Here is a 71,788-nt window from a genome sequence, read left to right on the forward strand (position 1 = left end):
GTCATTGGTCCAGTTCAAGATCCTGATCTTCATTGCAAGTTCAATGCTGGGCCCCCACCAGGACTCTCTCTGGAATCCCCCCTGTTGTAGAGATACTGCAGCTTTCCATCTGAGGGTCAGGTCCCTTCACTTGCTCCAGCAGATCTCAGATGGAGTGGATATTGGGCCAAGTTATAACCCTAGGTTTGGGTCTGGGCAGCTGAAGGTTGGTCCCCTAGATGGGAGGTGGGAACAGCGCTCCATGGTCACAGTCTCAGGGCTGGAACAGCTACACCTGTGCTAACAACATTGGCTCTATAGTGTGCTCTCCAGAGTGTTGCAGCTGGTGTGGGTCAGGGATAGCTGTCACACTCTAATCTCCATAGGCTCAGCACTGGCCCCTGCCTGAGGGCTTGATGGGTGGGTATAGGGGCAACTCTCCTCTCCCCTTGCCACTTCAAGATACATGGGTAATGTGGACAGATCTCCTATGCTCACAGTGGGTGGTGGTTCACCCACACCTCGGCTATCAAGGTTGGCTCAATTGTGCTGCTCTGGTCAGGTGCAGGACCTCCTCTCCAGATCATTGCAGCAGGTGTCAGGGGTGGTCGTGGGGGCGGGGGTGGGGGGGGTCATGGATGGTTGTTCTCCCACTCTTCTGACCACAGGGCCATCTCTCCCTCCTGACTCACATGTTGAAGGCGGGATGGGGGGTGTCACTTTTTCCCTCTGCCATGCTGCCACAAGAAAGATGGCTAATGTGGAAAGCTCTCCCATGGCCACAGTTTCTGTGCTTGCTCTCCCACACTGTGCTTACAGGGTTGGATATATTGCACCACTCTGTTGAGGTGAAGATCCTGCTCTCCAGAGTGTTGAAGCTGGTGGCATCAAGAGTTGCTTTCCAACTCTTATGCCTGAAGGGACCAGACCCTCACTCAGCCCCCTGTGATAGCAACTATGACAGGCCACAGAAAAGACAAGTAGGACTCTGACTCACACAAAGAAACTCCAGGTCCCCTGGCCTCGTGGAGCCTAGGGCCAAAACTGAACACAAGAAACTCCACACCCGCCCAGCCTCCTAGATACTTGGTTCCTAGGGACTGTTTGCCTACAAAAGAAAGTCCAAGTGAGATCAAAAACTCCCCCGTGGTTCCAGTATACAATTCTAAAAACTATTGCTATGTTCAATGCTAAATGTTCAATGCTAAAAACTATGGCCATGTTCAAATAACAAGACCGAGCCATAGAAACCACAGAATTTTCCCTTTCAGTACTGGCCAATGAGAGTAATTGGTACACAGGCATTTCTTGCAAAATATGACTTTGAAAAATTCCACTAATTGTTCCCAAATGTCAACCAATCAGAAACTAACCTGTATCTACTTATGCAATCCTATGATTTTGTCTTTTAAATTCTAGCAATAAACAAGGGACTTCATTCCCTCTGGAGGCTGCTAAGTCAGCTTGCTAGACAGGGTTCCTATCATAGTTGGATGAACAATAAACCTTGCTTTTGCAGTTTGGTGGGTATGTCTGCATGGTGGTCTTCTTGGGGATCTTTGAGACTTAGGCAAAAAATGGCCACAAGGCCAGCTTTCCCATCTAACTCAGGCATTGACGGGCATCAGGGTGGGGTGCGGGGAAGGGCAACTCTCCTCTGCCCATGTCATGACAAAACATATGGGCATTGGAGACGACTGTCTCATGCTCACAATTTTGGACCTGGCTTTGTTTCACAAGTACTTTATACACTGACAAACTTGTGTTGATATTGTTTGTAACCCTAACTAATAAAGCTTACCTGAAAGCAGAATGCAGAAGTAAATCACTAGTAAACAATACACCTAGTTAAGAGCTAACCTACTAGTTAGCCACACACCTAAGCCACTACATAGACATAGAAGAGAATGGAAGCCACACTATTAAACCCAATACACAGGAGACAAGGCAGACAGATCTTTGTGAGTTCAAGGCCAACCTGGGCTACATGAGAGAGCATCAGTCGACTCTGATCCCAGCATGTGGAATGGCATGCCTTTAACCCCAGCACTACAGAGGATGATAAGGCAGGAGTCCAGGCTCTCAGTCAGTATTTAGTCTGCAGGCATGCTGAGGACAGGATTGTCCCCTCCATGGCAGAGGTGAGAAATCTCTAGTGGTTGGTTGCTTTGCTTTTCTAATATTCAGCTTGAACCCCAATATCTGTCTCTCTGTCTTACTATTCTTGCTGCACAAACTCCTGATGTCCTTTGACTCGATCCATGGTGCAGGAGCCCAAACCCTGGAACCCAGAGCAAATTGGGGTGTTGCTCAGTAACTGACTCAACCCACACACCTGAAAACTCTGTGTCTTCACAGTGTGATGCTGGGGACTGATGTCAGCAGCACACACAAGTCACACGAGTGCCTTGCTCCAAACAACATCTCCATTTCAATTAGCAGGCTTGTTTGTACTACTTCCTTGTGAAATTGTGTGTGTGTGTGAGAGAGAGAGAGAGAGACAGACAGACAGACAGACAGACAGAGACAGAGAGAGGGAGAGAGAGAGAGATAGTGTGGTGAATTGTGAGGATTTTTGCTTGTGAAAGTAGGGCCCACACAGGTCAGAACTTCTCTTATCACTTGAAGCCGCCTTGAGGAGCATCTGAGAACTGCCTAAACCCAAACTTGGGTTCACTTAAAAAGCTGTATGGGGCCAGGCAGTGGTGGCCCATTCCTTTAATCCCAGCACTCTGTAAATAGAGGGAGGCAGATCTTAAGTTAGAGGACAGCCTGGTCTATGAGACCTAGTACCAGGACAGCTTCCAAAGCCACAGAGAAACCCTGTCTGGAAAACAAAAATAAAGAAGGATGATGATAAGGAGGAGGAGGAAGAAGAAAAAGAAGGTGTAATGGCTCTTAAACTATGAGCCTTCTCTCTATCTCTCTCAAACTATGGGATTTTTTTTTCTAAGACAATTTTGTCTTCCTCGGCACCCTAGACTGGCCCAGATGTCCATAATTGGTTCACCTTGGCTGACAACTTCATCCGCCTCACTCAGAGTTTGAAATGCTGACATTATTGGCATCAATATATTCATTTTTACTTCTGTCCAGAAAGCATTGGTTGAGGAGTCCTTAAATTTAGATGCTTTATGGAATTCACATCATCAGTACTAACATTTAAGAAAAGAACTCTTGTTATATGTGCTCAGTAAACATTCTCATGAAGAATAAACCTGGGCAATAATGTATTACTCTAGTGATATTTTTTACACGGAAGAATGGGCTATAATGACTAGGCCTAGGGGAATATTTTTTTTCTTAAAGCAAATCAACAGAGACAACAACTGAAGACTTAAAATACAATAAAATACAAGTCTTTTTTAAAGTAAATGTTTCATACCAGTAGAGGGACTTAATGTTTATTAAGCACCTTTATGTACATAAGGCTACTTCATAGACTTCAAGAGTCCACAGGAATACGAGCCTATAGATTTGAAACTTGCATGATAGACATGGTGAATTATGGTGGTAATCTCAGTGAGGCAAGAAGAAAATCAAGATTTCAATGCCAGTGTGCAGTACATGAGGCTATCAAATTAAAAGAAAAGAAAAGTTTGAATGTGGAAGAAAAATTAGTGTCACAAGCCCTGTTCACTTTGCACTGTGTTGTCTTCCTTCCTGCAGCCTCTCTGGTGGTCCACCGTGCTTGTGGCCTGAGATCACTGGATGTTAATCCTCTGTGGTCCCTAGAAATATCCTTCAGCGGAAGTGCCAATTCTGACCACTGTAGGTTAGCACTTTTTGTGCAAATAATTGAACGGCCACACAAAATGACTGTGAGGAATGCACAGGCATAGCCCAAGAATGACAGAAGAGTCACAAAAGATTTTGCTACCAATGAGAACTGGACCTCTGCTTCATTCATTAGACACCGGTGTTTTTCATTCCTGAGTCATTGGGCCACACTGAGCCTGAGCCTGGTGTGAGGTTAACAACTGAGAAAGACCCCAGACGGAGAGCATCCAGGTTTACAGGTACAGGACAAAGTCCCTGGTTAGCCCACCCTGACAGAAACACCTAGAAATGCAAAATTGTGCTTCTGAATCCAAGAGACTCTACTTGCTCCCTTGATCCCATGGTCCTCCAAGTCATCCTCAGCCTGCAAGATCCACCTTCTGGCACCTCATTTAGTCTCCAGCAATCTCAGCAGTGTGTGCAGCCCTGAGCTCTGCCACCCCAGATGTCCCCAACTTTCCATATCTTCAAATATGGAAGTCATGTTCCCTTATTTACTGCCAGTAAGAAGAAAATCTGGGCACCAGGTCATAGAGAAAAGGCACCACATTAATGGCAGACATTGTAGCAGTGAAGAGCCTCTTGGGATGCCTATGGCCTGGGGTGTATTCATGAGAGCAGAACACATATTTATCCACAGACAAAACCCCGGCAATGACACAGGCTCCAGAGTGGCATCATGCTCCATCATGCTCCAGTTGGCTGTGTAGTGCAAAAGGTCTTTCAGAATGGGCAAGAGAAGTCATTGTCCTATACACTGACTTTGGTGTACTTTGGAGCCTTAGTGGCCAACTGGGTACTGACTAAGGGACTGTGAGGCAGCAGAGGAAATGAAAATATCAGTGCATTCATGTGCAACTGCTAAGACAACAGGAAAAATAAGAGAGATGCACACAACACAAGATTCTCTTACATGGACATAAAATATACTGCTCTCTAAAAACATTAGGGAAAATCTAAAATGTACATAAATGAGAAAGGGCAAATATATTGGTCAGTGGGAGAGTGATCACCTCACACGTGGAAGGTTGGAGGTTAACTCTCAAGGATGACACAAACACAGAAAGGAAAAGTCAATCAAACGATGCACATTTCCCAGCTTGCTTGCTTGCTTGCTTGCTTGCTCAATTGATTTGCTTTTTCCTATGGGGGTTGGAAACCAGGATCACACATATGCACAGGAGACAAAATATCAAGCAAAGCACACTGACTCTTCCCCCCCCCCTCCCCTTTCCTTCCCTTCCGTCCTGTCCCCTCCACTCCTCTCCTCTCCTTTTCTTCCTTTCTCCTTTGATGCTTTCCTTTTCTATGTCTTCCATTCCCTTTTTCCTTTCTTCTCTCTCTCTCTCTCTCTCTCTCTCTCTCTCTCTCTCTCTCTCTCTCTCTCTCTCTCTCTCTGTCATACTCTCTGGTACATAACCCAAGACAGGTCTCCATGAAACTATGCCCACTCTTGTCTACTGAATTCCATCTCACCTGTGGTCTGGCTCCCCAGGGCTGTGATTAAAGGTGTGTGCTACCACACCCAGCAGTCCTGTTTGTTTTAAATCTGGGAACAGTGACTTCCTCAAGCTGGCAGGAGCTTGAGACCCTCCTTCTGCCTCCCTCCCTCATAGAAGTCCATTACAGTCCTGTACTAATGTTGCCTTGGGGGTATCAAGGTTTACCAGACAAAAGGGAATGGTGCTTCATATGTTATCCAAGCATTCAGAAAGCTGAGACAGAGGACTCTCTCCAGTGTGAGGATAGCCTGGTCTACATAAAAACTTTCAGGCATTATGGCCTACCCAGTAACAGCTACACAAACACACAGACAACATTACAACGACATAGCTCTGGATTTTTCTGTTTAAAAAAAAAAAAACAAAAACAAAAACAAAAAAACTTCCGTTAGTTTTATTTTTCAGGTTCTGGAACATTCAAAACAAATTCTTAGGCTATGTAGGTAGGATGCCAATGACTTCCTGCTTCCCTCTCTCTACCTCCAGAATGGGGGGAATTACAGTAGCACTACTGTGCCCCATTTGATAGACTTTACAGATCCAATGAGGGACTCATGTATAGTGGGAAAGCAGTGTCAAGTGAGGAACATCCCAGGAAGCTAGGGACCCAGGAATTGTTATGTGAGGTCTACATAGTGAGTGGCATGCTCTCTGGAAAAAATTAAAAGAAAATACATGTGAAACCTAAAACATGAAAGATCACACTTTAATAGATATTATGAGATACACACCAGACCACCCGGGACTCTTTATCTACAAGCAAGCACTGTGTGTCCATCGCCCTCATCATCTTTAGATTGTCCATGGTGCAGGAGAGCAAACCCAGGAGCCAAATGCAAGCTGTGCAAGTGTTCAGCACTGAGCTGACCCTCAGCTTCTCGCTCCATGTACTCTTGCACCATGAAAAGCTGAATGCAGATCCCAGGGCCTCACAGGCACCAGGCAAGCACCCACTGCTGAGTTTACCTCTGTTGTGACTAGGTTAGTTTCATTTGTAAACTTTGCTTTTAATTCAATTTCGTGTAGGTAGTCGCATTTGCATAAATGTGTGGTGTGGATTCATGCAGTTGAATGCAGGTGTCCATTCAGATTCCATCATCTGGAGCTGAAATTAGAGGCAGGTGTGAGCTACCTGAGGCGGGTAGAGGAAACTGAATTTGAACCCTCAGAGAGAATTCCATGCCTGTGCTATTCAACTTTGGACATCCCACTGGCTTTTGGGTTGGTCTCTCTCTCTCTGGGTGTGTGTGTGTGTGTGTGTGTGTGTGTGTGTGTGTGTGTTTACCAGGCTTGCCCAGATATGAAGGACACAATAGCAGTCAACTGTATCTACCTTCCCCAATTTGGAATAGTGTTACTGTAGACATGGAGCCATTCCTGGTTTTTTTTTTTTTTTTTTTTTGTTTTTTGTTTTTTGTTTTTTGTTTTTTGTGTTTTGTTTTGTTTTGGTTTGGTTTGTTTGTTTTTTTGTCTGTCCAGAGTACTTACAATCAGTTGGGGGGATGAGAGCCAGACAACACTAATGGAATTTAAGCAGAGGACCATCACTGTGCGTGTTTAGGAAAGATACCAAGGCAGAAGAAAAGTGTGATGCACAAGTATTTTATTGCTGCTTTGTCGTACAGAAAATTGAGAATGCAATGGGTAGGCATAGGGAGAGTTTAAAAAAAAAAACCCAGTTAATAAAAAGATCACAACTGACGACTTCAAATCCAGTTCCTTGGTTCAGTAGATCCCTGAAGCCTGATGAGAGGGAGACTTTCTAGACCCTGAGCCTAGCAGGGCGGCTAAGGACTGAGGAAAAGCCCAGAGGGAGAGCACCCAAGTCTGGAAGTCATGTTCCCTATTTACTGCCAGCAAGGACAGAGTCTGGGCCCCAGGTCATAGACACAACGCACACCGCATTCCTGGCAGGTATTTGTAGCAAAGATGATCCTCTTGGGCTGCCTCTTGGTGCTGAGTGCATCCGTGAGTTCCACACAAAGATGGAGGAATCTTTCTGTGTCGATGCAACCACAGTCATCGTAGCAGTCCACAGGCGCCGGATACTGCTCCCCACTCATCTTGCTCAAGTTGGCTGTGTGCAGCAAAAGGTCCTTCAGGATGGGCACAGAGAAGTCGTTGTCGTACAGGTTGACCTTGGTGAGCAGGGAGCACCGGCTGAGGGCAGGTATGAGGACAGTGAGCTGAGAGTCCTCCATCCTACAACCCTGCAAGTCCAGGGACTGAAGAGTGTGTGCCACATTGTCTAGCAGAAGTCGGAGAGGCATAGGATCTAAAGGCCATAAGACCACACCTCTCAGGTCCAGATGTCTGAGCTGACCCAGGCTTTGGCAACAGGGGAAACAATTCAAGTCTGACTGTGACAGGCGGTAGACAGTGATGGAGAGAGTCTCCAAGGGGTTCCTCAGGCACCTAGGGAGAAACCATAGGTCAGTTCAAGCAAAAGGTTGTGGAGAAGAGCGTGTGCCCTGGAGCTTAGAAAGAGGATGGCGGGGCACACGCATGGGGCCAAGGTCAGTGTGAACATGTGAACAATGAAGCAGAGTCTACTTTTCATGGAGTAGAAACCACACCCCCAGCTTTCACCATAACTGAACCCAGTGACAGGCAGGCACCACCCATCCACTCACTACTCCTTAAAGCAAAGTTAAAGAGCAAGGTTTGCTCTGGTAGCTGACCCAGCTCTCCATCCTTGCTTACCTGAAGACCTCTTCGAGGTGGTCTCTCAGGAAGTAGATGCCATTCAGGGAGAGATGCTGCAGACAGTGCAGTTTGGAGAACTGAGACACCAACTTCCTGACACACTTGTCTTCTGCCCTGTTGCCAATTGCCATTGCGTTCTTGTAGATGCGTGCCAGGGAGAGTTTGCGAAGACTTCTCATGTGGCCAAGGTCGGGAGCAAAACGTGCCAGAGTGGACACGTCCCAGCCCATGTTCAGTTGCAGTTCCTCAATGTGCCGTGGATGGAAAACAGTCAAGATGTCCTTGACAGTACGTAGAGGCAGAGCCCAGATCTTCATCTTGGCACAGCAGAGCTGCACGGAGCCTTTCCTGCGCTGCGCCCACTGCAGGAAATATGCTTGCTCTTCGTCCAGTCGGACTCTGAGGCACAGGTCAGCTATGACCTTCAGACGCCGCCTCACAGCATATCTGGGAAGGACCTTCACTACTTTCTCCTCATCCCCAGTCTCTGATGAGCAGTCCGCATCCTCTGTTCCAGGCCACATGGTCCAGAAGTCATGGCGTACTTTCCTGAGGTCGAGCTCCTTAATTTTCTCCCTCCTGGGGGTAAAACGTGTCAAGTGTCAGCAGACACGACGACGACAGGACCCAAGGTCGGCGAGCCAGCTTCACTACACATCCCTAATGCCAGCTCTTCCCCCCTGCCAAGGTGTAAGTCACCTGGGATGGCATGTGTGCTATGCGAGCTCCCGCTGGGCTGCATCTGTAGACCCCACTGCTTTCCCTCCCTCAGTCACTCTGTCTCTACCTAGTCCCATTATTAGTGGTTGTGGGATTCCAGGGACCGGCTCAGTGCACCCTGACCCCATCTTCTCTAAGCTCTAATCCCTGCTCCAAGGTCCTTAACCTCAAGGAATCAGTAGCTTTCCAGGCCCCTCCTCCCTGCACGATGAGCCCATCAGAAGCCTCTGAGCCACTTCCAGGGCCCTTCTCCCTGAGCCCAGGGTCTCGTCTGCGTGTACCCAAGGGCTCCAGTCTACACTACTTGGTTCTTGCTTACCTGGGGTGAAACTCTCTTGCCAGCTGCATGTCTACTGCATCCAACACAGCCTGGAAGGATTCCAAGTCGGGGGTCTTCATCAGTGTCCCCACAGGGAGGCAGGGGAAAGGCCAGGCTGCCACCATTGCCTTCACAACCCTAGTGTGTCTGCCTTTGAAGGCGTCTTTGAACAGTGCCGGGAAGAGCTCCATGGGCAGCTGGTCCAGAGCAGAGATGGCCAAGTCCTCATTTCTCAGCAGAGCCTGCATTGCCTGCTTCATGAGCGTGCCTGGGGTCTGAACACTCATCATGAAGCGTCTGCAGTCGCAAACCGCAAAGGTCCTGGGGAAGCATTCAGGGAAGAACATATTTTCAGGACAAACTTTAGACAACTTCCTCACCCAGCACAGCAACCGCTCAAGGTCACAGTTTTATTGCTCTGGCAATGGCACAGACACCAACTGAAACCATAGTCCTCACTGGTGGTGGGTAGACAGACTCCTTCACTGCCACCAGTGAGCCTCTCCATCCCATAATGGGCTCATGAATTCCAAGTCAAAATACCTGATGTGCCTCAGCTCTCAAAAATAAATAAATAAGTAAACAAACAAATAAATAAAGGCATCTTGTGTGGTTCAGTGTTTAGTTTAACTGCTACTAAGTAGGATGATGGCAGTGGGTTCCGGATGCTTTCAGGCATCAATCTAACAAACAAACATAAAAAAAAAAAAAAAAAAAAAAAGTTCACCGCTATTTTGGAAAAGATGCAAACTAAAGCCTGATTCAAGAACTACCTCACAGCTACTGCGAGTCTCTGTGCTCTCCGGGTCTGCTTGGGACCTTATTCCACAAAAACACCATTTTGAAGGTAGCCCAGTATGAGGGATCATGCTAGTGACCTCATCACCCTGAGACTAGATGGCCTTCATTTCCATGCTACCCAGAATTCTGGGGACAGTTTTGGGCTCTTTGAACTTGGGAAACCCTGTCTCAAAACAATCAACAATCACACTGAGATCAACAAGCTATCATAGAGGGACATTTGAGATAAAGGTAAAACTTCCTTTAGAATCAAACCCAGTGTCTTCAGCGTGTTTGTTATCCTGAAGAGACAGAAACCCAAATTTCCTGTCCCTTCTTGGGTCTAAAGACCCTACATGAAACTGCAAGACCCAAGGGACGAGAGTTACTCACCAGTTCTGAGCACTTAGGACACCTGAACCATGCACTTCCTCCAGCTCCAGGTCTCTGAAAGCCCTGGGGGGTCTCTCCTGAAGCCTTTATATACCTCCCTGCTCACCCTCCCTGCTGCAGCCCCACCTTCCAATCCCAAGCTGCTATTTGATTGGATCGTTCGGTGACCACCATTTTCAATCTAATAGTCAACATGCAATCATTTCCTCAATTGAATCAAACCAAGTGTGAAAATGCCCCTCCCCCAGCCCCTCTAAGTCTGGATAAATATCAACATTGCACTTGCTAATTAACTACACAACACTGAGTTTATTGATTTGTTCTCTTATTGACTTATTTATTACTTAGTTTTAAATTTGATACAGAGACTGGATCTAGATCCAAAGTCAAAGTTGTATTGGAACTCTCACCCTCGGAATCCTTTTCCCGTGGATTCCTGCACTCTGGTTCCCATCACAGACTCTGTGCATTCACTCTCCGTCATGCACAGTCCCACCACTCTGTCCCGTACACTCTACCCCGCCTGGCCCCCAACGTCTGACACAAGGGAGACAAGGGCAGAATGGAAGCTGTTCTCACAGATCTGAGCACAGCCTTCACCTCTAGACGATGCTGGTGTGAGTCCCCTGACCCCTGATTAAACTCTCCCGTTTCTGATCTCTTTCCAGGAGATTGGTTGGACATGACTCCATAAAGGATCCCAAGCCATCATTACTGAAATCTGTCCTTTTTTTGTACCCCACTTCAATCCTTTGCTTCATGAGTGGTCACCTCAAGACCCCCATTCAGCATATGTGGAAACAAGATTGCACACTGGCACAACAGTCTTATAAGATCCTGTTGTTCTTGGGTGTTTGTTTTGTCGTATGGGGCTTTGTAACAGACTTTCTTGTTGCCCACCAAACAGCCCCCCAATCAGGGCAATGAGAATAGTTATTAGTGATGAATCATATGGGTTGATATATTATTTATGATCTAACAAATAAAGCTTATCCTAAGATTACAGTGCAAAGCTAGACACACTAGTCAGCCATAGAGGCCAGGCAGTAGTGGTGCACACCCTTAATCCTAAGCCACACAAGTGTGGTATAGAGGGTGCACACCTTTGTTCCCAGCAAGGAGGAGACAGAGGCAGACAGATCTACACGAACTTCAACCCACCTAAAAAAGAAACAGAGCTCACATAAACGTGATCCCAGCATTTGGGATCCCAAGCCTTTATCCCTCCAGCACTAGAGAGACATATAAGGCACGAAGAGACAGGAGCTCAGTGCAGCCTAGGAACAGTGCAGTGTGAGGACAGGATCGGCCTTTCCCCTCTGAGCACTGGTAGAGGTAAGAACTCTCTAGCGGATGGCTGCTTTATGTGTCTGATCTTCAGGTTTAATGCAAATATCTGTCTCTGAGTTTTCATTATTAAGACCAGTTAGAATTAATTCCTGCTTCAATCATCTTCTTTATCTCATCTCTTCTTTTAATCTATGTCTCTACATACATTTTGCCTTGGGGCTTGTTACATTTCTTTATTTCTTGGTTCTCCTTTCTTTTTTCCTTCTATTTTTTCCTCCTTCCTTCTTCCCTTCTTTCTTCCTTCCTTCCTTCCTTCCTTTCATTCTTTCTATCTGCCTGTCTTTCTTTCTGTCCCACTTTCCTGCTCCTCATGACTGGCTATCTGAAGTTACCTAGAGTTAAAGATCCTTGCTCACCTGATGCCTGCCAGTCACTGGGAAACAAATTTACAAATGCATTAGAATATGGAAGTTACATCTTGTTTCCACATATGCTGAATGGGGGTCTTGAGGTGACCACTCATGAAGCAAATGATTGAAGTGGGGTACAAAAAAAGGACAGATTTCAGTAATGATGGCTTGGGATCCTTTATGGAGTCATGTCCAACCAATCTCCTGGAAAGAGATCAGAAACGGGAGAGTTTAATCAGGGGTCAGGGGACTCACACCAGCATCGTCTAGAGGTGAAGGCTGTGCTCAGATCTGTGAGAACAGCTTCCATTCTGCCCTTGTCTCCCTTGTGTCAGACGTTGGGGGCCAGGCGGGGTAGAGTGTACGTGACAGAGTGGTGGGACTGTGCATGACAGAGAGTGAATGCACAGATTCTGTGATGGGAACCAGAGTGAAGGAATCCACGGGAAAAGGATTCCGAGGGTTAGAGTTCCAATACAACTTTGACTTTGGATCTAGATCCAGTCTCTGTATCAAATTTAAAACTAACTCTTTCCAGGAGAATGAAAGGAAGGAAGGAAGGAAGGAAGAAAGAAGGGAAGAAGGAAGGAGGAAAAAATAGAAGGAAAAAAGAAAGGAGAACCAAGAAATAAAGAAATGTAACAAGCCCCAAGGCAAAATGTATGTAGAGACATAGATTAAAAGAAGAGATGAGATAAAGAAGATGATTGAAGCAGGAATTAATTCTAACTGGTCTTAATAATGAAAACTCAGAGACAGATATTTGCATTAAACCTGAAGATCAGACACATAAAGCAGCCATCCGCTAGAGAGTTCTTACCTCTACCAGTGCTCAGAGGGGAAAGGCCGATCCTGTCCTCACACTGCACTGTTCCTAGGCTGCACTGAGCTCCTGTCTCTTCGTGCCTTATATGTCTCTCTAGTGCTGGAGGGATAAAAGGCTTGGGATCCCAAATGCTGGGATCACGTTTATGTGAGCTCTGTTTCTTTTTTAGGTGGGTTGAAGTTCGTGTAGATCTGTCTGCCTCTGTCTCCTCCTTGCTGGGAACAAAGGTGTGCACCCTCTATACCACACTTGTGTGGCTTAGGATTAAGGGTGTGCACCACTACTGCCTGGCCTCTATGGCTGACTAGTGTGTCTAGCTTTGCACTGTAATCTTAGGATAAGCTTTATTTGTTAGATCATAAATAATATATCAACCCATATGATTCATCACTAATAACTATTCTCATTGCCCTGATTGGGGGGCTGTTTGGTGGGCAACAAGAAAGTCTGTTACAAAGCCCCATACGACAAAACAAACACCCAAGAACAACAGGATCTTATAAGACTGTTGTGCCAGTGTGCAATCTTGTTTCCACATATGCTGAATGGGGGTCTTGAGGTGACCACTCATGAAGCAAAGGATTGAAGTGGGGTACAAAAAAAGGACAGATTTCAGTAATGATGGCTTGGGATCCTTTATGGAGTCAAGTCCAACCAATCTCCTGGAAAGAGATCAGAAACGGGAGAGTTTAATCAGGGGTCAGGGGACTCACACCAGCATAGTCTAGAGGTGAAGGCTGTGCTCAGATCTGTGAGAACAGCTTCCATTCTGCCCTTGTCTCCCTTGTGTCAGACGTTGGGGGCCAGGCGGGGTAGAGTGTACAGGACAGAGTGGTGGGACTGTGCATGACGGAGAGTGAATGCACAGAGTCTGTGATGGGAACCAGAGTGAAGGAATCCACGGGAAAAGGATTCCGAGGGTGAGAGTTCCAATACAACTTTGACTTTGGATCTAGATCCAGTCTCTGTATCAAATTTAAAACTAAGTAATAAATAAGTCAATAAGAGAACAAATCAATAAACTCAGTGTTGTGTAGTTAATTAGCAATTGCAATGTTGATATTTATCCAGACTTAGAGGGACTGGGGGAGGGGCATTTTCACACTTGGTTTGATTCAATTGAGGAAATGATTGCATGTTGACTATTAGATTGAAAATGGTGGTCACCGAACGATCCAATCAAATAGCAGCTTGGGATTGGAAGGTGGGGCTGCAGCAGGGAGGGTGAGCAGGGAGGTATATAGAGGCTTCAGGAGAGATCCCCCAGGGCTTTCAGAGACCTGGAGCTGGAGGAAGTGCATGGTTCAGGTGTCCTAAGTGCTCAGAACTGGTGAGTAACTCTCGTCCCTTGGGTCTTGCAGTTTGATGTAGGGTCTTTAGACCCAAGAAGGGACAGGAAATTTGGGTTTCTGTCTCTTCAGGATAACAAACACGCTGAAGACACTGGGTTTGATTCTAAAGGAAGTTTTACCTTTATCTCAAATGTCCCTCTATGATAGCTTGTTGATCTCAGTGTGATTGTTGATTGTTTTGAGACAGGGTTTCCCAAGTTAAAACAGCCCAAAACTGTCCCCAGAATTCTGGGTAGCATGGAAATGAAGGCCATCTAGTCTCAGGGTGATGAGGTCACTAGCATGTTCCCTCATACTGGGCTACCTTCAAAATGGTGTTTTTGTGGAATAAGGTCCCAAGCAGACCCGGAGAGCACAGAGACTCGCAGTAGCTGTGAGGTAGTTCTTGAATCAGGCTTTGGTTTGCATCTTTTCCAAAATAGCGGTGAACTTTTTTTTTTTTTTTTTTTTTTTTTTTTTTTAATGTTTGTTTGTTAGATTGATGCCTGAAAGCATCCGGAACCCACTGCCATCATCCTACTTAGTAGCAGTTAAACTAAACACTGAACCACACAAGATGCCTTTATTTATTTGTTTGTTTACTTATTTATTTATTTTTGAGAGCTGAGGCACATCAGGTATTTTGACTTGGAATTCATGAGCCCATTATGGGATGGAGAGGCTCACTGGTGGCAGTGAAGGAGTCTGTCTACCCACCACCAGTGAGGACTATGGTTTCAGTTGGTGTCTGTGCCATTGCCAGAGCAATAAAACTGTGACCTTGAGCGGTTGCTGTGCTGGGTGAGGAAGTTGTCTAAAGTTTGTCCTGAAAATATGTTCTTCCCTGAATGCTTCCCCAGGACCTTTGCGGTTTGCGACTGCAGACGCTTCATGATGAGTGTTCAGACCCCAGGCACGCTCATGAAGCAGGCAATGCAGGCTCTGCTGAGAAATGAGGACTTGGCCATCTCTGCTCTGGACCAGCTGCCCATGGAGCTCTTCCCGGCACTGTTCAAAGACGCCTTCAAAGGCAGACACACTAGGGTTGTGAAGGCAATGGTGGCAGCCTGGCCTTTCCCCCTGCCTCCCTGTGGGGACACTGATGAAGACCCCCGACTTGGAATCCTTCCAGGCTGTGTTGGATGCAGTAGACATGCAGCTGGCAAGAGAGTTTCACCCCAGGTAAGCAAGAACCAAGTAGTGTAGACTGGAGCCCTTGGGTACAGGCAGACGAGACCCTGGGCTCAGGGAGAAGGGCCCTGGAAGTGGCTCAGAGGCTTCTGATGGGCTCATCGTGCAGGGAGGAGGGGCCTGGAAAGCTACTGATTCCTTGAGGTAAGGATCATGGAGCAGGGATTAGAGCTTAGAGAAGATGGGGTCAGGGTGCACTGAGCCGGTCCCTGGAATCCCACAACCACTAATAATGGGACTAGGTAGAGACAGAGTGACTGCGGGAGGGAAAGCAGTGGGGTCTACAGATGCAGCCCAGCGGGAGCTAGCATAGCACACATGCCATCCCAGGTGACTTATACCTTGGCGGGGGGGGGGAGGGGGGGATGGAGCTGGCATTAGGGATGTGTAGTGAAGCTGGCTCGCCGACCTTGGGTCCTGTCGTCGTCGTGTCTGCTGACACTTGACACGTTTTACCCCCCAGGAGGGAGAAAATTAAGGAGCTCGACCTCAGGAAAGTACGCCATGACTTCTGGACCATGTGGCCTGGAACAGAGGATGCGGACTGCTCATCAGAGACTGGGGATGAGGAGAAAGTAGTGAAGGTCCTTCCCAGATATGCTGTGAGGCGGCGTCTGAAGGTCATAGCTGACCTGTGCCTCAGAGTCCGACTGGATGAAGAGCAAGCATATTTCCTGCAGTGGGCGCAGCGCAGGAAAGGCTCCGTGCAGCTCTGCTGTGCCAAGATGAAGATCTGGGCTCTGCCTCTACGTACTGTCAAGGACATCTTGACTGTTTTCCATCCACGGCACATTGAGGAACTGCAACTGAACATGGGCTGGGACGTGTCCACTCTGGCACGTTTTGCTCCCGACCTTGGCCACATGAGAAGTCTTCGCAAACTCTCCCTGGCACGCATCTACAAGAACGCAATGGCAATTGGCAACAGGGCAGAAGACAAGTGTGTCAGGAAGTTGGTGTCTCAGTTCTCCAAACTGCACTGTCTGCAGCATCTCTCCCTGAATGGCATCTACTTCCTGAGAGACCACCTCGAAGAGGTCTTCAGGTAAGCAAGGATGGAGAGCTGGGTCAGCTACCAGAGCAAACCTTGCTCTTTAACTTTGCTTTAAGGAGTAGTGAGTGGATGGGTGGTGCCTGCCTGTCACTGGGTTCAGTTATGGTGAAAGCTGGGGGTGTGGTTTCTACTCCATGAAAAGTAGACTCTGCTTCATTGTTCACATGTTCACACTGACCTTGGCCCCATGCGTGTGCCCCGCCATCCTCTTTCTAAGCTCCAGGGCACACGCTCTTCTCCACAACCTTTTGCTTGAACTGACCTATGGTTTCTCCCTAGGTGCCTGAGGAACCCCTTGGAGACTCTCTCCATCACTGTCTACCGCCTGTCACAGTCAGACTTGAATTGTTTCCCCCTGTTGCCAAAGCCTGGGTCAGCTCAGACATCTGGACCTGAGAGGTGTGGTCTTATGGCCTTTAGATCCTATGCCTCTCCGACTTCTGCTAGACAATGTGGCACACACTCTTCAGTCCCTGGACTTGCAGGGTTGTAGGATGGAGGACTCTCAGCTCACTGTCCTCATACCTGCCCTCAGCCGGTGCTCCCTGCTCACCAAGGTCAACCTGTACGACAACGACTTCTCTGTGCCCATCCTGAAGGACCTTTTGCTGCACACAGCCAACTTGAGCAAGATGAGTGGGGAGCAGTATCCGGCGCCTGTGGACTGCTACGATGACTGTGGTTGCATCGACACAGAAAGATTCCTCCATCTTTGTGTGGAACTCACGGATGCACTCAGCACCAAGAGGCAGCCCAAGAGGATCATCTTTGCTACAAATACCTGCCAGGAATGCGGTGTGCGTTGTGTCTATGACCTGGGGCCCAGACTCTGTCCTTGCTGGCAGTAAATAGGGAACATGACTTCCAGACTTGGGTGCTCTCCCTCTGGGCTTTTCCTCAGTCCTTAGCCGCCCTGCTAGGCTCAGGGTCTAGAAAGTCTCCCTCTCATCAGGCTTCAGGGATCTACTGAACCAAGGAACTGGATTTGAAGTCGTCAGTTGTGATCTTTTTATTAACTGGGTTTTTTTTTTTTAAACTCTCCCTATGCCTACCCATTGCATTCTCAATTTTCTGTACGATGAAGCAGCAATAAAATACTTGTGCATCACACTTTTCTTCTGCCTTGGTATCTTTCCTAAACACACACAGTGATGGTCCTCTGCTTAAATTCCATTAGTGTTGTCTGGCTCTCATCCCTCCCAACTGATTGTAAGGACTCTGGACAGACAAAAAAACAAACAAACCAAACCAAAACAAAACAAAAAAACAAAACACAAAAAACAAAAAACAAAAAACAAAACAAAAAAAAAAAAAAAACCAGGAATGGCTCCATGTCTCCAGTAACACTATTCCAAATTGGGGAAGGTAGATACAGTTGACTGCTATTGTGTCCTTCATATCTGGGCAAGCCTGGTAAACACATGCACACACACACACACCCAGAGAGAGAGAGACCAACCCAAAAGCCAGTGGGATGTTCAAAGTTGAATAGCACAGGCATGGAATTCTCTCTGAGGGTTCAAATTCAGTTTCCTCTACCCGCCTCAGGTAGCTCACACCTGCCTCTAATTTCAGCTCCAGATGATGGAATCTGAATGGACACCTGCATTCAACTGCATGAATCCACACCACACATTTATGCAAATGCGACTACCTACACGAAATTGAATTAAAAGCAAAGTTTACAAATGAAACTAACCTAGTCACAACAGAGGTAAACTCAGCGGTGGGTGCTTGCCTGGTGCCTGTGAGGCCCTGGGATCTGCATTCAGCTTTTCATGGTGCAAGAGTACATGGAGCGAGAAGCTGAGGGTCAGCTCAGTGCTGAACACTTGCACAGCTTGCATTTGGCTCCTGGGTTTGCTCTCCTGCACCATGGACAATCTAAAGATGATGAGGGCGATGGACACACAGTGCTTGCTTGTAGATAAAGAGTCCCGGGTGGTCTGGTGTGTATCTCATAATATCTTAGTACTATTAAAGTGTGATCTTTCATGTTTTAGGTTTCACATGTATTTTCTTTTAATTTTTTTCCAGAGAGCATGCCACTCACTATGTAGACCTCACATAACAATTCCTGGGTCCCTAGCTTCCTGGGATGTTCCGCACTTGACACTGCTTTCCCACTATACATGAATCCCTCATTGGATCTCTAAAGTCTATCAAATGGGGCACAGTAGTGCTACTGTAATTCCCCCCATTCTGGAGGTAGAGAGAGGGAAGCAGAAAGTCATTGGCATCCTACCTACATAGCCTAAGAATTTGTTTTGAATGTTCCAGAACCTGAAAAATAAAACTAACGGAAGTTTTTTTTGTTTTTGTTTTTTGTTTTTTTTTTTAAAACAGAAAAATCCAGAGCTATGACGTTGTAATGTTGTCTGTGTGTTTGTGTAGCTGTTACTGGGTAGGCCATAATGCCTGAAAGTTTTTATGTAGACCAGGCTATCCTCACACTGGAGAGAGTCCCCTGTCTCAGCTTTCTGAATGCTTGGATAACATATGAAGCACCATTCCCTTTTGTCTGGTAAACCTTGATACCCCCAAGGCAACATTAGTACAGGACTGTAATTGACTTCTATGAGGGAGGGAGGCAGAAGGAGGGTCTCAAGCTCCTGCCAGCTTGAGGAAGTCACTGTTCCCAGATTTAAAACAAACAGGACTGCTGGGTGTGGTAGCACACACCTTTAATCACAGCCCTGGGGAGCCAGAGGCAAGTGGATCTCTGAATTCAAGGCCATCCTGGTCTACAAAGCTACTTCCAGAACAGTCAGGGATACTTAGAGATAGAGGCACACATAGATTTAATAAGGATTAAGGGTTGGGGGAAGAAGTCATAAATGGAGTCCTGGGTTCTAATCCAGGTACCAGGTTTAAAGAAAATAAGAAATCCAAACCACAGGTGAGATGGACAAGTCAGTAGACAAGAGTGGGCATAGTTTCATGGAGACCTGTCTTGGGTTATGTACCAGAGAGTATGACAGAGAGAGAGAGAGAGAGAGAAAGAGAGAGAGAGAGAGAGAGGAAGAGAGAGGGAGAGAAGAAAGGAAAAAGGGAATGGAAGACATAGAAAAGGAAAGCATCAAAGGAGAAAGGAAGAAAAGGAGAGGAGAGGAGTGGAGGGGACTGGAGGGAAGGGAAGGAAAGGGGAGGGGAGGGAAGAGTCAGTGTGCTTTGCTTGATATTTTGTCTCCTGTGCATATGTGTGATCCTGGTTTCCAACCCCCATAGGAAAAAGCAAATCAATTGAGCAAGCAAGCAAGCAAGCAAGCAAGCTGGGAAATGTGCATCGTTTGATTGACTTTTCCTTTCTGTGTTTGTGTCATCCTTGAGAGTTAACCTCCAACCTTCCACGTGTGAGGTGACCACTCTCCCACTGACCAATATATTTGCCCTTTCTCATTTATGTACATTTTAGATTTTCCCTAATGTTTTTAGAGAGCAGTATATTTTATGTCCATGTAAGAGAATCTTGTGTTGTGTGCATCTCTCTTATTTTTCCTGTTGTCTTAGCAGTTGCACATGAATGCACTGATATTTTCATTTCCTCTGCTGCCTCACAGTCCCTTAGTCAGTACCCAGTTGGCCACTAAGGCTCCAAAGTACACCAAAGTCAGTGTATGGGACAATGACTTCTCTTGCCCATTCTGAAAGACCTTTTGCACTACACAGCCAACTGGAGCATGATGGAGCATGATGCCCCTCTGGAGCCTGTGTCATTGCCGGGGTTTTGTCTGCGGATAAATATGTGTTCTGCTCTCATGAATACACCCCAGGCCATAGGCATCCCAAGAGGCTCTTCACTGCTACAATGTCTGCCATTAATGTGGTGCCTTTTCTCTATGACCTGGTGCCCAGATTTTCTTCTTACTGGCAGTAAATAAGGGAACATGACTTCCATATTTGAAGATATGGAAAGTTGGGGACATCTGGGGTGGCAGAGCTCAGGGCTGCACACACTGCTGAGATTGCTGGAGACTAAATGAGGTGCCAGAAGGTGGATCTTGCAGGCTGAGGATGACTTGGAGGACCATGGGATCAAGGGAGCAAGTAGAGTCTCTTGGATTCAGAAGCACAATTTTGCATTTCTAGGTGTTTATGTCAGTGTGGGCTAACCAGGGACTTTGTCCTGTACCTGTAAACCTGGATGCTCTCCGTCTGGGGTCTTTCTCAGTTGTTAACCTCACACCAGGCTCAGGCTCAGGGTGGTCCAATGACTCAGGAATGAAAAACACCGGTGTCTAATGAATGAAGCAGAGGTCCAGTTCTCATTGGTAGCAAAATCTTTTGTGACTCTTCTGTCATTCTTGGGCTATGCCTGTGCATTCCTCACAGTCATTTTGTGTGGCCGTTCAATTATTTGCACAAAAAGTGCTAACCTACAGTGGTCAGAATTGGCACTTCCGCTGAAGGATATTTCTAGGGACCACAGAGGATTAACATCCAGTGATCTCAGGCCACAAGCACGGTGGACCACCAGAGAGGCTGCAGGAAGGAAGACAACACAGTGCAAAGTGAACAGGGCTTGTGACACTAATTTTTCTTCCACATTCAAACTTTTCTTTTCTTTTAATTTGATAGCCTCATGTACTGCACACTGGCATTGAAATCTTGATTTTCTTCTTGCCTCACTGAGATTACCACCATAATTCACCATGTCTATCATGCAAGCTTCAAATCTATAGGCTCGTATTCCTGTGGACTCTTGAAGTCTATGAAGTAGCCTTATGTACATAAAGGTGCTTAATAAACATTAAGTCCCTCTACTGGTATGAAACATTTACTTTAAAAAAGACTTGTATTTTATTGTATTTTAAGTCTTCAGTTGTTGTCTCTGTTGATTTGCTTTAAGAAAAAAAATATTCCCCTAGGCCTAGTCATTATAGCCCATTCTTCCGTGTAATAAAATATCACTAGAGTAATACATTATTGCCCAGGTTTATTCTTCATGAGAATGTTTACTGAGCACATATAACAAGAGTTCTTTTCTTAAATGTTAGTACTGATGATGTGAATTCCATAAAGCATCTAAATTTAAGGACTCCTCAACCAATGCTTTCTGGACAGAAGTAAAAATGAATATATTGATGCCAATAATGTCAGCATTTCAAACTCTGAGTGAGGCGGATGAAGTTGTCAGCCAAGGTGAACCAATTATGGACATCTGGGCCAGTCTAGGGTGCCGAGTAATACAACATAGTCTTAGAAAAAAAAATCCCATAGTTTGAGAGAGATAGAGAGAAGGCTCATAGTTTAAGAGCCATTACACCTTCTTTTTCTTCTTCCTCCCCCTCCTTATCATCATCCTTCTTTATTTTTGTTTTCCAGACAGGGTTTCTCTGTGGCTTTGGAAGCTGTCCTGGTACTAGGTCTCATAGACCAGGCTGTCCTCTAACTTAAGATCTGCCTCCCTCTATTTACAGAGTGCTGGGATTAAAGGAATGGGCCACCACTGCCTGGCCCCATACAGCTTTTTAAGTGAACCCAAGTTTGGGTTTAGGCAGTTCTCAGATGCTCCTCAAGGCGGCTTCAAGTGATAAGAGAAGTTCTGACCTGTGTGGGCCCTACTTTCACAAGCAAAAATCCTCACAATTCACCACACTATCTCTCTCTCTCTCCCCTCTCTCTGTCTCTGTCTGTCTGTCTGTCTGTCTGTCTCTCTCTCTCTCTCTCACACACACACACAATTTCACAAGGAAGTAGTACAAACAAGCCTGCTAATTGAAATGGAGATGTTGTTTGGAGCAAGGCACTCGTGTGACTTGTGTGTGCTGCTGACATCAGTCCCCAGCATCACACTGTGAAGACACAGAGTTTTCAGGTGTGTGGGTTGAGTCAGTTACTGAGCAACACCCCAATTTGCTCTGGGTTCCAGGGTTTGGGCTCCTGCACCATGGATCGAGTCAAAGGACATCAGGAGTTTGTGCAGCAAGAATAGTAAGACAGAGAGACAGATATTGGGGTTCAAGCTGAATATTAGAAAAGCAAAGCAACCAACCACTAGAGATTTCTCACCTCTGCCATGGAGGGGACAATCCTGTCCTCAGCATGCCTGCAGACTAAATACTGACTGAGAGCCTGGACTCCTGCCTTATCATCCCCTGTAGTGCTGGGGTTAAAGGGATGCCATTCCACATGCTGGGATCAGAGTCGACTGATGCTCTCTCATGTAGCCCAGGTTGGCCTTGAACTCACAAAGATCTGTCTGCCTTGTCTCCTGTGTATTGGGTTTAATAGTGTGGCTTCCATTCTCTTCTATGTCTATGTAGTGGCTTAGGTGTGTGGCTAACTAGTAGGTTAGCTCTTAACTAGGTGTATTGTTTACTAGTGATTTACTTCTGCATTCTGCTTTCAGGTAAGCTTTATTAGTTAGGGTTACAAACAATATCAACACAAGTTTGTCAGTGTATAAAGTACTTGTGAAACAAAGCCAGGTCCAAAATTGTGAGCATGAGACAGTCGTCTCCAATGCCCATATGTTTTGTCATGACATGGGCAGAGGAGAGTTGCCCTTCCCCGCACCCCACCCTGATGCCCGTCAATGCCTGAGTTAGATGGGAAAGCTGGCCTTGTGGCCATTTTTTGCCTAAGTCTCAAAGATCCCCAAGAAGACCACCATGCAGACATACCCACCAAACTGCAAAAGCAAGGTTTATTGTTCATCCAACTATGATAGGAACCCTGTCTAGCAAGCTGACTTAGCAGCCTCCAGAGGGAATGAAGTCCCTTGTTTATTGCTAGAATTTAAAAGACAAAATCATAGGATTGCATAAGTAGATACAGGTTAGTTTCTGATTGGTTGACATTTGGGAACAATTAGTGGAATTTTTCAAAGTCATATTTTGCAAGAAATGCCTGTGTACCAATTACTCTCATTGGCCAGTACTGAAAGGGAAAATTCTGTGGTTTCTATGGCTCGGTCTTGTTATTTGAACATGGCCATAGATTTTAGCATTGAACATTTAGCATTGAACATAGCAATAGTTTTTAGAATTGTATACTGGAACCACGGGGGAGTTTTTGATCTCACTTGGACTTTCTTTTGTAGGCAAACAGTCCCTAGGAACCAAGTATCTAGGAGGCTGGGCGGGTGTGGAGTTTCTTGTGTTCAGTTTTGGCCCTAGGCTCCACGAGGCCAGGGGACCTGGAGTTTCTTTGTGTGAGTCAGAGTCCTACTTGTCTTTTCTGTGGCCTGTCATAGTTGCTATCACAGGGGGCTGAGTGAGGGTCTGGTCCCTTCAGGCATAAGAGTTGGAAAGCAACTCTTGATGCCACCAGCTTCAACACTCTGGAGAGCAGGATCTTCACCTCAACAGAGTGGTGCAATATATCCAACCCTGTAAGCACAGTGTGGGAGAGCAAGCACAGAAACTGTGGCCATGGGAGAGCTTTCCACATTAGCCATCTTTCTTGTGGCAGCATGGCAGAGGGAAAAAGTGACACCCCCCCATCCCGCCTTCAACATGTGAGTCAGGAGGGAGAGATGGCCCTGTGGTCAGAAGAGTGGGAGAACAACCATCCATGACCCCACCCCACCCCCGCCCCCACGACCACCCCTGACACCTGCTGCAATGATCTGGAGAGGAGGTCCTGCACCTGACCAGAGCAGCACAATTGAGCCAACCCTGATAGCCGAGGTGTGGGTGAACCACCACCCACTGTGAGCATAGGAGATCTGTCCACATTACCCATGTATCTTGAAGTGGCAAGGGGAGAGGAGAGTTGCCCCTATACCCACCCATCAAGCCCTCAGGCAGGGGCCAGTGCTGAGCCTATGGAGATTAGAGTGTGACAGCTATCCCTGACCCACACCAGCTGCAACACTCTGGAGAGCACACTATAGAGCCAATGTTGTTAGCACAGGTGTAGCTGTTCCAGCCCTGAGACTGTGACCATGGAGCGCTGTTCCCACCTCCCATCTAGGGGACCAACCTTCAGCTGCCCAGACCCAAACCTAGGGTTATAACTTGGCCCAATATCCACTCCATCTGAGATCTGCTGGAGCAAGTGAAGGGACCTGACCCTCAGATGGAAAGCTGCAGTATCTCTACAACAGGGGGGATTCCAGAGAGAGTCCTGGTGGGGGCCCAGCATTGAACTTGCAATGAAGATCAGGATCTTGAACTGGACCAATGACTCTGCTATGAACTCTTGCAAGTAGAGATGTATGGACAAAGGGGTATACAACTTGTTTTACTGCAAATTCCATGAGGACATTTTTAAATCCTTCCATATTTTTTTCTCTCTTTGTTTTCCTTTTTTTTCTCTTGAATTTCATTTTATTCTTGGGGTGGGTGGGGTGATATGTGGATGCAGGGGCAATGGGCAGATGGAAAGGAATGCATGGAATGAATGAATGGTATCAAGATAGATGATGAGAAAATACTCAGAATAAATAAATAAACTTTTTATAAAAAGTCACTTGTGGATACATAATCACAAGGAATTGGGTGTCTATTTTGCATAGACATTACCCATTCTATATCAACTTTAAGTTTAGGTACACCTCACTTGATACTGTGCTTACGTACATATTAATTAGATCTGTGTACCCCATTAAACAGGGTATAACACATACAGCCAACTTATTTTACCTCTCTGGAGATAAAGACAACAGAGGACAATTGGTTGTCAACCCAGCTCCATGATCAAGAAACTTTCTCTTGATTTAGAGCCAGAGTCCCTCAGCACTTTTATTCTGGAATCTCTATTTCATCTTACCTTCTCAGTGATGGGCCAAAAGTTGTAAAACAAACAAATAAATAAATAGATAAATAAAATAAAATAAAAATTTTTAAATGGAACTTTGAAATTGTTTGAATTGTAAAGACTGGGGAATTTTTAAAGTTGTGATGCTACATATTGTGATGCTATTATGTAAAACTGACGTGAGATCATGGGGATAAACAAGGAAAAGTTATCATGACATGATTGCAAGGATGCTGGACAACACTGTACACTCTTAACCTCATCCCCAGCCATACTCTGACACACACCATCTATTCAAAGAACTTTAAGCTTGTTTTCTTGTTAGGTACCTGAATAACCCCACCCTGTCAGTGACTCAATTAACCCCTAGGAACACAGTGGAGCCATCTACATGAGTTCCCATGCACCAGTCAGCTAAAACTCCAGGATTTGAGATGGGTGAGACTGACAGACTAAAGTCCTGCACCCCGCCCAATTCTGCCAGCCAATGTTGGACCACCACCGAAGACCCTGGTCTAGGAAAACTGTCACTAAGGGCATATTCAACTCATTGTCATCCCTACCTGTCCTGAGATGCTGATCTCAGTTCACTATATTCAATTCCCATGGGAACCAAACCTACAAATCTGTCTTGTGGTCCAGCTACTCCACACTGCCAGGGTGAGATATTTAATCCTGCAGTTGAACCCTGTCCTTCAGAGGGAAGGGGCTATAACAATTAATGTATTCCTTTGGTGGGAGAACTCCCTAGTATTATGATACACTGAAGGCTACTGAGGAGGTGAGAATTATCCCCTTTGGTACTGACCAATGTCTTCGATGGTGCAAATGATGTGTCCACAATCATCCCAGTCTATGTGATTGGTGGACCCCTGCCTAGTAGGTTCTAAATAGTAAAGACTCTCCTTTGGACACTGTGAAATGACAGAGAAGGCCCAGGTTCTGGTCAGAGTGAAATGACTAAGGTAGTGCTGTCCTGTTCTGACTCCAGTTTGTGTTTGTTTTAATGGGTTTTGGCCCTCTATACCATTCCACACAACACTACCACTTGCCTTGGCAACACATAAGATATTTCCATGGTCTTGACCATCCTCCCAATGCATTAACCAAAACAATCGACACGCTATGGCTAATATAAGTACTTAGCCCTGCCAGGAATGGGTATTTAAGGTTACTCTGACCATCAATTCTTTGGTGTACCTTTGTGGTTTTGCCTTTACAAATGCTTTGTCTATGAACTAGGGCACCATGAGGCTCTTCAAATACTCAAGCCACTCTTGGTCTGGCCGTCAATAAAATGGACCTCAAAGTTTTCATGGGTTTAATCAGTCTGGTTGTCAGTAACTATCTCCAGTGCATCATGGCATTGGAGGTCCCACTGAGGTCTCCACGCTTGCCATGACTCAGCCTTGCTGCCAGGCCAGAGGCCAGGAAGTAGTGGCAGGGGGGGGGGCTCCTCCAGACAAACGTTCCACGACTCCTGATCCTCTCGTTGGTGCAGGGGGGTCCTAAACATGGAAACAAAGTCCTAATGAGACTTAGATGTGAGCCTGTACACTGAATCCAGGTATGATTCTGGCTGAGGAAGACAGCCTTCAGATTACATCAATAGGCACTGGTGGGTCCCCTTCAGGTTAGGGGCTCTAGCCTTCCTCCAGGTTAGGGAGATACGGTCCTTTTGGTATCCCTCCTCCTGGTGTGAGAAGAAAATTTCTCCCAAGAATCTCTTCCTGTCTACCTGCACAAGGGCCCCCTGCATTCTGGTTTGGATTTTGCTTGAATGAATGCCTGGCCAACTGTATGAATGATCAAATGCATGGCAGACAAGTTTGACAGAGGGAGTTGTGGTTGCTTAGATTCTTGATTTTGTCACTGGTGTTTTTGTTTTGTCTTCTTTCCCCAAAAGCTGAGCTGACTCTGAGTAGGATTCCGCCACAAGGTGGCACTCTCTAGTACATGCTACTTTTGCTCTCTGGTGTCTGCTGGGTTTTTGTTTGTTTGTTTTTTGTTTTTGTTTTTTTTCCTTTCTGGATTCTGCCACCGGGTAGCACCCTGGCTTCTCTTCATTGCCATAGGTACTGGGCTGGTCATATGGCTCTTTTATTTATAATTCATTTTTGGCTGTCTTTTAGTGAAATGCATTTGTGGCTATACAAGGGAAATTATATCAGTTTAAATGGTATTATGTCCTGGTTAAATATATAATGCTTTTGTACATGAGATAGCTGTACCGTGTAAGGCATAATTACGTCCTAGATCTTATTTTCATTTGGAAATTATGGACAATGTAAAGAGATATTATCCTGTGGTTTTCCTCCTCTTCCCACTCCTGATGACTGTATTTAAAAAAAAAAAAGTCCTCCCATGTGTTTTAGTTCATTCCAGATACAGAGAGGTCTTGGCAACTAGATTAGCCATTATAGCTCAGCTGTTGGCACAGGCCTTTAATCCCAGAACTTGGACCGCAGAGGCAGGCAGATCTCTGAGTTCAAGGCCAGCCTGGCCTGCAGAGTGAGTTCCAGGATAACCAATGCTGCACAGATAAACCCTATTTCAAAAAAAACAAATTGAAAGGAAGAAAGAAAGAAAGGTAGGTCATCGTATTCCCGATACAGTTTCACTGCATAGTCCAGGCTGATTTCACACTCTCAATCCTTTTTCCTAAGCCTCTGAAGTGAGGACATGACCTTACATGGCTCTGACTGTCCTGGAACTCAAGATGTAGATCAGGATGGCCTTGAGCACCCAGAGATCCTCCTGACCTTGCCTCTCAAGTGCTGGGATTAAGGGCCTATTCCCACACAACTGGCTTGACATCTTTAATTTCTAAGTGTCTGAACAAGAATAGTTCAAACCTTCCCTATCAAATCCCAAATATTTTATGCTGTCCTGCTTTGGTCATAAGTCCAGCTAAGGACACACCCCCTTGGCTCAGGAGAGAGTTCATTGGTAGAACATTTGTCTACAATGCACAAGACTGTGGGCCCCATATAGAGACTGTAACTAGAGGAGATGAACCAGAGAGACAGGAGGATGCGATCCCCTCTATGTAGAACTTCATTCATCTCTAGCCCTTCTGCATGTTACTCAGACATTATAAACTCTGATACATATGAAGACTTAGAGTCCATGTGAGAGCCAGACATGAAACACCTGCTTACAGAGTCCTCCAGTCTCTGCAGAAGCTAAGTCTCTGGGCTGTCCAGCCTCTTGGTCCTGACCCACCTGGCAGTATTAAGGGTGGGCTCACTCTTACAACCAGGGTCTCTAGCTGGACCAGCCATTGGTTGGCCACTCCCACAAGCTCTGTGTCTCTCCTATACTCCAGCACATCTTACAGGCAGGACAAATTGTATGTAGAAAGTTATGTGGCTGGGTTTGAGTTCTGATCCCTCCATGGGAAGTCTTGCCAAGATATAGAGATGGCTATTTGACTTTCTTATTTCTGGATGCCACAAGGTGGAATCCTCAGTATTGTATTCTCCTTCCCAAGACTGTGTTGATCTGCTGGGCATTGATGTCACCCACAGGATGCAGAGGTAGGCAGATCCTGTGAGGTCAAGACCTGCCTAGTCTACAAGAGCTAGTTCCAGGACAGCCTCTAAAACCAGAGGAACCCTGTGTTGGTCTGTGAGTAGTGACTGTAGGTAAAATATAAAATTATTTGCACATGATAATGTATTCTGATCAGTGTGCAACTTATTATACTCAGCTTGAGTATGATTTTAAGTGAATTATGATAGACCCTATTATGTCCCAAATGGTACTGTCACAGCAATCACATTTTTTCATGTTTTTCTTTCTCTTTCCAGAGTGTACTTGATAAAACCCTTACAATTAATTCTTGTATGGACATCAGCCAAAAAGAGTTACTTGTATTGAAGCAAAGGATCTACATTTTAATAAACACAAAAATGAAATAAAAGAGTGTCATCCAAAATTACTTTCCAGCTATCAGATTAGATCCACAAATATGAGAAAAATTAAGGGCTAGATGAAAAAAAGATAAAGATGGGGAATTACAATTGAATAGTGGAAATATAGTTATATCTGGTAAAAGAAGGGCTTCAAAGAGTAGAGGAATTTTGAACAGTACAGGAGACTTATATAGTACTGACCATACTTATATAGTAGGATCCACGAAGAATGGAGGCTGGATGTGGTGGTGATAGCCTTGATCTCAGCAATTAGGAGGTGGAGGCAGAACAAGAGGATTAAGAGTTCAAGGCCAGGAGCTGGAGACAGAGATGCCTCAGGACTGTAGAGCCCTTGCTTCTCTTCCAGAGCAGCCTAGTTTGGCTTCCAGCAAACAAGTCAGGCAACTAATTTAGGAATCCTATGCCTCTGGTACTTGCACTAGGGGACATGCACCTCCTCATCACATAAACATAACTAAAGCAACGAAAAGTAAGTTTTATACGAGATCAAGGCTGGCAGGTTACAGTCAAATATTCTTTAAGTGGCAAAGCAAAGAGCATAGCTCGGGTTGAAACACGTCCCATTCTCTCTGCATTGCCTTTTCCTACTGTCATCTTTGATCTGCACACAGAGTCCCCTAATACACTGAGTATCCTAGATTAAAACCCCTACAATCCCAACCTCCTTCAGAGGTGTGTCTGTACTGCTCACTTTAAGACCCCTACACAAAGCCCTCTATGTAACCACCCTGAAAAAGAAGGACCAAAAGTAGCACTCCCCTATTTACTGCAAGCAAGAACAAAGCCTGGTCTCCTGCTCATACACACAGCGCTTAGAACATCTACTGCAGACATCTGTAGCAAAGGAGATGCTCTTGGGCTGCCTTATGGCCTTGAGGGTATCCATGAGCACAGGGCAAAATTGTTCAAATCTCTCTATGGAGACCAGACCCAGCTCATAGCACTCCTGAGGGGCAGGGTACTGCTCCATGGCCATGTTGCTCAAGTTGGCTGTGTGGTGGAGAAGGCCACTCAAGACATTCATGTAGAAGTCATTGGTATAGAAATTGACCTTTGTGAGCTTGGGGAATTGGCTGAGGGCAGGGAGGAGGACACTGAGCTGAGAGTCCTTTATCCCACACCCCTCCAATTCCAGAGTCTCAAGGGAGTCTGCCACTTTCTGCAGGAGAACCCTGAGAGGCATCAGACAGAAATTGGACAGTAGGACTCCACTCATGTCCAGATGTTTTAGTTGACAGAGACGCCGACACTGGGACAAATGATACAAGTCTGACCGAAACAGCTGGCAGTGAGTGACAGAGAAGGTTTCCAGGCGATTCTTCAGGTTCCTAGGCAGAGACCAAAGGGTTAGTTCTGACAGATGATGCTGGAGAGGGTGTGTGGTGGGATTACACAACAGTAGAAGGGGACATGTGTCCCAGTGTCAGTTGGACCACTGTGGGATGGCTCAGTGCACAGCTCTGTAGCACCTTCTCCTCACTGACACAGAATTCCTGTGCAGCTGTTATACCCTAGTGCACATAAGGGAAGGATCCACCCATGGACGACCTGACAGTACTTCAGGCAGTTGTCACTGCCCTCTGCTCCCTGTCACCTCCTCTGTGGGGATTCCCAGTCTCCACCCCATATTGACCCTCAAACCCCTATGGGCCATTTCCCATCCTCTCAGCCCCTATTGTTCCAAGCAATTCCTGCATGGGAAATCTTGGTGGCTGTTCACACAAATTGAGCACAGACCCCCTGGGAGCTATGCGGGCTTTCTGATCCTCCACTCTTTGGGTTCCCTCCTTTCTCTGTTCCCTTCCTGTTAGCTTAGCCAGGATCTAAGGGAGAACGTGTACAGTATTCTCACTAAATCTGAGCAATCCAAGTCATTTGTGACGCACTATGCACACATTGTCTACCCCAATTGAGGTCTCTGCTTCATGTGTGGTCATGGAACACATGGGTTCAGCTTACACAGAAACAAGACCATGCTTAGATATCCTAATGGCTCCTTCACAATTCATTCTCCAAGGACTGGAAGATACCAGGCCCATAACTCTTTAACATAAAATTCAAAGTTTTGCTCTGGTAACAGAAACAGCTCTCTATCCATCCTTACCTGAGCAAGTGTTTCATGTTGTCACTGAGAAAACAGATCCCATCCATATAGAGATGCTGGAGGCTGCTGATACCGGAGAGCTCAGATATGAAAGTGCGAACAAACCACTTGTAGTCTGATGTATAGGCATGCTCAAATGTGTTCTTGTTGATCCAGACCAGAGAAAGTGTGTGAAGATTTCTCATATGCGCGAAGTAGGGATAAAATCGTAACAGAGAACTCCAACTCCAATCTATGGTGAATTCTAACACCTCAATATTCCACAGCCCGATAATTTTCCGGAACATACTGACATGATCATCAGACAATAACACAATCTTCATGTTCACACAGCACAGCTGTAGGGAGTCTTTTCTATGCTGAGCCCCAGGCAAGAAATCTGTTTCTTCTTCCTCCTGTGTGAACCTGGAGTAGAGGTCAGTTATCACCTTCAGATGCTGCCTCTGCTCGTATCTGGGAGGGGGCTTCACTGCTTGCTTCTCACTCACAGTCTCAGCTGAGCAGTCCCCATCTTCTGTCCCAGCCTCTATGGTCCAGATGTCACGGTGCACCCTCCGAAAATCCAGTATTCGAAGATTCCCCCTCCTGTGAGTTAGACAGGTGAAGGGTCACTGAGAGAGGAGACCCCACAGACATTCAGGTCCTTTCCACACACCTCTCATGTCAGCTCTGCCTTTCTCCCATGAGGATTTCTGCAAAGCTTGTTTGTTTTTTCCCAGCACTGAGTGTCCAACAACCTCATGGTCCCTGGCAATGGCTCTCTCTGAGCTGCATCACTAGCCCTCTGCCTTGCTTCCCTGCAATCAGTTACTCTTGACCTGGTACTACTAGTGCCTGTGGGAGAGACAGGGACAGGCTCCTCCCCCTGTGCCCACATCTTCTCTATTCCTCCCCCCACACGCAACTGTCCTTCCCCATCAGAGCTCACCAGCAGGCAAGGCTTCTGCAGTCTTCCAGGCTGATGCTACCAAGGCCTCTGATTTCCCTCTGACCCCATTATCTCAACTCTGAATTTGTCTTCTCTGTACCCCAGGTTCCTCCATGTTACCCTACACAGGTCGTACTTACATGGAGTGATCCTGCTGTCTCAGCAGGTCCCTCAGTCCTTCCACCACAGCCTGAGAAAACTCCAGGTTGCCGGAGGTCATCAAGGTCCCCACAGGGATGTAGGGTAAAGGCCAGGCTGCCACCATTACCCTCACAATGTTAGGGAGTCTGCAAATGAAGGCCTCCTGGAACAGTGGTAGGAAGAGCATCTTGGGCAGGTCTTCCAGAGCAGAGATGGCCAAGGCCTCATCTCTCAGCAGCACATTCCTTGCCAGCTTCTCCAGTGTGGGTGGGGTCCGGATGCTCATCTTGTTGGGTCCTGGAAACTTCCAAGAAAGACATCCAAGGAAATGTCAATTCTTATAAACACAAATCAATATCCAGGAAGTATCTATCTCTTAAAGATCACAAGAAAAAAAATCCTATCAGACATGGTGCCTCTGGCTTCTCATACCAGAGTGTGGTGTATGAAGAGTTAGTAGACAATAGTTCCAGGCCAGCTGGGGTACTGGAGAAGACCTGAACACAGATCACACACACACACACACACACACACACACACACACGCACGCACGCACGCACGCACACACACACACACACACACACACACACAAAAAAACAATCCACACAGACACTCCTGTTCAGGAGGCAGAGTCAGGAGGATTTCTGTAATTTTAGTCTTAAGTTCCAGGCTACCCAAAACTTCATATTAAACAAACACCAAACTTAATCCAATTCAATAGCTTTTCTGTCAACAGCAACAAAGGAAAACTGAGTAACTTTTTAAATTTTTTTTTTCATTTTAATTTCCAATCCCAGTTTCTGCAGGGAAAAGGGGTCAGCCAAAGAAACATACTTTGTTCCTGCAGCCAGAACCAAAGAAATGCACCCTGATCCTGAAACCAATGCCAAAGAAACACACTTTGTCCCTTGAGTCAGAGCCAGTGAAAGAAACACACCCTGGTCCTAAAGTTAGAACCAAAAGGCTGAAAAGGACCAGTGAAAGAAACATACTTTAGCCCTGAAACCAGAGCCAAATCTGACCCTAAACCTGTGCAGAAAACCAACCAATCCCTGAACAGTAGATCTAGCTATCTTAAAGTCCAGGATATAGAAATCTGACCAATTCCCATCCCGGAAATCTGCCTGGGAAAACCCTGCCCCCTAAGAATTCCTCTACAGCTTGTGGCTGTCCAGCTGCCTCCTTCCATCCTGGCAGAGGCCACTCTCCTGGATTCTTCCCTCCCAATAAATCTCTTGAATGAGTGGAGAGGAGCAGGGCTGCCACACTTTCGCTGGGGAAATCTTCCCCTGGCAGAATGGAGTTGCTACACTCAGCTAGCTCTCCAGTCTCCAGGGGAGTCCACTGGGAAGCCGTGGGACCCGAGCAGAACTGATAGACCAGGGAAACCCTCTCTTGCCAGAGCAGAGCTGATACACGGGGGAATCCTTTCCCTGAAGCAGGGCTGTAAACTGCTATGCTTACTGTGACTGAGGTATTCCTTGGCTTGCCAAGCTCCAGGATACCTTCCTATCCTGGCAGTATTCTGTGAATCCCAAGTGTCAGAATACCTGTCCCATACAATCTGCCCCAAATCCTTATGGTTCCTCCTCTCTCCCCTTCTTCTAATCCCCTCCTCACCCATCCTAATCCCAATCCACTCCACAGAGGGGATAAGGCCTCCCTTGAGCAGTCAAAGTCTGGGAAACCAAGTTGAGTCTGAACCAAGTCTATTCCCCCTGAATCAGATTAGGCAAGGTAACCTCCTACCCCTGCTGTAGAGAGCTGCAAAGTGCCACACCTTAAAGATGGTGCTGGCTTCCTCCTGCCACCTTCCTGATGGTGAGCGCTCTCTGTAATAAACAAGTCCTTATTTGGCTAAGCCTGTTCAGCTTGCTTGCTTCCATATAAGAGAAGCCTATCTGCAGGGTCCATGTGGCTCACTAGGGTTGGTCAGAGCAAGGGGATTTAAATCAGTGCCGGCCTTCCCCTTGGTCAGAAGAAGCTCATTCAAGGATCCTGATTAAAGGAAGATCTCCCCTGAGTTGCATCTTCCTTAATGGTCGAGGTTGGGTGAGACACCCCCCCCCAACACACACATAATGGGCTCCTAAAAGCCAGTTCATGCACCTGGAATAAGTCCTAGTCCCACCAGGACGTCCCCACAAACAGATTGAGATTAAATAATTTTAACGTGTTTCTTCTCCCCTTAAAATCTTCTCACTCTCTAGAATTTCTGATTTCCCTTTACTATCCTCTCATTTTCACTGTAAATTAATAAAAGAAAGAAAACCTTGAAGCTAGATGCTGTCAATGCAGGCCATCTTTTGGAGTTCTGGACTAGCATGCACCAGGATGGTGTATTTTATCCCCAGCACTGGATAAAGAGGCCACAGTGCCTGTCCCAACCAGCCCTTAGGAAGCAGGGACAGAGGGGTCACTGTTTGAGGTCAGCTAGATATGGATGGAGTTTCTATGCTAGCCTTGGCAATAGTCCATATTTTTGTTATTGTTGCTGTTGTCTGACAGAGGAGCTCTCTTTGTATCCCTCCCTGGCTGTCCTGAAACTCACTATGTAGACCAAGACAGCTTCAAACTCAGTCTGCTTCTTCCTTCCAAGTACTGGGATTAAAAATGTGAACCACTATGCCGGTAAAGCATCTTGTTTTAGAAAGTAAAGCCAGTGGTGAGATTCTTTAATGCCAGCACTAGGGAGGCTGAGACAGGTGGCTCTCTGTGAGTTCAAGGCCAACCTGGTCTACTGAGCCAGTTCCAGGAGAGCTTCCAAAGCTACGGAGCATCCCTGCCTGGATAAAACCATAAGTCAATAAACAAACAAACAAACAAAGAGTAAAACCAACTCCTGGGCATGTTGGCACACATCTTTAATCCTAGTACCTGGAAGGCAGAGGCAGGCAGATTTCTGAGTTCAAGGCCAGCCTGGTTGGTACACATAATATTGAGTTCCAGGAGAACTGGGACTGTTTCATAGAGAAATCCTGTCTTGAATAACCAAAAAGAAAGTAAAACCAGCAAAAGAATTAAACTCGTTATAACTTAAATGAGATAAACAACCACAACAGAACATTAGCACACGCTTGAGTAACAACATGCAATGTCAGCCAATAGGAGCTAACTAAGGCTGGGTGTCTACATAGCCTGGGCTACTCAGACAGTTCTGGGACAATCTGGGCAACATAGCAAAACCTTGACCCCAAGATTTAAAGCAATCACAAGTTAAAAATGAAAAAAAGTGGTATTTAAGAGCAAGACAAAGCTGCATTTGGAGTCAAAATCAGCCCCCCATCACCTCATCTGGAAACAAAAATAAGAACCCCTGTGCCTTTAGGTCTGCTGTGGAGAGTGTCTGGCTAGGTGAATCCACTGCCATAGGTAGACACATAGGTAGAAATGGTAGAGACAAAGAAAAGAAACAAAAGCACATTGTTGGAAACATTAGTGTGAGATCAGCTCACCTGAGAAGTCTCTGCCATAGGTTTCTGGTGGTATCAGGGCTCATGATGAGACTCATTCATTGATGGGAATTGGGTGTTGTTTTTTCATTCCAAAAGTTTTATTTCTTTGTCTCTTATGGTGTTAGGTCTGACTGTATCTGTCAGTGACAGGATGTCACTAACACAGAGGGGACATTTTACCATTGAGATAAAGTGACAAATTAAACCAATTAAAAAAATTTATAGCACTACATTTGTACATTAAAAAGAAGAGAGTTTCCAAATGATACTCGACCAATGCAACTCAAAAAAATAGGAAATCAAGAATCAACATTAGATGGAAAGACTCAAAGATCAGAGCCAGATTCAGTTTAAACTAATAAAAAAAAGTAGGACAATTAAACAGATGGTCAGTGAGCCTGAAAATGAGAAAAGCCTCCACAGTGTATGGAAATAGAGACTTTACAAATAGACTAGTTAACTGGGAATCACAAGTTAACAACGGCCCCAAGTGAGGCCGTTTTCAAAGAGTCACTTTGACCAAGTGCTACATTTCTTTCCTTGGCCCTTCTCTATGCTCCCATGGCATAATAGTCACCCCCACATCATACCAGGCTCCCAGGCCTCTGGCGGGAATGTCAAGCTCTCACTGCTCATGATGTCAAGAATGTACACTAGCGAAGTAAGCAAGTGTCATACAAGCTCCTCTGGAGACAAGTCCCTTCCCTTCCCTCCTAGCAGTATTGATCACTAGAAGGGGTTTGTGTCTGGAAGGGAGCCTGGCTCACACTCTCCCCAGGCAAGGTTACTACCACTAAAGATAAGTAACCAGTGCTCTTTCTTGGCCTTAAACCAGAAACCTCACCAGAAGCAACTTAATAGGGAAAGGGGTTTGTGTGGCCACTGATCCTGAAATGCACTGCGGCATGGAATTGTGGGAAAGAAGTGGTGGAAAGAGTGGGCGGGGCCTGCTCATGGAGAGCAAACAGGAAGCAGAAAGATGATGTGGTGCTGTTTGATTTCTCTTAAACTCATTCCTGGCGTGTGGTCCATCAGATGGTGATGGGAGATGCCATTATGTACATATGCTTCTCATACTGGTTAATGAATAAAGCAATGTTGGCCAATAGGAAAGGAAGATAGGAGGGACTAGGAGACAAGGAGGAAATAGGAAGTAGTAAGGAGGAGCCAAGATGGAGAGTCGGGAGAAAGCAGTATGCTGGCTCCCCGGTAAGAGAAATACATAGATCAGCAGAAATGGGTTAATAATTAAGGCAGAGCTAGCCGATAAGAAACAAGTAACCAGGCCAACAGAATTATATCTAATACAGAGTCTCAGTGTGTTATTTGGGGCTGGCGCAGCTGTGGGGACAAGACCTCTAATACAGAGTATCATTGTGTTATTTGGGGCTGGCACGGCGGCAGAACAAGACCGATTGGGGCTGTCGCGGCTGCAGGACAAGACCGTGGCAGGTGGAAAAACTGTACATCTTAGAAGATGGTACCTACCACTCCATTCAGTGTGGTTCACCTTCCTGCTCAGTTAGACATTGTTGCAAAATCGCCGAGGGCTGGGTCTCATGCAGGTTTCCCATTTGTCAGACCTGAGTCAGACCTGACCTCACTGGCTCTGGTCACGAGTTTCTAAATTACCCCATTATGGTCTGGACTCCATTGTTCATATTATCTCTCTTCCCTCACTTTAATTGTACTCCAGGATCTGGGCCCATTGATTAGTTGTGGATTTCTGAATCTGCTTCCATCTGTTTCGGGAAGGGGAGTCCTTACCCTTTCTGAGATGCAAATTGGAGGTGGGAAGAAGGGGGGGAGCTGGAGGATAGTTGGGAGGGGGAACCGAGATTGGGATGTAAAAAATAAATTAATAATAATAAATAAAAAGTAAACAGGCAGAATTTTCTCTCAAAGTCGTTGTGCCAGATTGTATTCTCACTGGTCCCTGGTACAAAGTGTCCTCCTTAGCAGTTGGGAATTCTAGTGTTCCCGACTCTGGGCATTCTATCCAAGGTATAATGGAACCCCCACTTTTCCTTTAATTCTTTGAACATTCCATACATTTATGCAATGCACATTGATAATGCCCATCCATCCATCCATCACTATCTCCATCTCTAACACTGTACCTCACCACAACTCCGACAATTCCATGTGCTACTTTTCATTGTTGATTTAACAACCTCTCGAATTCACTTAGTGTTACCTGTATGGAATAGGTGTGCTTCCATCCATTGGGACATACACAATCAATCAGCATCCAAGACCTGAGAGTAGAGTGACTCTCTGTAGCCATCCACTGCCAATGGCTCCTGCACCAAGGGTAAGGTCTTGGGGCCCTTCTCCATTGTTGTTTTAAATTGTGTTTCTGAGATCATATGATGATAATCTCTTCCATATTTCTGTGTTCCTTGTGCATGTGCTCTTCTATTAGGGTTGTTGGTCTACTCATTAATAATGTGTTTTGCTTCTTTACTGTTGAGGGATAAGAACTTCATGATTCCTGTGGATAACATTCTTTTATCAAATGTACCCTTTGCAAATACATTTTGTTACTCCATGTCTCATATTCTTATCTTGACACTTTTGTAAAGCAAAAATGTTTAATTTAAACAAATTATCTTTTATTATATTTTTCGTTTAAAAATATCACCACAGGTGAGTTTCCATAGCAATTCTTGATCCCATCAGCACAATTAATTAGCCATCACACCAAACCTGAACACCAAAAGTAGACCAGTGGGGCTTTTGATTGGAAGTGGGATGAGGTGCAAGGTTTGGCAAAAGAGATTCAGTGTGTTCCAACTCGACAGACTGCAATCACCTAAGAGAGAAGTCTCTGGGAATTCAGGAGAGTGAAGTTCTGGGTTCGTTATGGTAGGATGGTGTGATGGTTTGAGACTTTGGACATTAGAAAATGCAAGTAGCTCTCGTCTGTGAGGATCTCATCACCTGTGTTGCTAAATTCCAAAAGATCAAATACTTGGAAGTATTGAATCCCATTGGCCACAGCCTTCACTCCAACTCCAGTGAAAATGCCCATTGCTCAGTGAATGTCACAATTTAGGAATTTGGGCTTGGTGGAGCATACCTGTAATATCAGCACTCATAAGGCAGAGACAAGAAGAGCTCAGAGAGTTCTAGGCTACCCTGGTCTATGGAGTCCCAGGATATCCAGGGTGACACACACAAACCCTGTCTGGAAAAACAAATAAAACAAAAGAACCATTTATATAATGGCTAGCCTTGTCACCTTGGTGCTTTAGACTCATCAAGGCACCATGCCTGCTGCTGTTCTGAAGAGTCAGGCAGGGAGCTGCACTCTCAATGTGGAGGTCCTGTGTCATAGGCTGAGGTCATCACTCCATGTGTTGGAGTCATGGACTGAACAAGAAAGGCGATGCAAACTCAGCACCACCCTTGCTTTCTCCCTGCTCCCTGCTTGTGCACACAGCCTGACAGTTGCCTCTCAGTCTTGCCACCTTGGCATCCCTGCTGTGATGGACAGACTCTTCCCTGTCCTCATGGGCAGCATGCCCTTGAGCTGTGAGACACAGAAGCCTCTTTTACAGCTCAGTTGCTTGTCTTGGGGTATTTCATCACAGCAGCTGTTACTGATGTCTCTGCGGAGAGACAGAGGAATTAGGGGTTTGTCCAGGAAAAGCACCTCTATTGGACATAGTCTATACTATGTTTGACCTCTGACCTGGGGAGAATCCTGTCCTTGTAATCCATCCAAAGTTTATAACATCCTGTTGTATTATCCCTTTACCTTGTGAATTAATTCAACTGGGACTGTCAATCACCTGGCCAAGGAGGCCAGGCTTAGGAAAGTTGGTTCACTAAATAGAAAGATATTAAAGAAGAAGAAGAGGAGCAGGAGGAGGAGGAGAAGGAGGAGGAAGAAGAAGAATGAGAAGAAGAAGAAGAAGAAGAAAAAGAAGAAGAAGAAGAAGGAACATAGGCTTGTTTGTGCTTGCATTTCCCATAGTCTCAGTTCATTCCTGCTAGGAGAGGATCTGCGCCACACACACACCTGCCCACTAGGATGGAGTAAGAGGCTGGAGCTTTAAGCATTGAATCCAGCTGCAGCTGTGGGTGGACAGCTGTGGAAATCCTTTGCTGCAGCTCGGGCAGCAAAGGGAAGGAGTGAGGAGGAGGTGCACAAAAGCATGCGAGGAGCCAGAGAAGATGCCCAGAGTTCCAGAGCCAATTGCTGTGCCTCTTGGATAGGAGCACTGCCACCTCTGGTAAGTCACACACCTCCATCACCCAGCCAGCCACTCCCTACTGAGGACTATAGACCCAGGATAGTACAGGTCCCTAGAATTTCTGTCTCCATATTTGTAGATTAGACACTGGTTTTAAACCCAAAGGAAGTTTTGCCTTGAACTCAAATACCATGTTCTCCTTTGATAATTTGTGATCTTTTCATACTTGTGTCAGCATTTTGATTAGTTGCCTAGACTGTCCTGGACCTGGCTGAGTAGCTTGAGCTGATTGGAATCTGTGGTCTCCTTTGTCAGTATTCAGACATCTGTACTGGCCTGTCCTTGGGGTTCTGAAAGGATGAACCCTCAGCTGCAGCCACTAAGAGCACCACCTGGGCACATTCACTGTGTTCCCTTTTAAAAGGGCCCTGCATACCTCCCATCTTTCTGTCTCTCTGCGTCTCTGCCTCTCTCTTCCTCTCTCATCTGTTGCTCCTGTCCACAGAAGCAGGTCTCTACTCTCTCCTTCTCTCCCCCTTTTCCCATTCATTTTCCCCCAAATAAAATACCCTTCAACCCAAGCTCTGTCACATGGCCTCCTTTTGTCCTGCTCTGCTTTCTTAATTACAATATTCCCGACTCAGTCTCCTGAATGCTGGAGTCACCAGCCTGTGTCATCAAAGTCAGACTCAGCTATCAGGGACTGCCTTTACAGGCTGTTACTCAAGTATCTTCCAGAGGTTTTTGATTAAGGTCATTTTAATATTTCTGGCTATGCTGCTTGTGGGTTTGGTTTTGTTCTTGTAAAACATAGTGTTCAGTAGCCCAGTCTTGTCTGGAACTGAGTATGCATCTTAGAAGACCTTGAGCAGTAACTCTTCTGCCTCTACCTCCTCAGTGATGAAGTTTAAGCACTGGCCTTTTTACAAGTGTGATGGAGAACATGCAGGGGCTCATGCCTGCTAGGAAAATACTCCAGACACTCACCTAAATTGCCATTATCTTGATTTAGATTCTTGTTTCTTTTATTTTTGTTAATTTGCAGTGAGTATAGATTCATTGAAGGAAAATGAGAAGTTTTGGAGGGGAGATGTGTTCATCTCAGAAGAGGGAATTCCAGCAGTGAAAATTGCTCTATAAGATTCAGCTGTAGGCATTTTCTTTCTGATTGATGGGGGGGGAGGGGTGCCCAGCCCATTGTGGGTGGTACTATTCCTGGGCTGGTGATCCAGTTTTTATCTCACAGCCATTGAAATTCTAAGACAGAATTTGGTACTGGAATAGTGTGAGATATTGCTTGAAAAGCCTGACCCTGTTTTGTGAAGAATTGTGAAAAGACTTTTGAACTTTGGGCTAGAGAAGCCATTGAGTGTGGAGAGCTGAGTGGGATGATCTGGATGAGCTTGGAAGATAAGAGCTTTGAGGACAGCGCAAATGATGGAGGCCTGGCTTGTGAAGTTTCAGAGGGAAGCAAAGAATCTCCTGGGCTACTTGGTTTCTGGTTTCTGTGGCTGATGAATCAGCTGTGATCGGCAAGAGGACAGCGCAAATGATGGAGGCCTGGCTTGTGAAGTTTCAGAGGGAAGCAAAGAATCTCCTGGGCTACTTGGTTTCTGGTTTCTGTGGCTGATGAATCAGCTGTGATCGGCAAGATACCAGGACAACTAAAGTGAATCCTTTGCTGGGCTATGGATGTTCTTCAGCTTGGACTGAAGGAGCAGCTGAGATTTAGAAGAGGCCAGCATGACTGAGGTGACATCTTCTGAGAAGTATTTGCTCAAGGTCCTGTGTGCTCATGCTGGCAGCTGAACTTGCTAGTGCAGCAATCGCCCAGGTGGTCCTGGTTTGAAGGCAGGAATGGGTCCTGGAGAGCAGCTGAGGCTTTCACTGTGGGCGGGGCTGGAGGCCCCGAAGTCAGCCTAGGAGAAGCTATTGGTGCAAGGGCAGCCCAGTTGCAGCAGGAGACCCTCACATTTTGGAGATGCCAGTGCCCTGGGATGACCAGGAAGAACAGCAGCAGCAGTGGAGGGTGGCTGGCCTGTAGAGGGCAGAGCTGAGAAGTGACTCCAGTCCTTCAGTAGAGCCCAGAAGAGAGAGTGGACCTAGATCATGGAATGGATTTATTTTCACTGTTGAGTTGGGTTTTGTTTTGGTTGTGACTGTGCACTTGTCTTTCACTCTTTTTGTTTGTTTGTTGTTTGTTTTTCGTCAGGGTTTCTCTGTATTGTTTTGAAGCCTGTCCTGGAACTTGCTCTGTAGACCAGGCTGGCCTCGGACTCACAGAGATTGATCTTCCTCTGCCTCCCCAGTGTTGGGACTAAAGGCAGGGGCCACCAATGCCCGACTTGTCCTTTTTTCTTGAAATAAGAAATTATTTCATTTAATTTCAATTTTGTCAGGAGCCCACAGTTGTCAGACTTAGTAATTTTAAAAGAGATTTTGTATTTTAAGAGAGATGGGACTTCCTTTTGGAAATATTTGTCTCATTTCTCTCCATACGACTTTCAAAACACATAGAGGACTAATTATTCATCCGTATTTTTAATTATACATTACACTTACAAATGAGCTGCAAAACAGTAACTTAAACAAGAGTAGAAATATGCATACATTATAACAAAATTTGCATGGAATTTGCAACAATAAACCAAAATTCATGCCAAAATAAAATGTTTAATATTAATAGTTTTTTTTATTAGAGTCAATCTACCCTTTAATTCTATCATTTATATAATCCCCCTTTTTCATTTTAGAATGAGATCCCTGACTTAATCTCTTGTGTTTAGCTTTTTTCTTGACCATTAACTATCACAACTTGTAACCAACCCCCTAAATGATGAAAACATAAATAACTTATTTTTTTGGATTGTGGATTGTAGTTGTTTAGACTACTTCCTGTTCATTAGAGTGCTGCTAATCTTTGAGGGACCCTGAGAAAGGGTGGACAGATGCTTCTACCAGAGCAAACTTTTCTCATTCACTGTAAGGATTAGTGGGCACATTATATCTGCCAGTCACTGGAGTGAATAAGGAGGGAATCATTTGAATACCGGAGTATGGCCTTGCTTTCTGGTTAAGGGAATGAGACCTCACAGGGTCATTCATGAAACCTATACTGGGGTCGAGCATGTGTATGGAGTACTATGTTACAAGTATGTGGGTAGGTTGCACACTCTAATGGGGATGGGAAAGAGAGAAGATGGCATGGAAAGAGGAACAGAATGCCTGCATAGCTCCCCAGGTGCTCTGTGCTCAGACTGTGTGAACAGCCACCTCGCTGCCCCTACTTTTGAACCCAAGTGGGTGATGAGCAGATGGGAGATGGTTGATGTGAGGCTGAGGTAGTGTTAAGGTGCAGACTGGGAGTCACCATGGGGGTAGTGACAGGAGACAGAGAGCAGTGAGATCTGCCAGAGGCATGCTGAAATGCCATCAGGCTTTCATGGACCTTCCTGTGTGTTTCCTCTGTCCCAATAGGCTGCCTGGATTTCATAGTGACCCTGAAAAGGCACTGGAGAGCTGTGCCAGGTGTGGGTGTGACTTGAGTGGACACAATCCAACAGGCAACACCGTAGATACTGACTTCCATCATTTGTTGCAACTGACATTGGAACACATGGCCCCTTCCACCACCTTTAAATCGAGCACATATGCTCCCCAACGCGATTTCCAGAACTAAACCTTTGGCCTCTGCCTAGGAACTTGAAGACCTTGTCTATCACTTCCAGCTGGATTTATATTGAACACCCGGATTAACTAACTCTTCCAGTGTCACCTCTGGAAACTAAAATATCAGGATATGGTTCCTGTCTTATTTCCTTTAAGAAGTGGGCCTCTGCAAGTATTGATAAAGAATGTAGCAGACACTGAATTTTCTGGGCTGTAGGATTTCACTCTCAGACAAGTTCCTACTACCTGTCCTCAGTCAAGACTCCATGCATGCCCTGTGTGGTTTTCTACAACACACAACGATGCTGGTTATAGAGCCTTACCCTGCTCCTCTTGAGTGCTGTGATCCTCAGGCTTATGTCCACAGAGATTTCCCCACCTCTGTTCTGAGCTTGTGGATACACTCTGGGGCCTAAGGTGTCCCCAATAGGGTATTGCTGGCTACAAGAGTTCTAACATGTCATGATGATGTATGTATGACAAGCAGACCCCTCTTTGTGTGTGTTGGCAATAAAGAGGAAAACGTCCTTTGCCTCTCTTATTAGTTATATTCCTCTTGTGTGTATGTCCAGCGTTCTGTGTGCACAGATATGTTATACTGCAGTGAGTAATGGATACACACCTCCTCATGAAGGAGGTTTGGGGGAATTGCAAACAATTGACATCTAGGATACTCAGGCTGGGAGGACACTGTGTGTGCATCAACCAGGGCTGAAGGAAGTCAGCACAGAGCACAGGAAATGGGCCTAAGCCACAGTAGTCACTCCTCTTTATTTCTTCTTAATGTTACCAGATAATCTGTTAGTCTTGATCTTTTTAGCATAATGTTTTAATTCTTTGGGAATTTCACACCATGCACCCAATCCCACTCATTTCCCTATCCATATGTATCTACCCTTCACCCTTAGTGCCCCCCACAAAGAAAATATTCAAAAGAAATATTAAAAATAAAATAAAAATGAGAACTAAAAATAAATACAAATAAGAACATTACAGAAATGAACAAAAGAAAAAGCAAACACAGCAACAAAAAGCACTTTGGCCCCTTTTCTCCACCTCTCCATTGCATCTTCTTTCATCTTCATGGCATTGGGGTATGGTATGTATTACACCGTATACCCTTTTTCAAGGCTCTGGCTTCTGGTACCCCATCAATACTGGGACCCTCACTGAATCTCGTCTCAGATATCCTGCAGTTACCATGAGTCATGGAGATCCTGTGGCTATAGTTCTGCAAGACCAGGCCCTTCAGGAGCTCCTGCAGCTCATAGATGGGGTCTGTGTTGGAGATTGCCAGCTCAAAGGTCTGTGTTTGCCTGGGTGGTAGCTGAGTTGGTCAGTGAGGGCAACTGGGACCATCCCCCTCAGGTAAGGGGCAGAGCCAGCTCTCCCATGCCCATGGTGAGTAGTGTGACCAGATTTCCCAAGAGCAGGGACAAGTTCTCCAGTGCCCGAGCCATCAGGGTCCATTTTCCTAGGGCTGATGTGAGAGGCATGTCAGGTCTCCAGGGATGGGAAGCTCTTCCTAGGCCAGTGAGGGGCAATGCCAGGTCTACAGCCCTCATACTTTAACACCTGGTTCTATACATGGCTCACAGGCTCCTATGATAATACAGGCAACAGGCATCAATACATACCTGGGCTGCAACAGGACCATGAACCCAGCCATGGCCATAAACAGCAGCTTGGGGCCAGAAGTCACCATGGCCATGGGTGGAAACATAAGCTTCCCAAATCAGCATGGTCTCCAGACTCTAACACGGCCCCAGGTGGGAGCCCAGACCCCAGGCATCTGCTCAAGCCATCTATGCAGAGCCTGGCTGTGATAGCCACAGTCCCAGACAGCAGCTCAGGCCTGGATGACACCGTGGCCCAGGGTGACAGAACTGCCCACTCAGATCAGCATGGCCCAGGCAGCAGCTCATCCCTCAGACCCTAACTTGTCAAACACTCATTAAAAAAAATTTCCTTTCACTCTTTTTAATTATGCATGGGTACGTGCATCCTAGTGCAAGTTCCAGAAACAAAGGAGGCTAGAGGCATTGGATCCCAGGGCTGAAGTTACAGACAATTCTAAGCTTGCCTGACTAGGTCTAGGAACACTCATATACATAAATAGATAAATATTTTTAAAATGTCCCTAATTCATCAGTTACACTCATTTTTTATTGATCTAATGAGTTGGAATAAAAGATTTGGCTCATACTCTTTATTTATTGCTGTGTTTATTATGCTTTCAGGTCTCCTATGCTCAAGATACTGCCTAGTGACTCTCTCCACTTCCTTTGCCTGCAGATCAGGATGTAGGAATCTCAGCTCCATCTTCAGCATCATGTCTGCCTATACACCACCACGTTACATCATAAGGACAATGAACTGAGCATCTGAAACTGCAAGCCATACCAATTAAAATTTTTCTTTATAAGGGTTGCCGTGGTCATGGTGTCTGTTCACAGCACCTAACCTTTTACTTGGGATTTTTTTTTGTGTGTGTGCTGAAAAGACAGCAATTCTTCAAAAGGAAAAAATTTAATTGACATGGCTTATGTTTCCAGAGGCTGAGTCCATTTTCATGGTGGAATGTAGTGGCCTGCAGGCAGTCATGGTGCTGGAGAAGGAGCTGAGAGTCCTACATCTTGACCCACAGGCAAAAGGAAGTGAACTGAGATACTGGATATGGCTTGAGCATATATAAGACCTCAAATCCTACCCCAAAGTGACACACTTTGTCCAACAATGCCATACCTACCCCAACAAAGCCACACCTCCTAACAGTGCCACTTCTTATGAACTTATGGTGGTCAATTACATTCATACTAACACAGTTTCCTTATCACAGCTTTTGTCCAATGTCTATAAAACACTAAGATCTTCCTGTAGAAGGAATTAGAAACAGGGACAGAAGTGATTGGAAACAATCTTAAAATTAATGCCTTCCAGAAACTGGAGTTTGAGATTGAGATTCAGCTATTTTTGAGTTTAAGAGCAGACAGGAGCACAAGACAGACTGTCTCCACAGCAACAAAAAGCCCCAAAGGAGCCAGTGTAGAAGCTGGCTCCCTGGGTGTGGCCACTGTGAGGCCTCTTGGAGACAGTGCTCTGCCAAACTGGTTCACTGTGTTCACACAGTGACCAAATGCTGAGGCACACAGACTGGACCTTCAGGCTGTCTCTAAGGCTGGCACATGGCCTAAGGTGACACACAGAGTATTATTACTTTTTTCCTCATATGAACACACTTAAGACATTGGTTTTGAACCATGTGTGGTGGCATGAAAAGATGAGGCAGGAGGATTGCAAGTTTAATCCAACATGCTCAAAACCGAAGCATGTATGTAGAAGAGGTTATCTATCAGGGTGGTGTAGTGGCATCTTCCTTGCCAATGTTTATCAATGAGTCCCTATGTAGGGCAGAAGTAACTCCAGCCTATCTAACTTTGTTGCCGTATATGCCACAGTTACCTGAGTGTATTGTGGGAAGAGGCTTGCTATCTGATCTGTGGCCAACTCCTCTAGCCCACTGAATCTTGAAGTCCTTTTTAAAGTTGGGAAACCAGCATTGGACCGACTCAGAGCCCCCTCAACATGGGTCTCAGTTAGAAGGCCTGGGCAGACTAAGGGACCTCTGAGAGTGGAACCAGGATGTATCCCTGGTGCACAAAAGGACTTTGGGGGCACATTCCCCATGGAGGGATAACTGCCTTAGCCTAGAGACAGGAGGGAGGGCCTAGTCCCTACTCCAAATGACTTCACAGATTTTGTTGATCCCTCCTGGAAGGCATCAAACTCCCTGTGGATTGGGGGATGGGAATGGGATGGGAGGAGGATCAGAGGGCATGGGAGAGAAGGAAGGAGGGAGGGAGAGGGAACTGGGATCGATATGTAAATTAAGAAAAAAATAATAATAGGAAAAGAAAAACCCAAAACCAAAAATCAGTCAAGCAAACATAAAGGTCAGTCTTTAATCTGGATTACACCTTCTGTTGTCAGCCTACATATATAAAGGGTATTGAAGAAGGAAAAACAAGTTGACTTCGTTTTGAATATCTTGTTTCTGAGTGCGCACAAGGACAGATGTTTCAAGAACGTCTCAGAGCCTCACAAAGAGACCTGGCCTCTGTATGTGTGTCACAACCCCCGAGGCATAAGGAAGACCTTCAAATAGATAAGGACATCTCCCTAAAAGCAGGAGTTGTGGTATCTTCAGGACTGTCCTGTGAAGCTTAGACACAGTAATCCTGGGAGAAGGAATAAATGATTCATAAGAAATTTTCCATCATTCCAGTATCCCCAAATTATACAAATATTCAAAGTCCCCCAAATATGCACCAGGTGGAGATAAAAACCAAAGATGGCCCCTCAGCCATCTTGTGGCTCAGCTTTGCTGGATTTTTGTCAAGCAGCTGTGCTGGCATTATGACTTTGACATCCCCAAAAAATATGGCTCTGCCAGGATTGTGATTGCACAAGTTCAATATGTTTCCCCCACCAAACTCTCATCAACAGTTTCCAAGTCAGTAAATATGATTCAATACTTCTTAAAACTAGATGCCATGACTGTCACACCATTAAAAATTGTTTCCCATGTAATGAAGTCTCTGGTGCCCAGGCTTAGCTCTTGTAATCATTCCAACGAAAGGAGTTATAGATCTATGCAAGTCCACTTTGAGTTCCTGCGGGCAAGATCCTTGACCCCCAAATCCTGGCCTCTGGCAAAGAACGAGGTCTCAGCTGGAGAGCGCCAGTTTCCAGTGAGAGCCCACAACCCTGCAAAACCTTCTCAACTTCCAGCTCAGCCCTGGTCCTCTTCTGCAGGCTATTGGCCAGAGGTGAGTCTGGGCCCAATCAGGGCTGCCTGTCCCCCAAACCTCTTTTCCCCCCTCCCCCGCCTGAACTCCCTGGGTTGGCCCCTGATCCTGCTGTTCCTGTCTCTGGTCCCCATCTAGAGCACCCTTGGCGCTCTGATACACCCCACCCATCCCCACCGCCAGCCTACCCCCCCCCCACCCTGTGCCCTACCCCACCCACGGTCCTGCTGCTCTGGTTGAGCACTGGGACAGAGGGTGGAGGCAACAGTCCACCCTACTTCGGAGACTTCTCGGAGCAATTCTGAACAAAGGAGACCTGACTATCCACGCGTGGGACCACCTGTAATTTCTACCTGCTTGGACTCTGACCCCGCCTCCAGTCCTCTGCTGGAGTCCCGGGCCCCTCCCAGAGATCTGCCTATCTCTGTGGGTCCACTCGGAGTTCCTGCGGGCAAGATCCTTGACCCCCAAATCCTGGCCTCTGCCAAAGAACGAGGTCTCAGCTGGAGAGCACCAGTTTCCAGTGAGATCCCACTACTCTGCAAAACCTTCTCAAGTTCCATCTCAGCCCTCGTCCTCTTCCACCAGCTATTGGCCAGAGCCATTGGCCAGAGCTATTGGCCAGAGGACCACTGTGAGTACCTGCTGGCATCTTCTTCTGGATCCTCATCCTTGACCCCATCCCTGGATCCCTGTCTGCGGAGAAACCTCCTAGAGAGCTTGGACCACACAGAGCTACAGATATTGAATCTCAGACCCGCATGAGCCCATCGGGGGAAGGACCATAGAGAGAGGGAAGAGACACCACCAACACCTACTGGAAGAAACTATGGGAAGAAGGCAATACAAGAGAACACCTAACAACAGAAAGACAAACATGACACCACCAGAACCTAGGGAATCTACACCAACTAGAATGGAACACAACAACAAAGCAGAGGAATCAGAAGATGTGAGAAAATCCCTTAAAGAAATGGAGGAAAAAACAAACAAAAAAGTGGAAGAAATGAACAAATTCCTTAAGGAAAGTACAGAAAGCCAAGAAAAAACAATTAACTAGGTGAAGGAAATGGTTCAAGACTTGAAAACTGAAATTGAGAAAATAAAGGCAACACAAATGGAAGGAATGCTGGAAATTGAAAAGCTGAGCAAAAAATCGGCAAGTAAGGACACAAGCATAACCAACAGAATTCAAGAGATGGAAGAGAGAATCTCAGGCGCAGAAGATAAACTAGAAGAAATAGATTCATCGACCAAAGAAAATCATAAATCCAACAAATCCTTAACACAAAACATCCAGGAAAAGGCCAAACCTAAGAATAATAGGCATAGACGAAGGTGAGGAAACCCAGCTCAAAGGTGCCGAAAACATATTCAACAAAATCATCGAGGAAAACTTTCCACATCTGAAGAAGGACATGCCCATGAAAGTACAAGAAGCATACCGAACCCCAAATAGGCTGGGCCAAAGAAAAAAGACCCCTCGACATATAATAATCAAAACACCTAGCATACAGAATAAAGAAAGAATATTAAGAGCAGCGAAGGAAAAAGGACAGGTAACATATAAAGGCAGACCTATCAAAATTACACCTGACTTCTCCATGGAAACCCTCAAGGCCAGAAGGTCCTGGATAGATGTTGTACAAGTATTAAGAGAACACGGATGCCAGCCTAGGCTACTATATCCAGCAAAACTCTCAATCAACATAGATGGAGAGAACAAGATATTTAATGACAAAACCAGATTTTCCCAAAATGTATCTTCAAATCCAGCCCTACAGAAAGTATTGGAAGGAAAACTCCAACCCAAGGAAGGTAACTACGCCCACAAAAATGTAGGCAACAGATAATCCAACTACACCAGAAACCTAGGGTGAAGCAGAACAAATATATTCACAATACCACTGCCAACAACAAACCTAAATCAAACAAGCATCAACAATCAATGGTCCTTACTCACCCTCAACATTAATGGTCTTAACTCACCTATAAAAAGACACAGGCTAACAGAATGGATACAAAGACAGAATCCATCCTTCTGCTGCATACAAGAAACACATCTTAGCTTCAAAGATAGACATTACCTCAGGGTAAAGGGTTGGTAAAAGATTTTCCAATCAAATGGAAATAAGAAGCAAGCAGGCGTAGCTATCCTAATATCTAACAAGTTAGACTTCAAACCAAAATTAGTCAAAAAGAGATGAAGTCGGTCATTTCATATTCATCTCAGGAGAAATCCATCAACACAAAGTCTCAGTTCTGAACATCTATGCCCCTAATACAAAGTCACCCACATTCGTAAAAGAAACACTCAAAGCTCATATAAAACCTCACACACTTATAGTGGGAGACTTCAATACACCACTCTCAACACTAGACAGGACCACAAATCAGAAACTCAACAAAGAAACAAAAGAATTAACAGAAGTTATATCTCAACTGGGGTTAACAGACATCTATAGAACATTCCATCCAATGACAAAAGAATATACCTTCTTCTCTGCTCCACATGGAACCTTCTCTAAAATCGACCACATACTAGGTGACATAACAAACCTCAACAGATACAAGAGAATAGGAATAGTCCCCTGTATCTTATCGGACCACCATGCTTTAAAATTGGAATTCAACAACAACACAAATAGCAGAAAACCTGCAAACTCATGGAAACTGAACAATGTGCAATTGCACCACTCCTGGGTCAAAGAAGAAATAAAGAAAGAAATTAAAGACTTTCTAATATTCAACGAGAATGAGGATACAACATACCCGAACTTCTGGGCCACCTTGAAAGCAGTGCTATGAGGGAAGTTCATTGCACTAAAGTGCCCATATGAAGAAAACAGAGGATAGTCACATAAGAGAATTAACAGCCCAACTGAAAACCTTAGAACAGAGAGAAGCGAATTCACCCCGCAGGAGTAGACGCCAGGAAATAATCAACTTGAGGGCTGAAATCAACAAAATAGAAACCAGGAAAACAATACAAAAAATCAATGCAACAAAGAGTTGGTTTTTTGAGAAAATCAACAAGATAGACAAACCTTTATCCAAATTAACGAAAAAAGCAGAGACAGAACATGAAAATTAACAAAATCAGAAACGAAATGGGGAACATAACAACAGACGCAGAGGAAATCCAGACAATTTTCAGGTCATTCTTTGAAAATCTGTATTCCACAAAAATTGAAACTTCAAAGGAAATGGACAAGTCTCTGGATAACTATCACTTACCAAAATTAAATCAAGAACAGACAAACAACTTAAATAGACCTATAACCGGCAATGAAATAGAAGCGGTCATCGAAAGCCTTCCAACCAAAAAAGTTCAGGGCCAGATGGATTCAGCGCAGAATTCTACCAGACATTCAAGGAAGAACTAATACCACTACTCCTCAAACTGTTCCAGAAGATCGAAACAGAAGGTTCATTGCCAAACTCTTTTTATGAGGCCACAATAACTTTGGTACCCAAACCTCACAAAGGCACAACTAAGAAAGAAAACTACAGACCAATATCCCTGATGAACATTGATGCAAAAATACTCAATAAAATTCTGGCAAACCGAATTCAAGAATACATCAGAGAAATCATCCACCATGACCAAGTAGGCTTCATACCTGGAATGCAGGGATGGTTTAACATACGAAAATCTATCAACGTGATCCACCATATAAACAAACAGAAAAAGAAAAACCATATGATTATCTCCCTAGATGCGGAAAAAGCCTTCGACAAAATTCAACACCCTTTCATGATAAAGGTATTGGAGAGGTCAGGGATAACAGGAACATACCTAAACATAATAAGAGCAATATACAGCAAACCAACTGCCAACATCAAACTGAATGGAGAGAAACTTAAGCCAATTCCTCTAAAATCATTAACAAGACAAGGCTGTCCTCTCTCTCCATATCTCTTCAATATCTACTAGAAGTTCCAGCTAATGCTATAAGACAACAAAAGGAGATCAAGGGGATCCAAATTGGAAAAGAAGAAGTCAAACTGTCTCTATTTGCAGATGATATGATAGTTTACATAAGCGACCCAATAAACTCTACCAGGGAACTCCTACAGCCAATACCAAGGTGTTTTCAGGACTACAGGTCTATAGTAGAGCTTGAAGTCAGGGATAGTGATGCCTCCAGAAGTTCCTTTATTGTACAGGATTTTATTGACTATCATGGGTCTTTTGTCATATAAAGTTGAGTATTGACCTTTCAATGCCCGTGAAGAATTGTGCTGGGATTTTGATGGGGATTGCACTGAATCTGTAGATTGCTTTTGGCAAGATTGCCATTTTTACTATGTTGATCCTACCTACCCAAGATCATGGGAGATCTTTCAATTTTATGGTATCTTCCTTAATTTCTCTCTTTAAAGTCACAAAGTTCTTGCTATATAGGTCTTTCACTTGTTTGGTTAGCTTATCCCAAGATACTTTATGTTGTTTGTTGCTATTGTAAAGGATGATGATGTTTCTCTGATATCTTTTCAGCCATTTTTTTCATCTATATACAGTAATGCTACTGATATTTTTAGTTAATCTTGTATCCTGCCGCTTTGCTGAAGATTTTTATCAACTGTAGGAGTTCCCTGGTAGAGTTTTTGAGGTCACTTATGTGAACTATCATATCATCTGCAAATAGTGACAATTTGACTTATTCCTTTCCAAATTTTATCTCCTTGATCTCCTTTTGTTGTCCATACTGTTCTAGCTAGAACTTCAAGTACAATATTGAAGAGATATGGAGAGAGAGGGAAGCCTTGTCTTTTTCCTGGCTTTAGAGGAATCACATTAAGTTTCTCTTCATTTAGTTTGATGTTGGCTGTTGGTTTACTGTATATTACTTTTATTATGTTTAAGTATGTTCCTGTTATCCCTGATCTCTTCAGTACCTTTATCATGAAGGGGTATTGGATTTTGTCAAAGGCTTTTTCACCATCTAGTGAGATGATTATATGGCTTTTCTTTTTCAGTTTGCTTATATGGTAGATTACATTGATAGATTTTTGTATGTTGAACCATCCTGCATCCCTGGGATGAATCATGGTGGATGATTTCTCTGATGTGTTCTTGGATTAGATTTGCCAGTATTTTGTTGAGTATTTTTGCATTGACGTTCATGAGGGATATTAGTCTATATTTCTCTTTCTTAGGTGTGTCTTTGAGTAGCTTGACTACCCAGGTAATTGTAAATAAAAGTAGTTTGGTAATGACCATTATGCTTCTATTGTGTGGAACAATTTGAGGAGTATTGGTATTAGCTCTTCTTTGAATTTCTGGTAGAATTCTGCAGTGAAGCCATCTGGCTCTGGGATTTTTTTTTTTTTTTTTGGTAGACTTTTGATGACTGCTTCTATTTCATTAGGGGTTATAGGTCTATTTATATTACTTCTCTGTTCTTGGTTTAATTTTGGTAAGTGATATCTATCCAGAAAATAGTCCATTTCCTTTAAATTTTCTAATATTATGGAGTACACGTTTTCAAAATATGACCTGAAGATCCTCTGGATTTCCTCATTGCCCGTTGTTACCTTTTTGTTTCTGATTTTGTTAATTTGCATTTTCTCTCTCTACCTTTTGGTTAGTTTGGATAAAGATTTGTCTATCTTGTTGATTTTCTTGAAGAACCAACTCTTTGTTACATTGATTCTTTGTATTGTTTTCTTTGTTTCTTTATTGATTTCTGCCCTCAATTTGATTATTTCCTGTGATCCACTCCTCCTGGGTGAGTTTTCTTCTTTTTGATCTAGAGCTTTCAATTGTGCTGTTAATTCTCTAATGTGACTATTCTCCAGTTTCTTCATGTGGGCACTTAGTGCTATGAAGTTTCTCTCTTAGCACTGCTTTCAAAGTGTTCCATAAGTGTGAGTACGTTGTGTCTTTTTTCTCATTGAATTGTAGGAAGTCTTTAATTTCTGTATTTCTTCCTTGACTCGGGAACGGAGCAATTGCTACGTTGCCTGGTAATGTGATCGATTTTAGAGAAGGCTAGATGTGTTTGGATGGAATGTTCTATAGACGTCTGTTAAACCCAATTGGATCATAACTTCTGCTCTTTTGTTTCTTTGTTACATTTCTGTCTGGTGGTCCTGTTTGAAGTCTAATTTGTTAGATATTAGGGTAGTTACCAGCTTGTTTCTTGGGTCCATTTGATTGGAAGATCTTTTCTCAACCCTTTACTCTGAGGTAGCATCCGCCTTTGAAGTGAGATGTGTTTCTTGTATGTAGCAGAAGGATGGATTCTTCGTATCCCTTATCTTAGCCTGAGTCTTCTTATAGGCGAGTTAAGACCATTAATACCGAAGGAAATTAAAGACCATTGATTGGTTTTTTTGTTTTTTGTTTTGTTTGTTTGTTTTGTTTTTTCGAGACAGGGTTTCTCTGTGGCTGTGGAGACTGTTCTGGAACTAACACTTGTAGACCAGGCTAGTATCGAACTCACAGAGATGTGCCTGCCTCTGCCTCCCGAGTACTGGCATTAAAGGTGTGTGATGCCATTGCCATGCAGATCATTGATTGTTAATTCTTGTTTGTTTTGGATTTATTGTTGGTGTTGGTATTGCGAATAGATTTACCCTGCCTTTTCTTTTGACTTCTGGTAAAGTGGGATTACCTATTGCCTATGTTTTTGTGAGTGTAGTTAACTTCCTTGGATTGGAGTTTCCCTTCAGAACTTTTGGTAGGGCTGGATCTGTGAATATGTATTGTGTAAATCTGGTTCTATCATGGAGTATCTTGTTTTCTCCATCTATAGTGATTGAGAATTTTGTTGGGTATAGTAGCCCGGGTGGGCATCCGTGGTTTCTTAGTGTTTGTAGCACATCTATCCAGGACCTTCTGGCCTTGAGAGTTTCCATGGAGAAGTCAGGTGTAATTCTGATAGGTTTTTGTTACTTGGCCTTTTTCCCTCACTGCTCTTAATATTCTTTCTTTCTCCGGTGGTGTCATATAAGACTTTCTGTTGTTAGATATGTTCTTGTACTGTCACTTTCCCATATCTTCTTCCAGTGGATACAGGTGGGGTCTATTCCAGTCTTTTCTAGCAGAGGGTGAAGGGGAAGGGCAGGAATGGCATGAGATATTGGTCCTTTATTCTGCCTCCAGGTCCCTCTGGGGGATTCGGTGGCAGGATGTGTCTGGCAGCTGCAGGTCAGAGCAAAGGAGAAGATTTAATGGGAAAAAATTACACATATTATGGGGAAACTTTTGGCATTTGAACACAGATGGAATGAACTCCTGCTGTAAAATGAAGGCACTCAGGGATCAAAGATACTTTTTGAAATAAAAGTATAATTACATCATTTCTCTGTTCCCTACAATTCCTCCCTGTTCTTCCCTTCCACGTCAGTTGCAAGTTTATACTCTTATCCTTAATTGCTATAGATTTATTTATATGCAAATAATACATAAATCTAATCTTGAGTCCATCTAGTATTGTATGTGTGTACACTTTTAGTGCTTTTTTCTTGGTTAACGATGAAGGTTCGTATCCCTAGGAAACACGAATTGTCACTCCCAGCAGTTTTAATCTCCTCCCAGTTCCTCCCCATCTCTCTGCCTATCCCCAGCCCCCATCTACTCCTCCATTTCTATTGAGTGGAGGGTTGGTCTCCCAGTGATACCCATCAAGATGAAGGCTGGCTGAGGCAACCCTGTATGAGGATGAGGGTACAAAGCCAGCAAGAGTCAATTGCTCCTGCTGCAACTGTTAAATCCCACAAGAAGACCAAGCTACACAACTGTCACATACATGCAGAGGGCCTAGGTCAGTCCTGTGTAGCCTCCCTTGCTGTCCATCCAGACTCTCTGAGCTCCTATGGGCCTAGTTTAGTTGGTTCTGAGGGTTTTCTCATGATATCCTTGACCCATCTTGCTCCTACAATTCTTTGTCTCTTCAGCAGGATTCCTGAGGTCTGTGTAATATTTGTTTGTGGTTCTGTACATCTCTGTCCATCAGTTGCTAGATGAAGCCTCTCTGATGACAGTTGGCTAGGCATCAATTTATGAGTGTAGCAGAATATCACTAGGAAGCATTACATTGATTGTATTGCCAGTAGTGTTTGGTTCTATGCTAGGTCTCTGGGCTGTCTAGCCTCTGGTTCCTGACCTTCTAGCCAGTGTCAGGGCTCTCTTACAGCCAGGGTTTCAGGCTGGACCAGTCATTGGTTGGCCACTCCCACAAGTTTTACAAGTTTTGTGTATCCTATACTCCAGCACATTTTACAGGCAGGACAAATTTTAGGTTGAAAGTTACGTACTGGGTTGTTGTTCTAATCTCTCCTCTGGAAGTCTTGCCAAGCCACAGAGATGACCATTTCAGGTTCCCTATCTGCCATGACTTTCTTATGTCAGGATGCCAGTAGTTTTTAACCACCTATAATTGTGTGTGTGTGTGTGTGTGTGTGTGTGTGTGTGTGTGTGTGTGTGTGTAGAGGGGGGAGGGTTTGAAGTTCTCAGTGTTGTTCATCACTGTGATTTCCATGATGTCCAAGTTAAAAGAGCTATCAGGAAACAGTTATGGTGGCACGTGTCACATACCTAGAATCTCAGTTCTTGGGACTGAGGCAAGAATGTCAATATTTAATGATTATCATCTACTAGCAAGTTTAAATCCAGCTCAGGCTGCTTAGTGAGTCTAACTAGGCCAAACTGGAACACACAGTGGAACACTGTTCTAAAAAATCATAAAAATTAAAGATCTGTGGCAAGGAAATAAGATAGTTTGGTTTGGATCTGGTGCACAGTGTCCTAATTCCAGCTACCCTGGATGCCTAATCATGGGGACTCAAGCTCAACCTGCCCAGTCAGTTTAGTGACATGCCATTTAAAATGAAAGGTAAAGACTGGGATTGCACAGTGCTGGTTAGTTTTTAGGCTTTTAGGTTAAAAGGGAACCTTTGCTGGATGTGGTGACTCACACCTTAAATCCATGCACTCATGAGGAAGAGGTAGATGGATTTTCATAGAGTTCATGGTCAGCCTGGTCTACACAGTAAATTCCAGGACAGCCAGGGTTCACATGGAAATCCTGTCTTGAAAATTGAAAAAAAAAAAAAAAAAAAATACCAGAAGAACAATACAAGAAGAAGGAGAGAGGACAAGAGAAAGGGAGAGAGAAAGGACATAAGGGAGGAAGAAAATAAAGAAACAGAAAGACCCTTGTAGCAAGTTCATGGGGCATTTTCTTGAAATGTGATTCATGTGGAAGGGCTGAGACTATTCTTGGTTGGGCAGTGTCCACATGGGCTGATGCTCCTGGGGAAGAGGAGAAAGTAAGACAGAAATGAGCAGTCCTCTATCCATTGGTTGGGCCTCAGTTTCTGCTTTGAGCTCCTCAGCTGACTTCACTTCATGATGAATGGTAAGCTATGAGGTGAATAGACCCTTCTCTCCCCATGTTTAGTTTGTTCCATTTTTATCACAGTAACAGAGAAAGTTACACGAAACAGCCTTTGGCATTCCCTGGGTTCAATTTTCAATCCCACCAGAAACACATGCATGCCTGGAAGAAAGGTTGAGACTCAGCAGTTGGGTGTGTATTTGTACACTTGTTTGTAATTTGCTGTGGGTCATACCCAGAGTCTTGTGCATTGTAGACAAATGTTCTACCAATGAACTCTCTCCTGAGCCAAGGGGGTGTGTCCTTAGCTGGACTTATGACCAAAGCAGGACAGCATAAAATATTTGGGATTTGATAGGGAAGGTTTGAACTATTCTTGTTCAGACACTTAGAAATTAAAGATGTCAAGCCAGTTGTGTGGGAATAGGCCCTTAATCCCAGCACTTGAGAGGCAAGGTCAGGAGGATCTCTGGGTGCTCAAGGCCATCCTGATCTACATCTTGAGTTCCAGGACAGTCAGAGCCATGTAAGGTCATGTCCTCACTTCAGAGGCTTAGGAAAAAGGACTGAGAGTGTGAAATCAGCCTGGACTATGCAGTGAAACTGTATCAGGAATACGATGACCTACCTTTCTTTCTTTCTTCCTTTCAATTTTTTTTTTTTTTTTGAAATAGGGTTTCTCTGTGCAGCATTGGTTATCCTGGAACTCACTCTGCAGGCCAGGCTGGCCTTGAACTCAGAGATCTGCCTCCCTCTGTGGTCCAAGTTCTGGGATTAAAGGCCTGTGCCAACAGCTGAGCTATAATGGCTAATCTAGTTGCCAAGACCTCTCTGTATCTGGAATGAACTAAAACACATGGGAGACTTTTTTTTTTTTAAATAAAGTCATCAGGAGTGGGAAGAGGAGGAAAACCACAGGATAATATCTCTTTACATTGTCCATAATTTCCAAATGAAAATAAGATCTAGGACGTAATTATGCCTTACACCCTACAGCTATCTCATGTACAAAAGCATTATATATTTAACCAGGACATAATACCATTTAAACTGATGTAATTTCCCTTGTATAGCCACAAATGCATTTCACTAAAAGACAGCCAAAAATAAATTATAAATAAAAGAGCCATATGACCAGCCCAGTACCTGTGGCAATGAAGAGAAGCCAGGGTGCTACCCGGTGGCAGAATCCAGAAAGGAAAAAAAAAAAAAAAAACAAAAACAAAAATCAAACAAACAAACAAAAACCCAGCAGACACCAGAGAGCAAAAGTAGCATGTACTAGAGAGTGTCACCTTGTGGCGGAATCCTACTCAGAGTCAGCTCAGCTTTTGGGGAAAGAAGACAAAACAAAAACACCAGTGACAAAATCAAGAATCTAAGCAACCACAACTCCCTCTGTCAAACTTGTCTGCCATGCATTTGATCATTCATACAGTTGGCCAGGCATTCATTCAAGCAAAATCCAAACCAGAATGCAGGGGGCCCTTGTGCAGGTAGACAGGAAGAGTTTCTTGGGAGAAATTTTCTTCTCACACCAGGAGGAGGGATACCGAAAGGACTGTATCTCCCTAACCTGGAGGAAGGCTAGAGCCCCTAACCTGAAGGTGACCCACCAGTGCCTATTGATGTAATCTGAAGGCTGTCTTCCTCGGCCAGATTCACACCTGGATTCAGTGTACAGGCTCACATCTAAGTCTCATTAGGACTTTGTTTCCATGTTTAGGACCTCCCTGCACCAACGAGAGGATCAGGAGTCCTGGAACGTTTGTCTGGAGGAGCCCGCCCCCCCCCTCCGCCCGCCACTACTTCCTGGCCTCTGGCCTGGCAGCAAGGCTGAGTCATGGCAAGCGTGGAGACCTCAGTGGGACCTCCAATGCCATGATGCACTGGAGATAGTTACTGACAACCAGACTGATTAAACCCATGAAAACTTTGAGGTCCATTTTATTGACGGCCAGACCAAGAGTGGCTTGAGTATTTGAAGAGCCTCATGGTGCCCTAGTTCATAGACAAAGCATTTGTAAAGGCAAAACCACAAAGGTACACCAAAGAATTGATGGTCAGAGTAACCTTAAATACCCATTCCTGGCAGGGCTAAGTACTTATATTAGCCATAGCGTGTCGATTGTTTTGGTTAATGCATTGGGAGGATGGTCAAGACCATGGAAATATCTTATGTGTTGCCAAGGCAAGTGGTAGTGTTGTGTGGAATGGTATAGAGGGCCAAAACCCATTAAAACAAACACAAACTGGAGTCAGAACAGGACAGCACTACCTTAGTCATTTCACTCTGACCAGAACCTGGGCCTTCTCTGTCATTTCACAGTGTCCAAAGGAGAGTCTTTACTATTTAGAACCTACTAGGCAGGGGTCCACCAATCACATAGACTGGGATGATTGTGGACACATCATTTGCACCATCGAAGACATTGGTCAGTACCAAAGGGGATAATTCTCACCTCCTCAGTAGCCTTCAGTGTATCATAATACTAGGGAGTTCTCCCACCAAAGGAATACATTAATTGTTATAGCCCCTTCCCTCTGAAGGACAGGGTTCAACTGCAGGATTAAATATCTCACCCTGGCAGTGTGGAGTAGCTGGACCACAAGACAGATTTGTAGGTTTGGTTGCCATGGGAATTGAATATGGTGAACTGGGATCGGCATCTCAGGACAGGTAGGGATGACAATGAGTTGAATATGCCCTTAGTGACAGTTTTCCTAGACCAGGGTCTTCGGGGGTGGTCCAACATTGGCTGGCAGAATTGGGCGGGGTGCAGGACTTTATTCTGTCAGTCTCACCCATCTCAAATCCTGGAGTTTTAGCTGACTGGTGCATGGGAACTCATGTAGATGGCTCCACTGTGTTCCTAGGGGTTAATTGAGTCACTGACAGGGTGGGGTTATTCAGGTACCTAACAAGAAAACAAGCTTAATGTTCTTTGAATAGATGGTGTGTGTCAGAGTATGGCTGGGGATGAGGTTAAGAGTGTACAGTGTTGTCCAACATCCTTGCAATCATGTCATGATAACTTTTCCTTGTTTATCCCCATGATCTCACGTCAGTTTTACATAATAGCATCACAATATGTAGCATCACAACATTAAAAATTCCCCAGTCTTTACAATTCAAACAATTTCAAAGTTCCATTTAAAAATTTTTATTTTATTTTATTTATCTATTTATTTATTTGTTTGTTTTACAACTTTTGGCCCATCACTGAGAAGGAATAAGATGAAATAGAGATTCCAGAATAAAAGTGCTGAGGGACTCTGGCTCTAAATCAAGAGAAAGTTTCTTGATCATGGAGCTGGGTTGACAACCAAGTGTCCTCTGTTGTCTCTATCTCCAGAGGGGTAAAATAAGTTGGCTGTATGTGTTATACCCTGTTTAATGGGGTACACAGATCTAGTTAATATGTAGGTAAGCACACTATCAAGTGAGGTGTACCTAAACTTTAAAGTTGATATAGAATGGGTAACTGTCTATGCAAAATAGACACCCAATTCCTTGTGATTATGTATCCACAAGTGACTTTTTATAAAAAGTTTATTTATTTATTCTGAGTCTTTTCACCTCATCTATCTTGATACCATTCATTCATCCCATGCACTCCTTTCCATCTGCCCATTGCTCCTTCATCCACATATCACCCCACCCACCCCAAGAAGAAAATGAAATTCAAGAGAAAAAAAGGAAAACAAAGAGAGAAAAAAATGGAAGGATTTAAAAATGTCCTCATGGAATTTGCAGTAAAACAAGTTGTATACCCCTTTGTCCTTACATCTCTACTGGCAACAGTTCATAGCAGAGTCATTGGTCCAGTTCAAGATCCTGATCTTCATTGCAAGTTCAATGCTGGGCCCCCACCAGGACTCTCTCTGGAATCCCCCCTGTTGTAGAGATACTGCAGCTTTCCATCTGAGGGCCAGGTCCCTTCACGTGCTCCAGCAGATCTCAGATGGTGTGGATATTTGTCCAAGTTATAACCCTAGGTTTGGGTCTGGGCAGCTGAAGGTTGGTCCCCTAGATGGGAGGTGGGAATAGCGCTCCATGGTCACAGTCTCAGGGCTGGAACAGCAACACTTGAGCTAACAACATTGGCTCTATAGTGTGCTCTCGAGAGTGTTGTAGCTGGTGTGGGTCAGGGATAGCTGTCACACTCTAATCTCTATAGGCTCAGCACTGGCCCCTGCCTCAGGCCTTGATGGGTGGGTATAGGGGCAACTCTCCTCTCCCCTTGCCACTTCAAGATACATGGGTAATGTGGACAGATCTCCCATGCTCACAGTGGGTGGTGGTTCACCCACAACTCGGCTATCAGGGTTGGCTCAATTGTGCTGCTCTGGCCAGTTGCAGGACCTCCTCTCCAGATCATTGCAGCAGGTGTCAGGGGTGGTCGTGGGGGCGGGGGTGGGGCGGTCATGGGTGGTTGTTCTCCCACTCTTCTGACCATAGGGCCATCTCTCCCTCCTGACTCACATGTTGAAGGCGGGATGGGGGGTGTCAATTTTTCCCTCTGCCATGCTGCCAAAAGAAAGATGGCTAACATGGAAAGCTCTCCCATGGCCACAGTTTCTGTGCTTGCTCTCCCACACTGTGCTTACAGGGTTGGATATATTGCACCACTCTGTTGAGGTGAAGATCCTGCTCTCCAGAGTGTTGAAGCTGGTGGCATCAAGAGTGGCTTTCCAACTCTTATGACTGAAGGAACCAGACCCTCACTCAGCCCCCTGTGTTAGCAACTATGACAGGCCACAGAAAAGACAAGTAGGACTCTGACTCACACAAAGAAACTCCAGGTCCCCTGGCCTCGTGGAGCCTAGGGCCAAAACTGAATACAAGAAACTCCACACCCGCCCAGCCTCCTAGATACTTGGTTCCTAGGGACTGTTTGCCTACAAAAGAAACTCCAAGTGAGATAAAAATCTCCCCTGTGGTTCCAGTATACAATTCTAAAAACTATTGCTATGTTCAATGCTAAATGTTCAATGCTAAATGTTCAATGCTAAAAACTATGGCCATGTTCAAATAACAAGACCGAGCCATAGAAACCACAGAATTTTCCCTTTCAGTCCTGGCCAATGAGAGTAATTGGTACACAGGCATTTCTTGCAAAATATGACTTTGAAAAATTCCACTAATTGTTCCCAAATGTCAACCAATCAGAAACTACCCTGTATCTACTTATGCAATCCTATGATTTTGTTCTTTAAATTCTAGCAATAAACAAGGGACTTCATTCCCTCTGGAGGCTGCTAAATCAGCTTGCTAGACCGGGTTCCTATCATGGTTGGATGAACAATAAACCTTGCTTTTGCAGTTTGGTGGGTATGTCTGCATGGTGGTCTTCTTGGGGATCTTTGAGACTTAGGCAAAAAATGGCCACAAGGCCAGCTTTCCCATCTAACTCAGGCATTGACGGGCATCAGGGTGGGGTGCGGGGAAGGGCAACTCTCCTCTGCCCATGTCATGACAAGACATATGGGCATTGGAGACGACTGTCTCATGCTCACAATTTGGGACCTGGCTTTGTTTCACAAGTACTTTATACACTGACAAACTTGTGTTGATATTGTTTGTAACCCTAACTAATAAAGCTTACCTGAAAGCAGAATGCAGAAGTAAATCACTAGTAAACAATACACCTAGTTAAGAGCTAACCTAGTAGTTAGCCACACACCTAAGCCACTACATAGACATAGAAGAGAATGGAAGCCACACTATTAAACCCAATACACAGGATACAAGGCAGACAGATCTTTGTGAGTTCAAGGCCAACCTGGGCTACATGAGAGAGCATCAGTCGAGCAGAGAAACAGAGCTCCCGACACTGATCCCAGCATGTGGAATGACATGCCTTTAACCCCAGCACTACAGAGGATGATAAGGCAGGAGTCCAGGCTCTCAGTCAGTTTTTAGTCTGCAGGCATGCTGAAGACAGGATTGTCCCCTCCATGGTAGAGGTGAGAAATCTCTAGTGGTTGGCTGCTTTGCTTTTCTAATATTCAGCTTGAACCCCAATATCTGTCTCTCTGTCTTACTATTCTTGCTGCACAAACTCCTGATGTCCTTTGACTCGATCCATGGTGCAGGACCCCAAACCCTGGAACCCAGAGCAAACTGGGGTGTTGCTCAGTAACTGACTCAACCCACACACCTGAAAACTCTGTGTCTTCACAGTGTGATGCTGGGGACTGATGTCAGCAGCACACACAAGTCTCATGAGTGCCTTGCTCCAAATAACATCTCCATTTCAATTAGCAGGCTTGTTTGTACTACTTCCTTGTGAAATTGTGTATGTGTGTGTGTGTGAGAGAGAGAGACAGAGACAGAGACAGAGAGAGGGGGAGGGAGAGACAGACAGACAGACAGACAGACAGAGACAGAGAGGGAGAGAGAGAGAGATAGTGTGGTGAATTGTGAGGATTTGTGCTTGTGAAAGTAGGGCCCACACAGGTCAGAACTTGTCTTATCACTTGAAGCCGCCTTGAGGAGCCTCTGAGAACTGCCTAAAACCAAGCTTGGGTTTACTTAAAAAGCTGTATGGGGCCAGGCAGTGGTGGCCCATTCCTTTAATCCCAGCACTCTGTAAATAGAGGGAGGCAGATCTTAAGTTAGAGGACAGCCTGGTCTATGAGACCTTGTACCAGGACAGCTTCCAAAGCCACAGAGAAACCCTGTCTGGAAAACAAAAATAAAGAAGGATGATGAGGAGGAGGAGGAGGAAGAAGAAAAAGAAGGTGTAATGGCTCTTAAACTATGAGCCTTCTCTCTATCTCTCTCAAACTATGGGATTTTTTTTTTCTAAGACAATGTTGTCTTACTCGGCACCCTAGACTGGCCCAGATGTCCATATTTGGTCTACCTTGGCTGACAACTTCATCCACCTCTCTCAGAGTTTGAAATGCTGACATTATTGGCATCAATATATTCATTTTTTACTTCTGTCCAGAAAGCATTGGTTGAGGAGTCCTTAAATTTAGATGCATTATGGAATTCACATCATCAGTACTAACATTTAAGAAAAGAACTCTTGTTATATGTGCTCAGTAAAATTCTCATGAAGAATAAACCTGGGCAATAATGTATTACTCTAGTGATATTTTATTACACAGAAGAATGGGCTATAGGCCTAGGGGAATATTTTTTTCTTAAAGTAAATCAACAGAGACAACAACTGAAGACTTAAAATACAATAAAATACAAGTCTTTTTTAAAGTAAATGTTTCATACCAGTAGAGGGACTTAATGTTTATTGAGCACCTTTATGTACATAAGGCTACTTCATAGACTTCAAGAGTCCACAGGAATACGAGCCTATAGATTTGAAGCTTGCATGATAGACATGGTGAATTATGGTGGCAATCTCAGTGAGGCAAGAAGAAAATCAAGATTTCAATGCCAGTGTGCAGTACATGAGGCTATCAAATTAAAAGAAAAGTTTGAATGTAGAAGAAAAATTAGTGTCACAATCCCTGTTCACTTTGCACTGTGTTGTCTTCCTTCCTGCAGCCTCTCTGGTGGCCCACAGTGATTGTGGCCTGAGTTCACTGGATGTTAATCCTCTGTGGTCCCTAGAAACATCCTTCAGTGGAAGTGCCAATTCTGACCACTGTAGGTTAGCACTTTTTGTGCAAATAATTGAACGGCCACACAAAATGACTGTGAGGAATGCACAGGCATAGCCCAAGACTGACAGAAGAGTCACAAAAGATTTTGCTACCAATGAGAACTGGACCTCTTCTTCATTCATTAGACACCGGTGTTTTTCATTCCTGAGTCATTGGACCACCCTGAGCCTGAGCCTGGAGTGAGGTTAACAACTGAGAAAGACCCCAGACGGAGAGCATCCAGGTTTACAGGTACAGGACAAAGTCCCTGGTTAGCCCACCCTGACAGAAACACTTAGAAATGCAAAATTGTGCTTCTGAATCCAAGAGACTCTACTTGCTCCCTTGATCCCATGGTCCTCCAAGTCATCCTCAGCCTGCAAGATCCACCTTCTGGCACATCATTTAGTTTCCAGCAATCTGAGCAGTGTGTGCAGCCCTGAGCTCTGCCACCCCAGATGTCCCCAACTTTCCATATCTTCAAATATGGAAGTCATGTTCCCTTATTTACTGCCAGTAAGAAGAAAATCTGGGCACCAGGTCATAGAGAAAAGGCACCACATTAATGGCAGACATTGTAGCAGTGAAGAGCCTCTTGGGATGCCTATGGCCTGGGGTGTATTCATGAGAGCAGAACACATATTTATCCGCAGACAAAACCCCGGCAATGACACAGGCTCCAGAGGGGCATCATGCTCCATCATGCTCCAGTTGGCTGTGTAGTGCAAAAGGTCTTTCAGAATGGGCAAGAGAAGTCATTGTCCCATACACTGACTTTGGTGTACTTTGGAGCCTTAGTGGCCAACTGGGTACTGACTAAGGGACTGTGAGGCAGCAGAGGAAATGAAAATATCAGTGCATTCATGTGCAACTGCTAAGACACTAGGAAAAATAAGAGAGATGCACACAACACAAGATTCTCTTACATGGACATAAAATATACTGCTCTCTAAAAACATTAGGGAAAATCTAAAATGTACATAAATGAGAAAGGGCAAATATATTGGTCAGTGGGAGAGTGGTCAACTCACACGTGGAAGGTTGGAGGTTAACTCTCAAGGATGACACAAACACAGAAAGGAAAAGTCAATCAAACAATGCACATTTCCCAGCTTGCTTGTTGCTTGCTTGCTCAATTGATTTGCTTTTTCCTAAGGGGGTTGGAAACCAGGATCACACATATGCACAGGAGACAAAATATCAAGCAAAGCACACTGACTCTTCCCTCCCCTCCCCTTTCCTTCCCTTCCCTCCTGTCCCCTCCACTCCTCTCCTCTCCTTTTCTTCCTTTCTCCTTTGATGCTTTCCTTTTCTATGTCTTCCATTCCCTTTTTCCTTTCTTCTCTCTCTCTCTCTCTCTCTCTCTCTCTCTCTCTCTCTCTCTCTCTCTCTCTCTCTCTCTCTGTCATACTCTCTGGTACATAACCCAAGACAGGTCTCCATGAAACTATGCCCACTCTTGTCTACTGACTTGTCCATCTCACCTGTGGTTTGGATTTCTTATTTTCTTTAAACCTGGTACCTGGATTAGAACCCAGGACTCCATTTATGACTTCTTCCCCCAACCCTTAATCCTTATTAAATCTATGTGTGCCTCTATCTCTAAGTATCCCTGACTGTTCCGGAACTAGCTTTGTAGACCAGGATGGCCTTGAATTCAGAGATCCACTTGCCTCTGGCTCCCCAGGGCTGTGATTAAAGGTGTGTGCTACCACACCCAGCAGTCCTGTTTGTTTTAAATCTGGGAACAGTGACTTCCTCAAGCTGGCAGGAGCTTGAGACCCTCCTTCTGCCTCCCTCCCTCATAGAAGTCAATTACAGTCCTGTACTAATGTTGCCTTGGGGGTATCAAGGTTTACCAGACAAAAGGGAATGGTGCTTCATATGTTATCCAAGCATTCAGAAAGCTGAGACAGGGGACTCTCTCCAGTGTGAGGATAGCCTGGTCTACATAAAAACTTTCAGGCATTATGGCCTACCCAGTAACAGCTACACAAACACACAGACAACATTACAACGACATAGCTCTGGATTTTTCTGTTTAAAAAAAAAAACAAAAACAAAAACAAAAAAACTTCCGTTAGTTTTATTTTTCAGGTTCTGGAACATTCAAAACAAATTCTTAGGCTATGTAGGTAGGATGCCAATGACTTTCTGCTTCCCTCTCTCTAGCTCCAGAATGGGGGGAATTACAGTAGCACTACTGTGCCCCATTTGATAGACTTTACAGATCCAATGAGGGACTCATGTATAGTGGGAAAGCAGTGTCAAGTGAGGAACATCCCAGGAAGCTAGGGACCCAGGAATTGTTATGTGAGGTCTACATAGTGAGTGGCATGCTCTCTGGAAAAAATTAAAAGAAAATACATGTGAAACCTAAAACATGAAAGATCACACTTTAATAGATATTATGAGATACACACCAGACCACCCGGGACTCTTTATCTACAAGCAAGCACTGTGTGTCCATCGCCCTCATCATCTTTAGATTGTCCATGGTGCAGGAGAGCAAACCCAGGAGCCAAATGCAAGCTGTGCAAGTGTTCAGCACTGAGCTGACCCTCAGCTTCTCGCTCCATGTACTCTTGCACCATGAAAAGCTGAATGCAGATCCCAGGGCCTCACAGGCACCAGGCAAGCACCCACCGCTGAGTTTACCTCTGTTGTGACTAGGTTAGTTTCATTTGTAAACTTTGCTTTTAATTCAATTTCGTGTAGGTAGTCGCATTTGCATAAATGTGTGGTGTGGATTCATGCAGTTGAATGCAGGTGTCCATTCAGATTCCATCATCTGGAGCTGAAATTAGAGGCAGGTGTGAGCTACCTGAGGCGGGTAGAGGAAACTGAATTTGAACCCTCAGAGAGAATTCCATGCCTGTGCTATTCAACTTTGGACATCCCAGTGGCTTTTGGGTTGGTCTCTCTCTCTCTGGGTGTGTGTGTGTGTGTGTGTGTGTGTGTGTGTATGTGTGTGTGTGTGTGTGTTTACCAGGCTTGCCCAGATATGAAGGACACAATAGCAGTCAACTGTATCTACCTTCCCCAATTTGGAATAGTGTTACTGTAGACATGGAGCCATTCCTGGTTTTTTTTTTTTTGTTTTTTTGTTTTTTGTTTTTTGTGTTTTGTTTTTTTGTTTTGTTTTGTTTTGTTTTGGTTTGTTTGTTTTTTTGTCTGTCCAGAGTCCTTACAATCAGTTGGAGGGATGAGAGCCAGACAACACTAATGGAATTTAAGCAGAGGACCATCACTGTGTGTGTTTAGGAAAGATACCAAGGCAGAAGAAAAGTGTGATGCACAAGTATTTTATTGCTGCTTCATCGTACAGAAAATTGAGAATGCAATGGGTAGGCATAGGGAGAGTTTTAAAAAAAACCCAGTTAATAAAAAGATCACAACTGACGACTTCAAATCCAGGTCCTTGGTTCAGTAGATCCCTGAAGCCTGATGAGAGGGAGACTTTCTAGACCCTGAGCCTAGCAGGGCGGCTAAGGACTGAGGAAAAGCCCAGAGGGAGAGCACCCAAGTCTGGAAGTCATGTTCCCTATTTACTGCCAGCAAGGACAGAGTCTGGGCCCCAGGTCATAGACACAACGCACACCGCATTCCTGGCAGGTATTTGTAGCAAAGATGATCCTCTTGGGCTGCCTCTTGGTGCTGAGTGCATCCGTGAGTTCCACACAAAGATGGAGGAATCTTTCTGTGTCGATGCAACCACAGTCATCGTAGCAGTCCACAGGCGCCGGATACTGCTCCCCACTCATCTTGCTCAAGTTGGCTGTGTGCAGCAAAAGGTCCTTCAGGATGGGCACAGAGAAGTCGTTGTCGTACAGGTTGACCTTGGTGAGCAGGGAGCACCGGCTGAGGGCAGGTATGAGGACAGTGAGCTGAGAGTCCTCCATCCTACAACCCTGCAAGTCCAGGGACTGAAGAGTGTGTGCCACATTGTCTAGCAGAAGTCCGAGAGGCATAGGATCTAAAGGCCATAAGACCACACCTCTCAGGTCCAGATGTCTGAGCTGACCCAGGCTTTGGCAACAGGGGAAACAATTCAAGTCTGACTGTGACAGGCGGTAGACAGTGATGGAGAGAGTCTCCAAGGGGTTCCTCAGGCACCTAGGGAGAAACCATAGGTCAGTTCAAGCAAAAGGTTGTGGAGAAGAGCGTGTGCCCTGGAGCTTAGAAAGAGGATGGCGGGGCACACGCATGGCCCAAGGTCAGTTTGAACATGTGAACAATGAAGCAGAGTCTACTTTTCATGGAGTAGAAACCACACCCCCAGCTTTCACCATAACTGAACCCAGTGACAGGAAGGCACCACCCATCCACTCACTACTCCTTAAAGCAAAGTTAAAGAGCAAGGTTTGCTCTGGTAGCTGACCCAGCTCTCCATCCTTGCTTACCTGAAGACCTCTTCGAGGTGGTCTCTCAGGAAGTAGATGCCATTCAGGGAGAGATGCTGCAGACAGTGCAGTTTGGAGAACTGAGACACCAACTTCCTGACACACTTGTCTTCTGCCCTGTTGCCAATTGCCATTGCGTTCTTGTAGATGCGTGCCAGGGAGAGTTTGCGAAGACTTCTCATGTGGCCAAGGTCGGGAGCAAAACGTGCCAGAGTGGACACGTCCCAGCCCATGTTCAGTTGCAGTTCCTCAATGTGCCGTGGATGGAAAACAGTCAAGATGTCCTTGACAGTACGTAGAGGCAGAGCCCAGATCTTCATCTTGGCACAGCAGAGCTGCACGGAGCCTTTCCTGCGCTGCGCCCACTGCAGGAAATATGCTTGCTCTTCGTCCAGTCGGACTCTGAGGCACAGGTCAGCTATGACCTTCAGACGCCGCCTCACAGCATATCTGGGAAGGACCTTCACTACTTTCTCCTCATCCCCAGTCTCTGATGAGCAGTCCGCATCCTCTGTTCCAGGCCACATGGTCCAGAAGTCATGGCGTACTTTCCTGAGGTCGAGCTCCTTAATTTTCTCCCTCCTGGGGGTAAAACGTGTCAAGTGTCAGCAGACACGACGACAGGACCCAAGGTCGGCGAGGCAGCTTCACTACACATCCCTAATGCCAGCTCTTCCCCCCCGCCAAGGTATAAGTCACCTGGGATGGCATGTGTGCTATGCCAGCTCCCGCTGGGCTGCATCTGTAGACCCCACTGCTTTCCCTCCCTCAGTCACTCTGTCTCTACCTAGTCCCATTATTAGTGGTTGTGGGATTCCAGGGACCGGCTCAGTGCACCCTGACCCCATCTTCTCTAAGCTCTAATCCCTGCTCCATGATCCTTACCTCAAGGAATCAGTAGCTTTCCAGGCCCCTCCTCCCTGCACGATGAGCCCATCAGAAGCCTCTGAGCCACTTCCAGGGCCCTTCTCCCTGAGCCCAGGGTCTCGTCTGCGTGTACCCAAGGGCTCCAGTCTACACTACTTGGTTCTCGCTTACCTGGGGTGAAACTCTCTTGCCAGCTGCATGTCTACTGCATCCAACACAGCCTGGAAGGATTCCAAGTCGGGGGTCTTCATCAGTGTCCCCACAGGGAGGCAGGGGAAAGGCCAGGCTGCCACCATTGCCTTCACAACCCTAGTGTGTCTGCCTTTGAAGGCGTCTTTGAACAGTGCCGGGAAGAGCTCCATGGGCAGCTGGTCCAGAGCAGAGATGGCCAAGTCCTCATTTCTCAGCAGAGCCTGCATTGCCTGCTTCATGAGCGTGCCTGGGGTCTGAACACTCATCATGAAGCGTCTGCAGTCGCAAACCGCAAAGGTCCTGGGGAAGCATTCAGGGAAGAACATATTTTCAGGACAAACTTTAGAAAACTTCCTCACCCAGCACAGCAACCGCTCAAGGTCACAGTTTTATTGCTCTGGCAATGGCACAGACACCAACTGAAACCATAGTCCTCACTGGTGGTGGGTAGACAGACTCCTTCACTGCCACCAGTGAGCCTCTCCATCCCATAATGGGCTCATGAATTCCAAGTCAAAATACCTGATGTGCCTCAGCTCTCAAAAATAAATAAATAAGTAAACAAACAAATAAATAAAGGCATCTTGTGTGGTTCAGTGTTTAGTTTAACTGCTACTAAGTAGGATGATGGCAGTGGGTTCCGGATGCTTTCAGGCATCAATCTAACAAACAAACATTAAAAAAAAAAAAAAAAAAAAAAAGTTCACCGCTATTTTGGAAAAGATGCAAACTAAAGCCTGATTCAAGAACTACCTCACAGCTACTGCGAGTCTCTGTGCTCTCCGGGTCTGCTTGGGACCTTATTCCACAAAAACACCATTTTGAAGGTAGCCCAGTATGAGGGAACATGCTAGTGACCTCATCACCCTGAGACTAGATGGCCTTCATTTCCATGCTACCCAGAATTCTGGGGACAGTTTTGGGCTGTTTGAACTTGGGAAACCCTGTCTCAAAACAATCAACAATCACACTGAGATCAACAAGCTATCATAGAGGGACATTTGAGATAAAGGTAAAACTTCCTTTAGAATCAAACCCAGTGTCTTCAGCGTGTTTGTTATCCTGAAGAGACAGAAACCCAAATTTCCTGTCCCTTCTTGGGTCTAAAGACCCTACATCAAACTGCA

The 71,788-nt window shown here is 45.1% G+C and overlaps 4 protein-coding genes across 4 annotated transcripts; 1 reads left to right on the forward strand and 3 right to left on the reverse strand.

Moving 5' to 3' along the window:
* Positions 1–7,108: 7,108 nt before the first annotated feature.
* Positions 7,109–9,339, reverse strand: LOC127232355 (PRAME family member 8-like). The gene is given in 4 exon segments (XM_051198417.1): positions 7,109–7,676; positions 7,965–8,546; positions 9,007–9,314; positions 9,316–9,339. Coding segments are annotated over 4 exon segments (1,482 nt in total).
* Positions 9,340–14,884: 5,545 nt separating this feature from the next.
* On the forward strand, positions 14,885–17,129 carry LOC127232367 (PRAME family member 8-like). Its single transcript, XM_051198431.1, is given in 6 exon segments — positions 14,885–14,902; positions 14,904–15,113; positions 15,115–15,218; positions 15,691–16,272; positions 16,561–16,633; positions 16,635–17,129. Coding segments are annotated over 6 exon segments (1,482 nt in total).
* Positions 17,130–29,685: 12,556 nt separating this feature from the next.
* Positions 29,686–32,384, reverse strand: LOC127232432 (PRAME family member 12-like). The gene is made up of 3 exons (XM_051198575.1): positions 32,098–32,384; positions 31,103–31,614; positions 29,686–30,278 (listed from the first exon to the last, which is right to left on the reverse strand). Exons 1-3 carry the CDS (start codon positions 32,382–32,384, stop codon positions 29,689–29,691), a joined length of 1,389 nt encoding a protein of 462 aa, XP_051054532.1. The 3' UTR covers positions 29,686–29,688.
* A 36,363-nt stretch (positions 32,385–68,747) lies between these two features.
* Positions 68,748–70,973, reverse strand: LOC127232359 (PRAME family member 8-like). Its single transcript, XM_051198424.1, is given in 4 exon segments — positions 68,748–69,315; positions 69,603–70,184; positions 70,641–70,948; positions 70,950–70,973. Coding segments are annotated over 4 exon segments (1,482 nt in total).
* Between the last annotated feature and the right edge of the window lie 815 nt (positions 70,974–71,788).

This window comes from Phodopus roborovskii, unplaced genomic scaffold (assembly GCF_943737965.1).
Source record: "Phodopus roborovskii unplaced genomic scaffold, PHOROB, whole genome shotgun sequence".
In the NCBI taxonomy this organism is placed as follows: domain Eukaryota; kingdom Metazoa; phylum Chordata; class Mammalia; order Rodentia; family Cricetidae; genus Phodopus; species Phodopus roborovskii.

What these genes read in the sequence shown, in the direction of transcription:
- LOC127232432 (XM_051198575.1), bottom strand. Translation starts at nt 32,384, where the DNA reads ATGAGCATCCGGACCCCACCCACACTGGAGAAGCTGGCAAGGAATGTG. An exon ending in AGACAGCAGGATCACTCCAT is followed by an intron (nt 31,615 to 32,097) that starts GTAAGTACGACC and finishes TCTAACTCACAG; the next exon opens with GAGGGGGAATCTTCGAATAC. An exon ending in TTTCATATCTGAGCTCTCCG is followed by an intron (nt 30,279 to 31,102) that starts GTATCAGCAGCC and finishes ATCATCTGTCAG; the next exon opens with AACTAACCCTTTGGTCTCTG.